We start from the raw sequence: 69,423 nt of genomic DNA on the forward strand, positions 1-69,423 counted from the left end.
TAAAGACCATACATATTTGATATAGCTAGCAAATATCTTACAATCAAGGAGTAATTACTTCTTGTATATATTATGTATTAATCTACTATAACTATACAATATTAAATTATTAATCTTTCACAAGTTATTCTATTTAATCTTCTGAGTGTTAATATCATTTTACACCTACTTGATAAATCTTAGTTTATTCTAAAATGTTAAATTAGAAATTTGAAAATGACATTTACAAAAAAAAAATACTAATGTCAAAATTAATAAACCAATTACTATTAACCCTATTTTAATTAACTATTTTTTTAAAAAGTCAAAGGCTTTAATTAATTTTGGTAGATATGACTTCCATGCCAAAAAAGTATATGTAATTCTAGTAATAATAAATAGAAATTCTTATTTAAAATTAAAAGTAAGGACTGATTGCGATCAAATCATTCCTAAATTTGCATCTATCATTAAATTATATGAACGCAATTAAGCAAGCAATAATCACAATTAATGGTGAATTGAAATGATTTAACCGGTGGGACCGGTTTGAGTTTTGCACGGGCCGCCGTGGTCCGAGGTGACGCGATGAGATTTTCCATATGTTTTTAGAAGTTGATGAACTCTTACCTTAAAGTGTACCGGTATTACTAATGGACGTGAAAGGCGGACCACTGAGGGGACCGTATGTGTTTGTGGAGGGTGGCTCAAGTCGGGTATATGTGGCGGTGAATGTAAGAAGCGGCACGCGTAGAAGGTGCCCCGGGTAATCTTCTCCGCACGGAACAAAAGACGTGCTCACAGGACCCTGGCAGGATTGCGAACAAGGATTCGCTGCTTGGAGGAGATCAGGACAGAACATTTTCCACCAATGGACAACGGCCGAAGGCGGGTGGGTCCCGTCTGATACATCCGAACCGTGTCGTGGAAGATTGCGCGTCTGGCTTCGGAGCGCAAAAGTAAGCGAGAGTGGACACGAGTCACGCAGCGATTACGGCAACGACGACGACGGAGCTGCTGCTCCCTATTTCTGCTTTGTCTTCATCTTTCTCACTTCGGCTCTTCCGCCGCGGACTCGGCTTCTCCTCCGCCGCCCGCCGGCCATTCTCTTCTCGGATTCTCCTTGCACCACCATTGTAGATATTCTTTCCTCCTCCTCCTCCTCCTCTCTTCCCCCTTCGACGGCAAAAGGAACCGGTAAAAAAAAAAAGTAAGACATGGAGGAGAGCGGCACCGAATTGACGCAACGCTCAAATCATTCCTCCGCCTCCTCCGCCTTCATGTCGTCGTCATCATCTGTGCCTCCTAGTTCATTGGATCGACCCAATTTCTCTCAGCCGTTCCACCACTTCGCTTTCAGCTTCAGTCCCGACGCCGTCGCCTCCGCCAAAAGGCCGGGCATTCCGCCGATCCCTCCCTCCCTGACTTCCTCCTCGACGGTGGCACTCCCATTTCACTCACGATCTCTTTTCCAGCCCTTTGGCTGTGATTCATTTCCCCACCTCACTATCCCTACGCCATCGCCGCCGCCTTTGTTAGTTGACCCCATGCTGGTCGACGACCGGACGCCTGCCTGTCGTACACCGGCGCCTGGTAGTGGTCTTCCCCACCTCCGCACGCACCGCCGCTCCCATAGTGGTGTACCCTTTGGCCTCCCCCTACCTTCGCCCCCGGCGCCCAGGCCTGTGCCCTGCCCTAAGTTAGTGGACAACGGCGTCACCGAGGTAGCCCTCACTGGCAACCGCTGCAAGTCCGAAGTGGCAGCGGTGGACGATTTGATCATCGCTTATATGGGCAGATTGGACAAGTTGAACTCCTCTGGAACGGAGGAGAGGCACGGGGATCTGGTAGACTGCAGCAGGATGAGCGGCACGAGGACGAGCGGGGCTGATAGCAGTGGGAATGAGGCGGAGAGTAGCATCAATGAGAGCGGTGGGGATAGGAAAGAAGGGAACAAGAGGAGCGCCTCAGGGGATCTGACGCCAATGAGTACGCGCCATCGAAGGAGTTTCTCCATGGACCATTCCACAGACAAGCTGCATTTTGGCGACGAGTCGCCAAAGTTTCCACCTTCGCCTGTGGGGCAGCTCTCTCGTAGAGGCTCGATGGACAAGACAACGAATACATTCAGTTTGGAGTTCGGTAATGGCGAGTTTAACAGCATCGAGATGAAGAAGATTATGGCAGATGAGAAGCTTGCAGAGATGGCTTTAGCAGATCCTAAAAAAGTGAAGAGGTGATTCTCCATAGCTCAAAGTCCAAGTTTTCAGCTTAACTATCGAAGCACGTTTATTGGTTTTTGTTTTTACTAACATCTACGCTGTGGATTTTAGAATTTTGGCTAACCGCCTTTCAGCTTCTCGATCCAAGGAGCGGAAAATGCTCTATATTTCAGAATTGGAACATAAGGTGCAGACCTTGCAAAACGAGGCTACTGCATTATCGGCACAATTGACCATACAACATGTGTGCTATCTAGTAATCTTTGATAAACATCTGTATATGTTCTAAGATGCTTGATGGATTGTAGTATCATCTTCTTGCAGAGGGACTCAGCTGGACTTGCAAGTCAAAACCATGAGTTGAAATTACGTCTACAAGCCATGGAGCAACAAGCACATCTGAAAAACGGTAATTTTATGTCAAACTATTTTGCTTCAACATGTTATATGCTTTGCGGGGAGAAAAAATCTTTCTAACAACATAGGACTAGAGGATCATGTAGTGGTTGAGATATCAGTTTGAAATTATGTCTCCCTTGAGAGTTTAACCCTATCATCAAGTTTGAACAAAGAAATTTACCAATAGTTCTCTCTGATGCACTTTTTGAGAGTGATTAACTAAATTATTCCATTGTCATGTGGGTGTGTGATCATCAAATGAATTGCTTCTATAAAACAATACATAGTATGGCTAACATATTTTTTTGGTTGCCGAGGCCTGTGTATTTTTCCATTATTAACATATTTAAGATGCTGATATATAAAACCAAGGATGTTTGATCCCTATCTTACATCAATATTTTATATTTATTTTTCCCATTGTTTTGTGATGCACTCCGGCACATGAGTATTGTTCTTGTTGTCTCTCATATTCTCATAATGGTTTAATATCAGCTCCCATTGTGTTCATCATCATCTCTCCCTCTTTATTGGTGAGTTTACTTGGGAGAGAATGATTCAATGATGGCCTTTTCTTGTGTTTTTTCTATCTATTATCTGATATCTGCTCCATGTTTTGACGCGGATAAGAACCTAAAAGTTGGGTGGTAGAGATATAAGTATACAAGTTCGTCGCCTATCATGTCTGTTCCATTTTTATGGGTAAAAATCCCAAAATTTCTTTGAAATGAGTTACCCTGCTTAATCATAGTGACAAGAATTATCCCTGCAGGCTATCGATGCTCACATACTTCTTGCCGTAGTTATAAAAAATTGATTAAAAGAGTTTGAAGAGTTTGATTTTGGCAACTAATGACATGGCTCTGAACAAATTAGTTTCTAGATATCTTGAAATGATCTACATAGATTCTTTGTTTTAGCTGTTATGGTATAGGTTATAGTATATGTATAATATATGTATCTTTTCTCAATTGAAAACAGCCGTCTCGATAGATTTTTGCATTCACTGTTTATATGAAAATTTATGTAACATGATTTGGGGCTGTCCTTGTTTGTTACTCCATGCCATGAACTAGTTGAGAAAAGAAATGTGCATCCCTATGCTCCTTAAAAAATAAATACATATCCTCTCAAAACATTTCTATTTTTTTTTTCATTTGTTCTCAGTCAATTTATCTCTGTTAGATGCATAATTTAGTAGGTTGGATTTCCTACAGTTCATTTTCCAGTTAAATTCTAACTGTTCCACTAGCAGACACATGTGCATAGATGGTTGTTTTTATGGAAAGTATATGATTTACTTCAGAAACTTCATTATTTTCTAAAACTCGTCTTTCTAATTTTATTTCCTTTGTCTCACTCTTATGATTCATGGTATGATCAAGTTTCAATATTTTTGTAAAAGTTCTTTTTTTTCCCATTATTTTCCTTTAAACTTGTTTCATCCATCCTTCTTAGATAGTAGTTCTCTAGAAGCTAACTGATGATTCAGTGTTTGAGATCTTGGTCAAAAAGTAATCCATTTGGGGGCAATCCATCTTCATTTTGGAGCCATCAATTGACTTTAGCAATTCGATTCTGTCCTCAAGTTAAGTTGTCTGTTTTTGACCGAAACTGACAAGCATAATGGCAAGTTGCAACTACAATATAAAGTGATAACATCAGTTTAAGGATCTTGCATTCTGACTTGTCTTGCTAATTTGTCCAAAGATGAATGATTAGGAAGAATTTCTACGTAGGATGAACCAAAGTTTTCTCACTTTTTCAACAGTAGCAATATATGTCACCACAGCCTACCTTGTACCTGGGTTTTTGTAGTTAATCAAATTAGAAACTCCAACAATATTTTTTGCTTACCATTTAATTTCACAAGCTACTCCTTAAGCTGCATTTTGCCTAGATGTTCCAACTAAAATACTGAACTGAATCCTGGAATGTCAGCTAAACATCATGGAACCGAAGTTAATGTCTTGAGATGTCCCATACAGTGGTTTCCTTCTACATCTTCTCTATTTCATGAATTTAAAAAGAACACTAGCCAAAAAAAATGAATTGGGATATGCAGATGTGCTACTTTTGCTATTTTTAGCCTATCACTGTTAATTATTTGTTCAAAGTTCTCAAGTATGCTTAGATGATGTCTTAGATCATAATCATCCTATTTAGGGTCAGTTAATATTCATGTTAATAAGTTTTTTTTAAAATCTTATTTCTTCTTCTTATGTTGCTGTCCAACTAATCCCTTCCTCAAAATGGCCATGTATCATCCAGCACTGAACGAGACACTGAGTGCTGAAGTCCAGCGTCTAAAACTCGCGACAGGAGAGATCAATGAAGCTCAGCTCTCAAAGAACATGTATCAACCAAGTCCTCAAATGTTCCAGTTGCATCAGTTGTGGTCCCAGCAGCAGCAAAATCCTCCACAAACTTCACAGGTTTCTCCATATGAACTTCCAATGCCCCAACAAAATCAAACCAACGTTGCCGCCAAGCTTGAATCAAGCAAATGTTAATGGCCTCCAACCGGCTTGACAAAGAAGAAGGTGCAATTTTAGGCTACTCGGTGTTCCAATATTTACAATATGCGAAAGCAAGACGATATGCTCATACCAGAGCTAATTTAAGAAAATTTTTAGAACAATTTGGCAAAGTGATTTTTTCTGTATTCTTTTGGATTCTTTCTATATAACAATTGTTTCCCTCATGATATGTTATGCTATAGGTTTGCCACTCATAACATAATAATTATCCTGTTATGCTGTAGGTTTGTCAAATTTGTTTTCGGTTGGAATTTCTAACTATTTTTTTATAATTTTTTTATTTTTATCTTAATATTTCATATTCTCATATTTATTGATATTGACATAAAAGTATTTTAATTTTTAAAATATCTGATTTGTTTCTTGGATCGGTTTTATTTTTGATACTCCTAATTCTACGAAAGAATTTCCCATTCAATATTATCATTACAAAGAGTTATTCCTTCAAACATTACCGATTTATTCAATGGAAATAATTACAAAAAATCTCAATAAAAATTCTTTATTTTTTATTTTTTTTTTAAAAAAAAAAAAGAGGCTGAAAATCAGATTGAAACGGTAAAAAAAAATTGCCCGGTCGCCGTCGGGCCGACCGGGCCAACCAACAACCGCCGCGGGAGCTGTTTCGCTCTTAAATAACCCCTTCGACCACGCTTTTCTACTACGTCGTGTTTCTCGCTTGCGAATCATCGCCGTCGCCGTCGATTCGAATCTCGTCGCTCCTCCGAAGGTTTGATTCTGCGGTATCTTCTCGTTTGATCACTGCCATTTGCATCCAATCGAGTTATATTTCGCGTTTCTTATGTTTGGCGTTCTGTTTTTCATGGCTAATCTTTAGCCTTTTCTGCCTTTACTCGGATAAGGTTTTTTCCCACCTGAAAAAATTGTTACATTCTGCTTTGATTAGATTTTATTTGGAAAAACTTATTTGGATTGATACAGTATAACAAATTGTTGGAACATATTTCGTTGTTTGTTGTTGTATTCTTCTTCTGTAATATTGCATAAATATTATGTTTTGACAAATATTAGCTTAAGATCAGCTCGCATACATACGATGTTAGCTTGTGTGTTTGTGGTTCATGCTGCTTTTATTTTACCAAAATATTAACTTTAGCATATAACTCTAATTTCATTCCTCAGGATATTCAAAGACTCGAGAATTTGTTTGCATCTAAGAACCATGGTACGTCATATTATAATACTTTGTTTTCTGCGTTAAATGATACTTCGTTATACTTTGTAAATTTAATAGTTCTTGGGTGCTGCTGAAAGATTATTTTGGGTTCATGGTAGATCAGTGCATTATTTTATGAACGATAAGAATGAATCCAAATAAACAAAACCAGCAAATGTTAAGGTACCTAGAAATATGGTATCGATAATCATCAATATAGTTAGCATCATCATAACTATGTCCAATAAGTATTTGGAGTAGGCTATATGGATCTTATCCCTCCATATGTGGATTATCAGTTCTTTTTAACAACTCGAGGAAACATTTTGTAGCAACTAAGAGAAATTGGAAGCATAGTTGAACGTGAGATATTTGGTCATAAAGTAAATAAATCATCAGTTGTACTTCGATGCCTGTCACATATTCTGCCCATGTTGTATTTTATTTCATTTTTGTCCGTGTTCTGATTCTTTTTATTTGTTCCTTTTTTAGTATTTTGAAGGGTATGATTACCATGATCACTCGTTTGAGCATAATTATAGGTGTTACCCTGCATCTCTTATTGAAAAGGTTTGAGATCTTTTTCATCTTCATTTTTTTTTGGTATGTTGTGCTCTTTAATACCAAGATCATATTTTCGAATGTTGAAATTAAATAATGGCCACTGTATGCATTCATATTTTCATCTACTTGTTTAGTTTTGGAGGAATCTCCTTGCATGTTGTAGATTAAATAATGGCCACTACTTATATTTCCTTGTTTCTGCAGCCACATCTCGAAGCTGGTGGGAAGCGTATGTTTTAGAAGACCTTGTTGTATATGATAAGTTCTATTCTTTGCTCTTTTGCTTTTTCTTGCTATCTTACGTGATCTCTCCTTTTTCAGTCATAATGCCTGCCTCTGCTCTCCATTACCTCTGTAAGTTTGATCAATTTCGTTAATTCTTGCTCACTTGAAGAACATGATTGTCATTTGTATTCTGCATCGTCCATTTGCTAGTTGTATCATGCTGATACTTCTATTCCTCAGCTTATCTAGACATTGACTACCCGATGCAATTTGAGCTGTCGAATGTTGCTGCAAACAGGTCTTCACACTCTGGCGTTTTGGAGTTCACTGCAGAAGAAGGCCTGATCTACATGCCACATTGGGTTGGCACCAAAATCTCTATCCTACAACTGCTTTATTTATGAAGTTTCAGTCTGTTAATCCTCTTAGTTTTCTAGATGATGGAAAATTTACTTCTAAAAGTAGGAGATACAGTACATGTCAGAAATGCCAGCCTCCCCATGGGCACATATGTTAAGATGCAGCCCCACACTAAAGATTTCTTGGACATCTCAAACCCAAAGGCCATGTTAGTAAACTTGTATCTTACTGATTCAAAGTTGCATCATAGATTCCTAAGCCTTGTATCAAGTAGACATGTTAATTGTAGTTTGTTTTTTTTTCTGTTCGATACAAGGATGTTGCAAGCCAAGTATTAACTCTCTTTTTTCTCCTTTGCAATTATTGAGGCAGCCTGGAAACTACACTAAGAACCTTCTCATGTTTGACAACCGGTGACAGTATCATGGTATCATATAACAAGAAGAAGTATTACATAGATATTGTGGAAACAAAGCCTTCTTTTGCAATTAGCATCGTTGAGACAGACTGTGAGGTTGAATTTGCACCTCCTCTTGATTGCAAAGAACCTGAGCGACAAGAAACTCCAGTCCTTAGAAGCAAAGCACCAGCTGAAGGTTTAGTTTAACTTTCCTTATTTTTTATTTTCTATTGAAATGCTTTGTTTAACTAGTTCAATAGATATGATCTTCTTTGCCTTGAAAAGGAACAGCCTACGTTAATTGGAAAGAAGTGTGATTCGAGATCCCATTTTTATCATTTTATACACTATAGATGCATCACATGGATTCTACTTATCCACTTGTTTGTGTCATAATTGACTATGATAATTTTCAGCAAATGTTCATGTGAGAAACTCACTGAAACCTGAAGATAAATCTGATTTTGATATGAAATTAATGCATTCTTTTACTCTGTAGTGTGGTCATGTTCGGTATCTCATTGCATTTAGCTTACATTCTTATAGTCCTGCACATGGCTTCTTCTACAAGTTGCAAGCCTCTCTTTAACTATCCAACTATACTGATATAGATAAACTGTTGATATTCATATTCTTTGTATTCCTTTTTTATTTGGTTGGATTCATATTCCATTTCTTACAATGGGAAGTAAGATGTTATTGTCAGTTTTAGGCTTTAAATTGTTGTTGAATTCTTTACTTTCCTTCTTAACTGACAACCAAAGAGAATTTGTTTATTGATGACCAAATGAAGGTTACTTGACCATCATTGATCTTATTTCTCTTGACATTTCAGTTGGGGAAGCGCAGGTAGAGGAGGAAGTTGATCACAAATTCACACCATTTACCGGCACAGGAAGAAGGTTAGATGACAATACCCCAAAGGACAGAGCTTCGACCAGTGCTTCCACAGTGAAGGATAGAGGATGTGTTGCCATCAACAATGTCAAGCAATCAATGCCATCAGCTTCACAGAGTACCTCGCGGCAAAGAAAGGGAAAGCTTGTTTTTGGTGCAAGTTCCACTTCCAACAATGCTTCAAGAGAACCAAACAAGGTGCACAATTATATGATATTTCCAATAAAGACCAATTGATACATATACACCAATGCTTCAAGAGTTTATTGAACATGTCATAATGGATTAATGATATTCATACTGTGAATCAATCCTTATATATATACATATATCAAAAAGTAAAAAATATACCTCCTTCCCATATATTCTCAGTATAAACATTTGTGTTTATTTATATAGTTGCAAATTCATCAAACAATTACCTTGGACAATTTTTATCTGATTTTCTCTTGAATTTTGGTTGTATGTAGGCCATCTCCAAAGAAGAAAAAGTAGAAGCTGCTAAGAAAGAAGAATCAAAGGTCCAAGCCTTCACTGGAAAGAAATACTCCTTGACAGATTGATCAGCAAAGCATTAGAAGTTCAGACTTCTATTCTTAATCCTCAATATAAGTTCTTGTGGATAAAAACACTCTTGCTTGCTTTATAGATGATTTGCAGAAGTGAATGATTCATAATTTTGTAGATAATTTGCAACTGGTTCATAGAAAAGTTGTTGATTCTAGCGATCATTTAATTTTGTATAATAGTGGAGAGAATTGAAGTTTTTATTTATTTATTACGTCAACATAAACATACCAAATGTATTTATCTGATAGGTAATAATACAAATTTTATAGAATGGCAAATAAAGGCTAAACTAAACTCAAAAGATTCTGCAAAATAAATGACTAAGTTGATTAGAGTTATTAAGCATTTTTTCTAAGTGTTAAATGTTGGGTTGAAGGTTATAAATATAGTCTCATATTGGAAAATACATGAGAAAGATTATTAGTTTATAAAAAAAGATATCTTCATTGGCATGAGATTTTTTTGGTATAACCCAAGAGCAAAACCATAAGGGTTTAGGTTCAAAGAGGACAATATCATATTATTGTGGAGATATCTAAAATTTTTTCGATCTTTCAATTGGTATCAGAGTGAGGTCGCTTTTCTGCTTGAGGTGGATTGCAAGGTTGTAAACATAGTCTCACGAAAAATACATGGGAAAGATCATTGGTTTATAAGAAAAAGATATCTCCATTGACATGAGGTGGAAACTTTCGTAAAACTGGGTCGGCTGCCTTTGAATTAGTCGAGTAAAATAAAAAAAATAATATATATATTAATTTTTTTTATTAAATTGAATCTGTTAGGATTGTAAATGGAGCGCGTTCTTCTTAAGAAGAACTTGTTTATATTCATTTAACATATATAACATCAATTAAATGAATAAACTTCAACACATAAATATACATAAAATCAATTAAATGAATAAATTTAAATACATAAATATACAAGATCAATTAAATGAACGAGTTTGAACACATGTGTTTAACTCATTAATGTTCGTGAATTATATTTATCAATAAAAAAATTTTCAACATATTAAATGAATAATTTTTTTAAAAAATAAATAAATGAATTTATATTATCAAGTTTAATAATTTAAAATATAAAATTTTTAAATAATAAAATAAATTTGAATCGAGAGTCTTCTGGTACGTAAATTACGGATTAGAAGATGGTCCACTTTTTTAGACCCTTGATTTGAATGGACCCTACTTATTTAAAGATGAAATCTATCCAAATCAAGGATCTTCATATAAGAGATCATCCTCTAGTCCATAATTTTTGGACAAGAGGATTCTACTGATTTGATAATATTTAAACGAATTAAGTTTAAGTCAGCTCAACTGAAGTTCCAACTTATAAAAAGAGGAATCTGGTATAATCTTTGTATAAACGATGCCTGAAATTCAGGACACTGTACAAAAGTGATCATTTTCTTCTCGATCTTTGAATACATGTAAAATCCAATTCCAGAACCACAATTGTTAAACCGGTTGCGTAAACCGTGCCATCCGGTTCGATCCGAACCAAACCAAACCGCCGGCCGAGCATCCACAGCAAGTCTCCCTCCGCCCTCTTCTTCTGCGGTGCAAAAGTTGATTACGCTCGCCTCTCATCGCCGTCCCCTCCGCCCTTTTCTTCGCTCCAGATAGAGAGAGATGGCAGCGGACTGCTGTTACGAGGTCTCCCAGATCGCCTACGTAAAGCTCGTCCTCCACGCCCTCAAGCACCCCTCCTCCGCCGTCAACGGTCTTCTCCTCGGCCGCCTCCGCCAAGACGGATCCACCGCCACCGTCGAGGTCGCCGACGCCGTACCCCTCTCCCATGCCCAGATCGGCCTTCTACCCGCCCTCGAGATTGCCCTGATCCAGGTATTCTCTCCCTATCCCATCCCATAGCCCTCCTCTTTCTCCGTCACTGGCGTCTTATGGATCGGGATCTGGGGGCAGATTGAGGAGCACTTCGAGGCGGAGGGATTGAGCGTCGTCGGTTACTACCACGCCAACGAGAGGCACAACGACTTGGAGCTTGGTAACGCCGCCAAGAAGATAGGGGATCATATCTTCCGATTCTTCCCTCGTGCTGCCGTCCTCCTGGTGTGTTTCTATTTCAGTCCTTGAGCTTGTAAGGGTTTTGTTTTCTTTCTACTTGATTTACTTTACTTGTTCGGTGGTAATTGCCCTAGTTGGATAATAACAAGCTGCAAAAGCTGAAGACTGGGAAGGGGAGGGATCCTGCTGTGCAGGTAATCATCGACTGATCTCCATTACCATGTAATTGTAGTGAAATTGATAATTAACTACATGATGGATTCTCTTTTCCGTCTATAATTTTGCGTTTTTTTTTGACGTAATATGGGATTCTTACTGGTATGTGCTCTTGTAACGTTGATGCATATGTGATTAGGAATGCTTCCGGTGATCTTGGTTTACAAGTATAGGGATAAAACTAGGTCGTCGTTTTTGCCCAGGTCCATCTTTTTCATTTACTCGATTGAAGATATTGACTGAGCATGTCTTTATAACAACATAATGTTGAATATGCGATCGACTACGCATTAGACCCCAGTAAGACTTAACCATAAGAATTGTACCGTACATCAATTTTTTTATAATCCATCAAAAGAGCATGTATTTTTTTACATCAAATAAAGTGTTAGTTATAATCTTCCATCCTTGCAAAAATTTAACTCAATCTCTCTTCGTGGCTCATGCTAGCATCCTCTAAATATAGATATGCTCATCCTAGTCTCTGCTGACAAGGAATAATAGTCACAATGTATTAGCGACATATTCAATGCAATTTCCCTGATCTTAATAGGTACAACATATAAGAGACATGCTCAATGCAATCCCCCCAATCTTAATACTTGCAACGTATTAGCGACATGCTCAATACAATTTCCTGAATAAGATTAGGAATAATAGTTGCAATGTATCAGTGGCATGCTCAATACAGTTCCCTGACCATTATCAAACATGAGATATAAAAGGTAAGAGTTCAAACAATAAACTATATTATTTAATTATAGAAGCAAGTACGATAATATCTCAATGACATAGCGATGCACACGCGAGTACAAGTGTAATTCATAACATAAAAAGCATGAGCATGCACCACGAATTTCATAAATCTAAATAAAGAGATATTGCAATCAAGAACATAGTATCATGAAACAGATAAAGAATGAACATTAAAATAGTATCCAATCTGGTCGGCATAAAATATCATTGATCTCATGATTTTTAACGATGACTAACCTATCATAACCTCTAGATGAGATCCTATAGGATGATGCTATCAGATGTCAGTTCTTGGTGACTTGTCTCCATGTTCCATGTTCCATGTTCCTATGTAACCCTGGGTGGGAAATATTTTCCATTGATTTTGTTTGAATTGGATTTAAGTAATTAAAAGATATATAATTGGATGCATGGTCCTCTCTCTGTTATCTTACTTTCTGAAATAAAAGGCTAAGTGCTGATGTGTATTTATGGTTGCCATTTCTGACTTGTGTATGTCTGTCTACTACCTGACTATAATCTCTTAATAACTTTGACATTGTAAATTTATGGATTTTTAATTTATTGAGTGTAGCTTGAATCAAAAATGTAGTTTATAGACTATAGCAATACCTTGGTAGTGTTTTCTTATCGATGTCTTTCTGTCATGAATTCTTGATTGTATTTCATACTGTGATCAAGTATCCACCAACTGTAAGCATTGTAACTTCTTGGTAACATATTGATTCTCAAATTCTGAACCCTCACAGCTATACACAAGGGATTCATCACGAAGTTGGCGTCAAACTGGATCCGATGGAAGCAACCAATTGACTTTGAAAGAGCCGGCAGCTAATATAGTTTTGTTCGACTATATTTCTTCTGAAAAATGGCAGCAGATTGTTGACTTTGATGACCATCTGGATGACATTAGCAAGTCAGTACTGCTTTTTTATTATTTTGGCCAAGTTTACCATAATTATTCAGGCTAAACATTTGTACATCTAATATTTTGCAGGGACTGGCTGAATCCTGGCTTGTTTGATTAGTTGTGGTAGGGTTTTCTTAAATTTCATTGGTATGTTATGGATATATTATCCTTAAAGACGCTCACATGCCCGCAAATCTTTGTTATTTTTTGAAGATCTGGTTCTTTTGGATAAGACTGTTATGCTCAAATAAAAAAACCTACTTAACTGATCGAATGACCTTAGCTTGGTAATTCTTAGTACCTGTGAAAGAAACTGTATTGTGCTTCTCTCCCTTATTATCGTTATTCACTGATCCATTATTTTCCTTCTGCTCATAAAAAAAAAAGTATTTTGGTGTGGATTTCAATATTTATTTATTTTTGGTAATCAGCAGGAAACAATCTTTCAACTCATTAAGTGTCTGAAATGGCTGAGTTTTGGGGTGACTAAACCCATGCTTCATGTTTATCCTTTGTTGGCATCGACTTGAAACTCTTGGTTGGTTTGTTTCGACAAATTTCCATGTTAGTGATGTTATGTTCATCTCCAATTTAGTCACCCATGCTCTATATTCTTTCTCCATTGTCTTGGTCGATTTGTTTTCGATAAACAAACTGTGTTTGTTCTGTGTATCTCTAACTTGCAAGTTGCAACTCTTGAGTGGAGTCAAATAACTGCTTCTATTTTCTCATGGGACATTGCTACTGCTTCAAAGTTGCTAAATTGACTGGAGGGTTAGGAAATCTTCCACACCTGAAGCCGGGCAAGATGTTGCCCTGGGCCGTGTCTGACCGATATGCCAACATATGCACGTCTGCATTTAACTCGCTTAGATTTTGATCCAATTTACTTGTCTTGATCAACCAACCTAACCAGTTCACTTGGCCTTTCAGTTTGACCAACTCACTTAGTCGATTTCTTGATCTTCTGGAGAAGTATGAGAGGTGGTTGTTTGCCCTATGGCCGATGCTAGTGGTTCGATTCTGCTCCTCTTTTGGCTCGTCAACATATTTCATAGCACTTTTTTTTTAATATATATTTTGTTTGTTTAATCAAGTATTTATTTATTCACTTAATTGAGATTACGTTGACTGAATCAATGTTTCTTTTTTCATATTAAACATTTTTTAAATTTTTAATCAATTGTTTATTTTTCAGCATTTTCTGAATTTATTTATTTATTTACATATCTAATTTTTAATCAATTCTGCTCGTATATTTGGAGTTTTTCATTTGAATTTATTGTTTAAGTTTATACGTGTACATTGATATATTTACTTACATGTACTTTTATAGATTTTAAAATAATTTCATTCATGTATTAGTTTATTCTATGAGTCATCCCACCTTATCATTTCATCAATACTATGGAAATGGTTTCATGTCATAACAAAACAAAACTACAAAATAGTAGTTAAGCCCGGAGATGTAAACAATGGGATGGACTTTTTTTTAATAATAATGATTTAAATTACATCTGAGTATATTACATTTGAAGAGTTTAAATTATTTGTGATATTTAATTATTTGTTAGAATTCATCTGTATTTTTTATTTAATAAAAAATTTTAAAATTATAAAAAAATTAGAAAACAGTAATTCAAGGATAAAAAATTAAATATTAATGGCGCTTGTTGTCATTTCAGATTTATAGTCTGTCGGGACCTCTAGGACTACTTGGATCAAAAGTTTAAATACCTGATTTTTTTTAAAAAAAATAAGAAATTAAAATTTCTACGTAATGCAATGATAAAATACTCAGAAGCACTAATAAAAAAAATTAGAGTTTTACTTGATAGATAAATTTGAGGGAAATAATAATAATAATAATAATAATAATAATAATAAAAGGCCAGCTGATGACCATAGCCATATCAACATGCAGCAATTTCCACAAGTCCAAATCATCTGCCCTCTCCAATAAACTTTGCAACAAGTTAAGCCATAACATGACAAGAATGTTGATAAGAGAACATGTGAGGTCGCTGTTAAAAAACCAGAAAAATCTTCTATCACAAGAAACTATTTTTTATTTTATAATTAATTCAAAACAATAGGCTGTAGCACTCGGTTTTCAGTTTCCCATCATTATTTTTTCTCATCTTCTTATTAATTTCAGGCGAAGGGATTGGAGACATGTTACATGTAATGGCACCTTCGACAACAACATAGAGCACAGGACCACTTGTGCATGGCTCTATCTCTATTAATGATGACTATATTTTTTAAATTTACTTCAATCCCTGCCCCTATAAACTACTCGATCGTGTAGACAACTAAGAAGAGAAGGGCGAGGAAGGAAGAAGAGTTGAGTTAACCATTGCAATGGGGGTTCGCTTGGCGTCTGTTCTTCGCGTGAAGGAGATGCTTCAACAATCTCTCAAAAGCAACCGTATTTCCTTGGCTTCGGACATTCCAAAAAAGGGCTACTTCACGGTGTACGTGGGGGAGACGGAGAAGCGGTTCGTTGTCCCGATAGCTTACTTGCAAGATCCTATGTTTCAAAGCTTGTTACATAAAGCCGAAGAAGAGTATGGATTTGACCACCCCGGGGGGCTACTTAGAGTTCCATGCAATGAAGATACGTTCACCATTATCACTTCACAAATCATGTGTTGAGGAGGACTCCTACGATTATATTATGTTATTTTTGTTTTTAAAGCTTTTGATGAGTTGTATAAGAGCATGGAAGGATGATAAAATCTAATTTCATTTTTGGTAATCTTTGTCAATAAGTTTGGGATGATTCAAGTGTCACAAATGAACAATCTCCTGGTTTCCTAAATCCTACTTCCAATTATATGCCAACTCTTGTGAGTGGTAATCATTCAAAAAACTTTGTATGCGGATAAGCTTGCTTAGGTGAAATTCATCATCCTAATAGTCTCACCAATCGGTCATATTAATATGTGGAGAGATAAATCAGAAAATCACAATGTTCTCGACTTTATCCATTATAGTAATATTTATCTAGTAGCTAATTCAATCATTGTAAAAGGTGGAATCGTCACCTTAGCGGCCCCCTGGGTCCGACCTCATAGATATCCAGAGAGAATAAATCACAGTTAAGCTGGGCAAGAGGTATGACTGGGAGTAACTAACTCAATCATGCCCCAAAAATAGCTTGCTTTAATTAGGTTTCGAAGAGGTGTGGGTACCCGTACATCAACTAACATTTGTTCGACAGATTTTTTAATAATCAAACTCACATATATTCAGACAATACTTTTCTTAACTAAGCAGCCTCTTGGATTGTTGTTCGACCTTCAATTTCGTCGATTGCTCTTTTTTTAACTAAGATTTTACTCAGGCATATATTTATCATGCTATTTAACAATTTTTTTAAAAAAAATTCAATTATTGGCAATAAGAAAAATAATAATTAAAGTAGAAAATATAATTTAATAATAGAATACATTGATTTCAAAATGTGGGGATAGCTCAGTTGGGAGAGCGTCAGACTGAAGATCTGAAGGTCGCGTGTTCGATCCACGCTCACCGCATTCTAATTTTTCTTATTTTGTTTTCTCTAAAACAACCCTCTATTTCGAACTTTTCACATTAAATGTTTTTGAAAAAAATCATCGACATAATACCGAGGACGAAATTGAGAAATATACGAGAATATAAGCTTTAAACTGAAACTTGGGGTACTTACCGCACGTGCCATTCCTCCTCACTCGTGCTCCGTCGCATACTCTTCGCTTTCGCATGGTTTGGGCTGAGAGGGCGGCGGCGACGACAACGGCGACGGCGACGGCGGTGTTGGAGATCGAATTAGATACCTAATTTCTTCTGTAGGAATAGGTTGCCTGCGTCTCACAACCGATGCCTCTTCTTTCGCTTGCGAATCCCTCGTCCCCAGCTGGCCACGAGATGCTCCTCTTAAGATCCGCCTCCGTTTTCCGCTCCGTCTCTCGCCGGATCTCGACCGTCCGCATGGCTGCGATCTCCACTTCCGGGGAGAAGGGTGCTTCGCCTGCTGGGCAAGTGCAGCTCCCGCCTAGCCCCCCTCCGGTTCAGGTGCGAATTCGATTTGCGATTTAGGTGTTTTTTTGTGGCCGGGCCATTGCTTAATGCCTGCGATTGTGCTTTCAAAGGTGAAGCCATTAGTCATTGATCGGGCTGTCTTTGTATAAAAATGTGCAAGAAATCGATGCTAGTAGTACTAATAGTTGGATTTGTACTGCTTAGTGTTTGTTGAGATAAAAACTAACAAAATTCTTAATTTTGGTCGGCAGCCTCACCTTCCACAAAGTTGAATCCACAATTATGCAAAGCCCCCAGTCATTTGTAATGCGTATAGCCATCGTCTGAGTGCCAGAGTCCTGCCATCTCTATTTCTTACTGCCTTCTATGCACAGCACGATAATGGTTTATCCTGAAATTTATCACCTGTCAAGTCTTTTTGAGCAACCTGGATACCTGATTAAGCCCAACATTTCATTTCAATGTCATGGAATGACATAGATTAATGGGAGAAGTTATATGTCAATTTGACCAACTGGAATCAAAGTAATTTAGAGACAATATGAGCAGGCTCTCTTATGGTATTCGAGAACTCTTACCACGTAAATATGATTCACTAATTTCTCCAAGGATCACATCACATAATTACAAACTTGAATATGCAATTTGGAAAATGGCTTTTGAATGATCTCTTCCATTTATGTGCTTTGGAATATTGATGGCGATGATATTTTAGTTTATATATAAGACAGGTCTAATTTCATCCAACTTTTCATTTTGTGATGCTATCTTTCGTTTTCATTTGAGTTTTAACTTGAGCGTTAATAACTTACACAATTAGGGAAGTTATAATAAACTTTCTTTTGTCATGAAAAAAACAACTTATTCAAACTCTGAAGTGATTTTTCATGACTATTTGAACTTCCATAATTGTATTCGCTTAGTGAAATAAATCGAATGTCAATTTTCAACCACAAAGTAATTTAATGGTTCTTTTGTAAATATTGTTTGTTTTAATGCAATTTTGTGTTTTGCATGTGTTGTTTTTCCTTGTTATTCCTGCTGTGGTGGTTGTTGTTGTGACATGCTGCATTCAAGTGAATTGGCATGAAATTTTTCTGCAGGTTGCCAAGCGGCTGGAAAACTTTAAGACCACTATCTTCACTCAAATGAGCTTGCTCGCAATTAAACATGGAGCAATAAACTTAGGCCAGGGCTTCCCTAACTTTGATGGACCAGAGTTTGTTAAAGAAGCTGCCATAGAGGCTATAAAGGAGGGAAAGAATCAATATGCAAGGGGATATGGTGTTCCTGAACTTAATTCTGCCATTGCTGAGAGGTTTAAGAAGGATACCGGGTTACAAGTCAATCCCGAGAAAGAAGTGACTGTGACATCAGGGTGCACTGAAGCAATTGCTGCAACCATTTTGGGTCTGATCAATCCTGGCGATGAAGTGGTACTCTTTGCCCCATTTTATGATTCTTACTTAGCTACGCTCTCTATGGCTGGTGCTGAAGTAAAGTCTGTCACACTTTGCCCTCCTGATTTCGCCGTTCCACTTGATGAGCTGAAATCTGTTGTCACAAAGAAAACACGCGCCATAATGATAAACACGCCACACAATCCTACTGGGAAAATGTTTAACCGAGAAGAACTGGAAGTGATTGCCTCTCTCTGCATAGAGAACGACATTTTAGTCTTCACTGATGAGGTTTACGACAAGCTGGCATTTGAAGCTGAGCATATCTCTATTGCATCTCTCCCAGGAATGTATGAGAGAACTGTGACTATGAACTCTCTGGGAAAAACATTCTCCTTGACTGGATGGAAAATTGGATGGGCAGTAGCGCCACCACACCTGACGTGGGGATTCAGGCAGGCACATTCATTCCTCACATTCTCCACATCAACTCCCATGCAGTGGGCAGCTTCAGTAGCTTTGAGGGCACCTGATACCTATTATGAGGAATTGAAGAGAGACTACTTGGCTAAGAAAGCAATACTTGTGGAGGGACTAAAAGCAGCAGGTTTCATCGTTTACCCATCGAGTGGGACATACTTTGTTATGGTGGATCATACCCCGTTTGGGTTCGAAAATGATATAACTTTCTGTGAGTACTTGATCACAGAGGTTGGAGTAGTGGCCATACCGACCAGTGTGTTCTACCTGAACCCTGAGGAAGGAAAGAGTTTAGTAAGATTTACCTTCTGCAAGGATGAACACACACTGAGGGCAGCGGTCGAGCGGATGAAGGAAAGGCTCCATAAGAGATGAGTAGCTTATGCTGTTCTTTCCATCATATGTTTTGCTCTCCAAATTCTAAGAAGATGAAGTTGGCATGGTAAGACTTAGTTATTTAGCTTTTCAAACAGTCGAATCTTTACAGCTTGATTTTGTATTTGATCCATGTTTTAGCTCCTGTTTTTGATACTTTTTAATGCCACTTTCTCATTGTTTAATCTCAAACATCTGAAACAAGTTCAAAATGTAGCAACAGGAGTTTTGGGTCTTCACTTTGAGTGTTGAGGTAGAACATAGGTATAGAAGGGGTTAAATGAAAGAGTCTAGCAGAGATTCGAAAGTATTTTACTGCATATTTGGTCGTGCAAAAACATTGAAATCGAAATAATTCCTAGTTTGGATGTCAATGGATTAAGCTTCCTCATTCAGGAGTAAAATGGATTTCATTATAGGTACATCCTTTGACTCGAGGATCGGAGGAGGGGTTTCTAGTGAAGGCCTGCCTCCCTTGGCTCTGTTGTTCGAGTACTTAGAATGAGGGTGGCCGATGACAATAATACTCCAGCATGAGTCCTAACTATTTTAAGAGAAATTATTATTGGTGTAATTTATACTAACAGTTTAACTCAATTTTTTATGAATGATAAATGAGTCAAGTTAGGTGTTTTGTAGTCTAATACATGTACCGAGCGTGCAGAGATTGACGTGTCTAGAGGATCTAATACCAGGCTAAAATCCAGCTAGGTTTGCGGGACTTGATAGTTGGTACGAAGACCAGATAGGTCAAAGGGTTGACCTGATATCTGGCAAGAAATCTAACTAGGTCTGCGGGGTCTGACAACTGGCAAAAGTCCAGTTGGATATGCGGACCTGACAACTTGCATGAAGACCTGGTGGGTCAAGAGGCTAGTTGATAGACTGCAAATTGGTAAGTGAACGTAAGTCACTGGAGGAGAGTGACCTAGTGAGGACGCCTCCCGATTGAGAGACAGTAGGTCTCGGTCCAGTTTAGGTTCATTTTGAATCCCTAAATTTAGACCTTGAGTAGTCTTGATTCTGGAAAGATATGAACTAATTATGACACTTATTATTATTACTGTACTAATTTTGTTTTGCAGGTTAGATGTTTTAATTTTGGACTAACACATTGTGTAGGGCAAAAGGAGCAAATAAGACCTCGGGTGAACAATGCCCGAGGTGCCTTCTAGGTAACGAAATGTACCTTCATACTATTCATGGAAGGTGTCTTCCGTAAGATAAAATTCAGACTTCGTCGTAGATAAGAACCGGGTTGTTCGGGATCGGATTTCTCAAGTTGGAGGCGCCTTCAAGGCTATGGAAGGCGCCTTTCACATCCTTTATAAGGGCACTTCGACCAAGGCTTCAATACAACGCAGTTTACAAGCTTCTACGCGTTCGATTGGTGTTCTGATTGCTCCGACGTTATGTTGCTACTTCAAAGAAGTCGTTCCGCTACCAAGCTACTTTTTCGAGTCATCTAATCATCTCCAATAGACCGATAGCAACACACGAACGTGTCCAGATTGTTGGTAATTTTAATTGTGTTGCAAACTTTCTTACCCTTATTTTTAAAGGGAAATGTAGATTGTTACACGATCCTTATCTTGTATTCAATTACCTTTTTCGATGATTTTAGAAGAGACATTTAATGGATCACTCATCTATAGGTCTGCGGGATCTGGATTTTAGAGAAGGAGTCACATAAAGTTCCGAATTAATTAAAATCAAATGAGTTTTCTGTGTGCTACTTTCTTAAATCTTTCGCTGTAATTTTATTTTTTTCACCCTGATTTAAATTTAATTAAGTAAATCCTTCAAATTCAAGGCACTCTAGTTGGCTGACCTGTTCAGCCGGAAAAAAATAATACTCAAGCCGGTACACAACTGTCGTCCTAAGCCCCTTAGAGTGCTTGACCTGTTTAGCCGCGAAAGTCACTCCCAATCGGGGGTACATAACCATTAGCCTAAATCACATCTTTCCTCATTAAGTTGCTTGAAGCATGTGGAAAGTATACAATTTGCACCAAAGAAGCTTTTCAAATGGACCAACACTTGATTGCAATGACCTAGCCCATCCTCGGTAGCTTTGCATCGCGCCCTTCCATCGCAAGCGCAACTGCAACGCTCATCGTCACTCCCATGAAGCAGATCAACATCGCGAATGTGAGCGCTGATTCATGACTGAATTGTATGATTACATCATAAACCCTAGGAAATCAAGTTTGCTTTTTTTGTTAGAGCCAATCAATCTCATAACCCTTCATGTGTTTCTTGTGCTTGATGCTTATATTTGATGCTTGACCAAATATCTTGGAGTAGAAGTCAGTGACTCAACTGTGAAGTATCAATTCTGAATTGAGCATCAATGTTTCATGAAAAAAAAAACAATTTATCATCATCAACTTGTAAGTCTAATTATCCCTGTCATATTAAATTTTAAATAGTATTTTATTATTCGATTATCTTTTAAAATGTCATGTTCAATATTGCTTATACTAATTAGCATATGTCCTTAGCTCCAAATTGGATGCCAATGAAAGTCTGAATAATTCTAAAAAATTAAAACAAAAAATGACTTTAAGATTAGATTTTTTTTTAAAAAAAACCATAAAAAATTTAGCTCTTAATCTAGAATGATCCACTAACGAAATCACAAAATGATTTTTTTTTATAAAAAAAAAGGAAAAAATAAGACATTGATATACTAGAAATTAGATTTAAAATCATATACATTTTTCTTAATCCAAAATTACAACCTATAGAAAGTATTTTGTTGAGCCAGGGTTGGTTCACCAATCACCAATGGGAGTCCAAAATGATTTTAAAATAAATAAATAAGACCTCAATTTATTAGATCTTTTAAAGTTAATATTTGAATTGTCCACAAATAATCAAGGCGAAGGCTAGTTTAATCCGAGCCGGATCTTTTGGTCCTTAATTTGTGGATCAGGAGATGGTCAACAGTATGAGGACCATTAATTTGGATAGAGCCCACCTTTAAATTGATAGGGTCCATCCAAATCAAGGGCCTACAATAATAAACCATTCCCTGGTCCATAAATTACGGATCAGGGGATCTGTCCTCAATTTAATCGGCTAGATATGATTTTTAAATCACATAAAATTTGTTCTTAAAAAATGAAGACATAAATAAAGATGATTTTAGCATATCAGTGATTTTTTTGGGAAATTTGTTTTAAAATTCTCATTCACAACTAAAACTTTACATGTAATATCCATATAAAAAAAATATTTTCACTCTCTACTCTCTTTAAAATTTTATTTACTTTAACTTCTTCAGGTAAACCTCTTTACTTAATTATCCATCATTTTTTAGGTATTAAAATGAGTTATAATTCCTTCTAAATTCAGTATATTTAAACTTGAATTGAGTATATTTTCTATTAAATTGAGTACGATTTATTTTCCGCTTAACATAATTTTTCTTAAATTTAACATCATTTAAAAAGAATTTAGTATATTTTTTTTATCAAAATTAATATCATTTAAAGAGAATCTAATATATCTTTATTTGCTTAACTCCCTACATACAAACATTATCTAATTGTCCCTCATTTTTCTATGTATAAAAAATTTAAAATAAGATATAATTTTTTCTAAATTTAGCATATTTAAATTTGAATCGAGTATAATTTTTATTAAATTGAGTACGACTTTTTCACAGTTTAATATAATTTCTCTAAAATGATGTACCAAATTGAACATCATATAAAGAAAATCTAATATATTTTCGATCCAATTATACATCATTTAAAAATCATATTCAATTTGATAGAATGAATGCTATATTCTAATTTAATATGCTGAATTTAGGAAAAAAAATATATCTTATTTTAAACTTTTTTATCTAAAAAAAAATGAGAGGTAATTAACTAAATTGAGATCCATTGGGGTTGATTAGGAGGTGAAAATAATTTTTTTTTACACCTTCTTTGCAGGTAAAGTCTAAGAGGAATGATTTTAAGACAATTTTCCCGATATTTTCTTAAGGACATATTTTAAAAAAAAACATCCTGTGCCAACGAAAGCCAAAATAAACTAAATAAAACAAAATTAAATACGCTTTCATTCGTCTAGGAAATATTCTTTAAATCACATTTAATGTTTAATTTGTTTTATTTTTTTTTCTAGGGGACGCGAGAAACAAAAACAAGAAAACGCCCACCGTGGGGCTCGAACCCACGACCACAAGGTTAAGAGCCTTGCGCTCTACCAACTGAGCTAGACGGGCTTATTAATAAAAATAAATACATATTTAATATATATTAAAATACTATTAGCAGGCTCTGAACGAAAACAAAAAAAGGTAAAAACGCCCACCGTGGGGCTCGAACCCACGACCACAAGGTTAAGAGCCTTGCGCTCTACCAACTGAGCTAGACGGGCTTGATGATAATGATCAATATATATTATATAAAGGAAAATAAAATTACCAGGCAAGATAGAAGGAATATATATAAAATGGTCAAAAACGCCCACCGTGGGGCTCGAACCCACGACCACAAGGTTAAGAGCCTTGCGCTCTACCAACTGAGCTAGACGGGCTAGTGTACAGGTCATTTTAAAATCCAAATTAATTTATAATAACACCATGCAAATAGATATCATCTCACCTGTCCGTTATTCTCAGCTTTGCTGATTCAGAGACGTGAGAAATCTCGTATCTGCTTTCATCCAATTGATCTCATTTTGAATCGGGATTATCTTTTCCTCTGCCGCTCTCCTTTACCAGAGAGGCTGTTTACTCCGACTTAATCTACAGAGAATGTAGTCACGGCAACTTCTTTAAAAGCTATTTGATCATGTCTCACTCAATTTTAACCTTGGCTACTTCCTTTAAGAGCTACTTGTCCGTCTCACTCATTTTGGGTACACTGACAGAAGCTTAAATCCAACAGGGAAACAGCATCAATCCCGTATTTCACTATCGTCCAACTTCCCACTGGCACCTATTTAAAACTTCAATTTAAATTAAAAAGAAAAAATTGGTTCGATTTCAATCCACAGAGTTTCTGTTTGGGTTTGGATTCGGTATAAACCAAACTGTGCCCACCATCCTCAAGAACAGTATAAATATACTACTCTTTAAGGTAAGGGTATAATCGAACCGAGTCAAACTCTCGAATGTTCAAGTTTAATTCGTTTATAATCGAGCCGAATTTGAACTATTCATATCTCACTAACTTATTTAAACTTTTATTGAATCTAAACAAACTTAGTAAATATAAATTATAAATTTAAATATTTATTAAAAAATAAACTATATATTTTAAAAAAATTATAATATTCTTATTAAAATTTATAACTTTATTCTAATAAATAAATTTAATATATTTATTGTGTAAAATTTATAAATTTAATATCAATATTATTATTTTTTTATTTAAAAATTTATTCATGAACTTAACAAACATATTCACAAACTAACGAGCCAAATATTATGAAACTTAAACTTGATTTGTTTATTATAATAAACCTCGTTAAATAAACTCAAACGAACTTTTATCGAATCAAACTTCAAATAGTTCATAAACGGCTTGATTTATTCATACCCTACTTTAAGGGAAATTCCTTGATTTTTATTAGTATTAAGGCTTCCAAGTTCCAACAACTTGACATAATCAACGATGAAGAAAGATTGATCATAGGTGACTGTTTCCGAGAGTTGAGACAATTCTATGCATGAAGAACAAGAGTTGGAAGAATCTATGCAAGTTGATTTAGGTAAGATCAGCTTCTCTACTTGAAACAAATTTTGCAAGGCAGGATTCAGTATTATAAGAGGAAAAAACAAGAAATGGCTAACATACAGAACATGTGGCTCCATGGCCTGGCAAAATGTGCTTCAGAAATGCTTCCGGCAGGGCCTGAGGCAGGGGAAGAACCAGGGAAAGTTTGTGTTGTTTGTGGTCTGGAAGAGCTTGGAATTCGACCGCCTGCTTCGGCCGGAGATGGTGACGGACCGAGGTAAGAACCATGCAGTGTTGTGGTCGGTGGAGGTATGACTGGTGGTAACTGATGTCCCCCTGAATGAGATTTTTATAACATGAATGTGTTAATCGGTGCTTTGGGAAACATGACTTCCCACATTGAGGATTAACTAGTTACCTGGACATTGTGGTTGAAGAGTAGTAGTCAACCTGCATTGGAGAATTAATGCCCCTTCTCTGTTGAGAAAGAAATATCGAAATAAAATGTAAAAAAAAACGACTACTTACGAAGTGAAAATGGAACCATTTACAAAACCACCGTAGTCGCACGACGTGACATTGCAACCAGAGTTCGTCTGCTGGGAGGTAAAATTTCCGATTATAAGATTGCTATTACCACATTGCATGCTCGAGCATGATACTGCTAGTGATGATGGTGTGCAGTACAAACTGCAAAATGTTTGGATGGTTTGAATGAAATAAAATGATCAAACAGAAGGGGAAATGAAGGGAAAGTCTTTGCTTACTTGAGATTTCCCGGCCCACAACTGCACTGAATACAGTGACCAGCAGTAATGGCGTAGCTACCATTTGCCACAAGCAAACCAGAATCGTTGGCAAACTGCTGAAATGTCGATGTACAAGCTATATCAAGGTAAGAAGAAACAACCAAGTTTAGCAGCACCATCAAGAAAAAAGTGATAAAGAGATGAGAGTACTGAAAATTATAATTGGGATCAAGAATGTCTTCAAATCTTTGAAAATGAAGGTGTTATGAAAGATGAACAGATATTACGGTGCCAAATGGACTTTTCAAATAAAAAACCAAGGAAAATCAATTTTGAAGTTTGATTTGGACAACGGCCTACTCTAGGTGAACAAACTGCAAAACAATTCAATGAAAAAGTAGGAGAAAGACGACTTGGAGCTTGTTTAGACATTGAGTGAGTAAAAGAGAGAAAAGAAACAAAGAAAGGATAGAAGAGCGCTGTGAAATAATTAATCTATACTAATGCTAACGATTCCTGGGAAAGAAAATAAATACGTTTCAAAAATAAAAAATATATATAATGAAAATGCAGGGGCTGGCTGGATAAACTCTATCTAATCCAACAAGGTTTAGCAACATGGAGAAAAAGTGATAAAGAGATGAGATTACTGAAAATTGTAATTGGGATCATGTAGTTAAGCCTTGGTTCAAGTGGTGAAAACAACAGATTAGCCTTTTTCTATTTTAGTGTTATATAAAGAGATTTTAATGGGTGGAGTAAGAATTTATTTTCTAAATACAAATTAGATGATTTACATATCGTTATATGAAATCACTCTTAGAAAATAACACCAAAAGACAAAATTGATGCAAAAGCATTGCTCCTGAACTCTAATGGGGGCATATTACTTGCTAAAACCCCAATGAGGTTATAAGTGAATTCAACCCCCATGTGCATTGATAAAATATTTTGTAAACCATACAAATGCAGCTCAAATTTTATGGCAATTGAATTAAAAAAAAGTTAAGAAAAAGTTAACCGATAATTTCAAATGAAATTTTAGTTTTGGAGGACAGAAGGTCTATGAGACAGTTGGTCATAACGCAAGTCTAGTGTATTAATTGTACACAATTTGCATACTCTAATCCTATGCCCTAAATACCTACCAAGAAAAGAAATTATTTGTTAAAGAAAGAACTCCTAAGAATCATAATTCCAAAACATAGAGATCGGATTATATTTGCCTTTTATCTTATTATAGAATTTATCCATTGTTTTCAAGGATTTTATCCTGAATTTTTAGCATGTCAATTCTGGTTTCTTCCTTATGCATTCCAATTAGAAACAAGGTAAATACTAGTGCTCGAATTATGTTGAGATTTTTATAATTTCAAGCAGGGCAGCAAGTTGGCATAATTGACAAAGTGTAAATCAAGTACCAGGCAGTGGAATTGCGAGAATATCGCCCGGGTGGATCGAAGGGTCCCCCATGGAGTTCACGTTCATGATGTCCGTCGCAGTGGTGGCGTAACGGGCGGCTATGGCGGCGACCGAGTCGCCCTTAAGGACGACGTAGGAGAGGTAGACGGCGGGGAGAAAGTTGTCGGTGGAGTTGAAGCAGACGCAGGGGAGCGGCACGACAAGGGTGCTTCCAGCGTCGAGGGCGGAGGGATCCTGGATGCCGTTAACATCCCGGATCTGGTCTACGGAGGTGAGTCCGGAGAAGACAGAGGCGACGACGGAGGCGAGGGTGTCGGCGGGGCGGAGGGTGTAGCGGGTGGAGACGGATCGGCGGATGCCGCCGGAGCAGGAGCAGGCGATGGGGACGCGGAGGAAGAGACCGGCGGGGAGGATGCGGTTGTCAACGTCGGGTAGGGAGAAGTCGATGGAGTTGGCGGCGAGAAGCGCGACGGTATCGACCTGGAAGAGGGCTGCGACCTCGGCGACCTTGAGGTCGGCGTAGAGGGAGTAGCCGAGGAGGGCGAGGCAGGAGTCTGAGGTAGAGCAGGGCTCGATGGTGGACTTAGCGATAGCCGATCCGTCGAGCAGAGCAAGGAGGGAGGAGATAAAAAAGAGGAGCAGAGACTTCTTCTCCATTCTTGGATTCTAGATTCTTCTTCGAAGGCAACTGGGCAAGTGTTATGCCGCAGAGAGAGACAGAGAGAGGAAGAGGAAGCGTTCGTAACGTTAGGATTCGAACCAACGGTCGAAAAAGAGAGAGAGAGATTGAGGGGGTGTAATCATGGGTATCGAATTCGATGATTTTTTTAGAGGAGGTTGGTGCCGGTGGGTGGGTGTCAGGCGTCGCTTAGTGAGTGGACTTAATATATATATTCTTATTATAAAGTTATAGGGTAAAAATTTAAATATTAAAATAAAAATTAAAAGCATGCCTACAAATCGAATGAGCGTTTCGAATTATGGCTGCTCTTAAAAAAAAACAAAATTCAAAAGAACACTTCCTTAAATATTTTTTCTCTAACGTATCTCTTATCTTAATGCGATTGTAGCATATAGACCATCAATTTTTCTATAAAATCTTTCAAATTTAAATCATCTATTTTTTTAATAAATTAAGATAATCATTTTTCATTACATATTATACTATATTAATTATCTTAAAATTTTATTATATTTATTTTTCTCTCTCTCAAACTAAGTGATATTTTCATCTTTATGAAATGCATTTCATTTACTAAATTTAAAGAAGTACTATTATTCATAAAATCTAAATTAGAGAATGAATAAGATACCATGTAAAAAAAATTATATAAAATATAAAATTTAAGATAAATTATGTGTTTAAGAAAATTGACGTGGAGACTCTCCATAGTTATCGAAATATTATTTCTTATTTTTAATATTATTGTAGTTGCTATGACTATTTGTTAACAGAAATATTATGTAATTAATATAATTATTTTCAAGTGATTTTGGTCCATTTAAAATAATTTTAATAAAATAATTTTAAATAAATTGATAAAGATATTTGTAATATAATAATGTTTATAGTTTAGAATCTAGGATTAAAGATTTTAAATATTTAAGATTTAGTTACAACTAATATAAACAAAATTAATCATTTCATTTTAATTAAAATTACTGATCACAAACACTATTATATCAAAATATTTTTATCAACTTAATTAAAATTACTTGAACTTTATTAAAATTGCTTTCAATTAGTTAAATTTACTTTAAAATAGTTGTATCAACTATTTAGATAGCAGCTGTTGTATAGTTAAATCTTAAATCCTACATAAATCTTAAATCTTAAATCTTAAAATAAAAAACTCTAAATATTATTATATGAAAAATACTATTTAACAACTTAGTAAAAAAAATAAACTTTATCAAAATCGCTTCAAATAAATTAGAAACACTTTAAAACAGTTATATTGCTTAATAGCTTTTACATGTTGATGCGGCCCAAGTGAACTTAGTCAGATGGTCGCCCAACCATGACTCTGCACTTTAGACCAATGCCCTCTACGAAAATAGAATTTCATCAAGCCCTGACCTCCTCTCCCTGTGTGACCATAGTGGCTCCGGGATGATGGTCGAGGAGACTCTTTCTGAACTTAACCTCCTACAACCTTTGGCGCAAAAGAGACCCCTGCCTATTAGGAAAATGGCATCAAGCTAATGATCGGACAACGCTAGGAGTATGAACCAATGGTTATTGCCCCTAGTGTAACGTCCCGCTTATGCATTTGGCCAGCGGACGATGCTTTGCCCATGCAGTCATCCACATGATCCGCTTAGGGCTTTGAGTCGTGGTACTGGTCTATGTGAACCTCTTACCTTCGAGGCTATATAAGATTTCGTGAAGGTAAGTAGAGGTATGATTTTCTTCTCTCATGCAATGACAACTCTCTTTGTCTTCTTCAAGCTCTTTCACTCTCTTGTGCATATACACGAGCCTCACACTTCATCCCCTCATTGACTTGACAAGGGGGCATGTTGGCAATGCTGGTCCCCGCCTTACAAGCTTTGATTCATAAGTTACTAGGAGCGGCCCCATTGAAGAACCGATATAATTGACCGTAGTTTCAAAGGAAAATGAGGAACCCAAATGAGTGAAGGAGAACACCATCACATATTATAGCAACTAGTCATAGCTACTATAATAGCGCTAGATGTAATGAACAATGTCTAGGATTATAGGCACATGGGAGTAGGGGTGTCAAAAATGAACCCGACCCGACGACCCAACTCGAGTCGACCCGAAAAAAGTCAGGTTCGGGTTGGGCATTTTCGAGTTCGAGTTGAAGGGTTGGAGAGTTAAAAAATTTCGGGTTGGGTCGGGTCGAGTTCGGGTTGACCCGGGTTGACTTAAATATAGAGTTTGTGGGTTTTTTGGGGTTAAATCACATTTTATTTTAAAAATTTAGATGTTTTTATGTATATTAATATCATGTTTGTATGATAATGATGGAGTATTGAGATAAAAGTGAAGAATTATAGAAAAAATAGCCCAAAAAAATCATTTTGAATCGAATTTTCGAGTTATATGGGTCGGGTTCGGGTTGATCGGATTGGTCGGTGATCCGGCGATAAGGCCAGGGGGCCCTCATGGGCAAAGGGTCAACGACACGTAGGAGTCAAGAGTCAGAAGGGCCAGGTTAGCCGGCCGAACGGGTCAAACGGGTCCGAGCGGAATCAAAGATAACCCGATGGGGAGTCGGGTTTCCGACGCTCATGGTGAACAAGGTCGCTAGGGCGAGCGGGTGGCCCGCTCAGCCGAGACATAAAGCAGCAATGTGAAGGAATAGTCTCAGCCGAGCACACGACCAGGAATATCCCGAGCGGACCAGTACCTGCGTCTGGTCGACGTGATGGGACTGCCGAGCGACTGGACGCTCGACGTGGGGAGAGAAGAGACAAAAGGACAAAGGAACATTCTCTGACAACAAGCATATTCGAAGAACAAGCCATGCACAGAAGCCCATGACGGAAGGTTCTACTGTCCCATCAGAGAGGTGCTCGGACTGTAGCGGTATGGTGTCAGGCAAGCTCATCTGGCAAGCCCATACTGAGGTATGGTGAGAGGACACGTGTATGCCTCGGTATGTGTGCACAAGCCTCCTCACAGCTCTATATAAGGGTCCTCATACTTCGTCGGAGGTACGCACAACACAATCTTCGATCCTTGGAGCCACCTTCTTGTTTTCCCCTTGCCTGACTTGAGCGTCGGAGGGTCGTCGCCGGGAACCCCTTCCCGGCTCGACTTCTTTGTAGGTTCGCCGGAGCTCTATACGGTCAGTCAGAGAGCCACGTCATCGGCTTGGAGAGCGCTACGTGCCCAACGTCCATCGATTCAGCGTTCGGACAGGATCAAATTGGCGCCGTCTGTGGAAACGCTCTTGTATCCGATCAGAAGCAATGGACGAAGCTGGACGACCGCACTCGGTGATGCTCTCCACAGAGGAGCTCGACGCTCTGATCGAGACAAGAGCAGCTAAGCTTGTGGAACAAAAACAGAAGGCACAAGCCGAGCGGATGGAGCAACAAGCGACGTCCGCATCGGGAGGCCGAGCGAAATCACCCGCTGCCACGGTTCCGTTTCATCGGGCCCTATTCCGTACGCCTCCTGAAGCCGCAGCAGTCAATCGTGATCGAGGATCTTCATCAGACGAAGTGCCAATACGAGACAACAGAAAAGGCAAGGCCCCCCGAGCGGACACCTCCCCCGAGCGGATCAACCGTCAATTCTCGGAGGTCATCTTGCAGGACCCTCTGCCAAAGCACTATGTGCCCCCGGCGATCGGTGAATACAATGAAACCACCGACCCGGACGATTACCTAGGTAAGTTCAACAACACAACCACCCTTCATCAATACACAGATGGAGTAAAGTGTCGAGTGTTCCTTACCACCCTCTCGGGATCGGCGCAACGGTGGTTTCGAAGGCTGCCAGACGGATCCATCACAAGTTTCAAGAACTTCCACACGGCCTTCCTCCACCACTTTGCAAGCAGTCGGCATTATCAGAAGACCAGTGTCAGCCTATTCGCCATTAAGCAGGAGCCCAGGGAGCCGCTCAGAGCGTACATCCAAAGGTTCAACCGAGTAGCCATTGATATTCCAACGGCCACCTCAGAAACGATGATGAATGCGTTCACGCAGGGCCTCGTGGACGGTGACTTCTTCCGTTCGCTCATTCGGAAGCCGCCCTGAGACTACGATCATATGTTGCACCGGGCCAACGAATACATCAATGTGGAGGAAGCCCAGGCGGCCCGACGAAAAGAAGTTTCAACTGAGCGGTCAACCCCTGCCGAGTGGAAGCCTCACACTGCTCATCAACTGCCCAGAGGACCGCGAGCTGAAGCAGCCCGCCCACAACAATAGGCAAGATCCCACGTCATTCAAGAAGTATCTGCCGAGCGGCCCAAACCAAAAAAGAAGGTATGGACCCCAATGTTTTTCTTATTCCACCGGACGGACACGCATAATACAAGAGATTGTCGGAGTCTTCCCCTGATCGCCCACCCCGTGCCCCGGGGTGGCCACCGTCGATCACCATCATCCGATAGGAGACAACGACATCATGAGGCCGATCGGCGGATACCCGACAGGCGACAGCATCAGTCTCCCGAACGACATTACCCTCAAAGGCACGAGGACAATCCCCGGGTGTCTAGGGAGCGGCCTAGGCCGTCCGCTCGGGAAGAAGAAAACAGAAGTAACACTTCCCGAGGCGAAATCAACATCATTGCTGGCGGGCCGACCGGAGGCGACTCCAACAGAGCAAGGAAGGCGAGCGTCAGGCAGCTTCAGATCCATGCGGTCGGCTGCAGCCAAGAACGGGCGAGCGGTCCCGAAATCAGTTTCGGGCCCAGAGACTTGGAAGGAGTCGAAGTGCCACATGACGACGCTCTCCTCATCAAAGCGGTAATAGCTAACTATACTATTCACCGTGTTTTCATCGATACAGGAAGCTCGGTCAATATTATATTCAAGAAGGCCTTCGACCAACTGCAAATAGATCGAGCCGAGCTGCTGCCCATGACAACCCCCTTCTACGGGTTTACGGGTAATGAAGTTCTGCCGGTCGGACAAGTCCGACTGGCTATTTCGCTAGGAGAGGAGCCGCTCAGAAGGACAAGGACTGCCAACTTCGTCGTGGTCGACTCTCCTTCAGCATACAACATCATCTTGGGGCGACCGGCGCTCAGCGAGTTCCGAGCAGCCGTCTCCACCTTCCACCAGAAAATCAAGTTCCCGGTGGAGGATAAAGTAGGAGAAGTACGAGGAGACCAGCTGGCGGCTCGGTGATGCTACATCGAGATGGTCCGAGCAGAAGCTAACTCCGCTCGGAAAACGCCACGGATCGAGGTGAACGCCATAATCGAAAAACCACCCTCTTTGGTTTATGAAGAAAAAGAGGAAGTGCAGATTCACCCGACCCGACCGGAAGCAACCACTTTCATCGCGGCTGATCCGACGGTAAGAACAGGGGACCCCCGTTCTGAGGAGTCAACACCACGTGGAAGTCAAAGTGCCAGGTGGTCGATAGTAGGGGGATGAACCGACCGGACACTCGAGAAAAGGTTGGATCAATAGGCCGACCGGATAAGGGTTGGCCGACCGGCCGACCGACCGGTGTCCAACTAATAGCAAAAGGTGCCCCGGAGGGAGTCGGGGCTCCGGCGCTCATGGAATAGGATCGTAGGGCCGAGCGGAGGGCAAGCTCGGCCGAAGACATAAGGTAGCATACTGCTAACAGTCTCCACAAAGCACATTACCGAGAATCTCCCAAGTATATCACTATATATGTCCGGTCAGACGTAAGGCGGAGGCTGGCCGGCCGGACGCCCGGCAGGGAGTAAGGGGAAAAGGACAGGGGGCATCTTTTTCTGACAGTGGGCATGTTCTACGTTCAGGCCATACTCAAGATCCTATGACAGAAGGATCCGCTGTCCCATCAGAGACGTGCTCAAACTGTAGCAGTATGGTGTCAGGTAAGCTCCTCTGACAAGCCCACAATACGGTATGGGGAAGGACACGTGTACACCTCGGTATGTGTACACTCGCTTCTCCACAGCCCTATATAAAGGCCCTCACCCTTCGCCTGAGGTACGCGTTCTTGGATTTTGGGAGCCACTTCTTCGTTGTTCGCTTACCTGACTTGAGCGTCGGAGGGTCGTCGCCGGGAACCCCTTCCCGGCCCGACTTCTGTGCAGGATCACCGGAGGTCCGTGCGGACAGTCAGGAGATCTACGTCAGCCGTTAGAGAGCGCCACGTTCCCAGCGTCCGTTGATTCAGCTTTCGGACAGGATCAATTTGGCGCCGTCTATGGGAACGCTCCTGCATCCGATCGGAAGCAATGGACGAAGCTGGACGACAACACTCAGTGATGCTCTCCACAGAGGAGCTCGATGCTTTGATTAAAACAAGAGCCGCCAAACTTATGGAACAGAGACAAAAGTCACAAGCCGAGCGGGCGGAGCAGCAAGCAACATCAGCATCAGGCGGCCGAGCGGAAGCACCGCAGGCCACAGTTGCATTCCATCAGACCCTATTCCTCACTCCTGAAGCCGCAGCAACTAATCGTGATCGAGGATCTTCTTCGGATGAAATGCCAAGACGAGACAACAAAAAAGGGAAAGTCCCCCGAGCGGACGCCTCTCCCGAGTGGATCAATCGTCAATTTTCAGAGGCTATTCTACGAGACCCCCTGCCCAAGCATTATGTGCCTCCAGCGATCAGTGAATACAACGGAACCATCGATCCGGATGATCATTTAGGTAAGTTCGACAACATGGCTACTCTTCATCAGTACACAGACGGGGTGAAGTGTCGAGTTTTTCTTACCACCCTCTCGGGATCGGCTCAACGGTGGTTTTGGAGGTTGCCGGACGGATCTATCTCAAGTTTCAAGGACTTCCGAACGGCCTTCCTTCACCACTTTGCTAGCAGTCGGCGCTATCAGAAGACTAGTGTTAGTCTGTTCGCCATCAAACAAGAAGCCCACAAATCGCTTCGAGCCTATATCCAGCGGTTCAACAAGGTAGCTATGGATATCCCTACGGCCACCTCGGAAACCATGATGAACGCCTTCACACAAGGCCTTGTGGACGGGGACTTCTTCCGCTCGCTCATTCGGAAGCCGCCCCGAGACTACGACGATATGCTACACCGGGCCAACGAATACATCAACGTGGAGGAAGCCCAAGCGGCCCGAAGAAAAGAAACTCCGACCGAGCAGGCTCCCCCCCCGAACGGAAGCCGCACACCGCTCATCAGCCGCCGAGAGGACCGAGGGCCGAAGCAATCCGCTCCCCCCATGCTAGGACCCACGTCCAAGAAGTAGCAGCCGAGCGGCCCAAGCCAAAAAAGAAGTGGACCCCCATGTTCTGCTCATTCCACCGGACGGACACGCACAACACCAGAGATTGTCGGAGTCTTCCCTTGATCGCTCATCCCGTTCCCCGGGGTGGCGGCCGCCGATCTCCATCATCCGACAGGCGACAGAGAACTCACGGAGCCGATCGGACTATATCTGACCGCCAGCAAAGACAAACCCCCGAACGACAGCGTACTCCTAGGCGTGAAGACAATCCTCGGATATCTAGGGAGCGGTCCCGACCATCCGCTCGGGAAGAAGAGAATAGAAACAACACTTCCCGAGGTGAAATCAACATTATTGCTGGCGGGCCGACCGGAGGCGACTCTAACCGAGCAAGGAAGGCGAGCGTCCGGCAGCTCCAGATCCATGCGGTCGGCTGCAGCCAGGAACGGGCAAGCGGACCTGAAATCAGTTTCGGGCCCAGGGACTTGGAAGGAGTTGAAGTTCCCCACGAAGACGCTCTTCTCATTAAAGCAGTAATAGCCAATTACACTATACACCGCGTTTTTATTGACACAGGAAGCTCGGTCAACATCATGTTTAAAAAGTCCTTCGAGCAACTACAAATTGACCGAGCCGAGCTGCTGCCCATGACAACCCCCCTTTACGGGTTTACGGGCAATGAAGTTCAGCCGGTCGGACAAATCCGGCTGGCCATATTGCTGGTAGAGGAGCCACTCAGAAGGACGCGGACTGCAAACTTTGTCATCGTGGATTCTCCGTCGGCGTACAATGTCATATTGGGACGACCGACTCTAAGTGAATTCCGAGCAGCCGTCTCCACCAGAAAATCAAGTTCCTAGTAGAAGACAAGGTGGGAGAAGTACGAGGAGATCAACTGGCAGCTCGGCGATGCTACGTCGAGATGGTCCGAGCTGAAGCCAATGCCGCTCGGAAGGCGCCACGAATCGAGGTGAACGCTATAACTGAAAAACCTCCCTCTTTGGTATATGAAGAAAAAGAGGAAGTGCAGATTCACCCGACCCGATCGGAGGCCACAACGTTCATTGCGGCCGATCTGGAGGCCAACCAGAAAGAGGAAGTGATCAAATGCCTCCAGAGAAACCGTGATGTCTTCGTCTGGTCGACACATGAGCTGCCCGGAATTTCACCGAGTATAGCGCAGCATGAGCTACACGTCCGACCGGACACTCGGCCGGTGAAGCGGAGAAAGAGGGACTTCAGCGCCGAACGGAATGCAATCATCCGATCGGAGGTCGAGAAACTCTTGGAGGCCGGCCACATATGCGAGGTCCAGTTCCCTAGCTGGCTGGCGAACGTGGTACTAGTCTCCAAGCCGGGCAATAAATGGAGAGTGTGCATCGATTTCCGGGACCTTAACAAGGCATGCCCAAAAGATTTTTATCCTCTGCCCCGAATCGATTAACTGGTGGATTCTACGGCCAGCTGCGAGTTGATATGCATGCTCGACGCATATCAAGGCTATCATCAAGTGCCGCTCGCCCGAGAAGATCAAGAAAAAGTCAGCTTCGTTACAGCCGACGGCACCTATTGCTATAATGTGATGCCGTTCGGACTAAAGAACGTGGGAGCCACTTATCAACGATTGATGAACAAAGTGTTCAAAGAGAAGATCGGGTGAAATCTGGAAGTATACGTGGACGACATTCTCATCAAGTCCGTCCGAGCGGCCGATCTCTTTGAAGACATGGAAGAGACTTTCAGAACGTTGAGGAGGTATGGAGTTAAGCTCAACCCCCAGAAATGTCTGTTCGAAGCCAAGGGCGGGCGTTTCTTGGGATACATAGTGACTGAGCGGGGGCATCGAAGCAAATCCCAGCAAAGTGAAAGCATTACAAGATATGCCGCCCCCAAGAAATTTGAGGGAAGTGCAGCGCTTGACCGGTCGGATAACCGCTTTGTCCAGATTCATCTCCAAGACTGCCGACCGGAGCTTACCTTTTTTCAAAATCTTGCGCAAAGCCACTAAGTTTCACTGGGACGAAGAATGCGATCGGGCGTTTGATGATCTGAAGGCATACTTGAACTCTCTGCCTGTGCTAGCCAAGCCAACTACAGGTGAGCCACTTTGTATCTACTTATCTTCAACCGAGCAAGCAGTCGGCTCGGCACTAGTTAGGGCGAGCGGAGAAGAGCCTGTATATTTTCTGAGCCATATTTTAAAAGATGCTGAATCACGCTACAATGGGCTCAAGAAGCTGGCTTTCGCTTTGGTCCTCGCCGCTCGGCGCCTCCGTCCCTATTTCTTGGCTCACACTATCATTGTCCGGACGAACAGCCCATTGGGAAGAGTGCTGCTGAATCCAGAAGCGTCCGGGCGGCTCATCAAATGGACAACGGAGTTGAGCGAATTCGACATCCAGTACCAGCCCCGATCGGCGATAAAGGCTCAGTCCTTGGCAGATTTTATCACCGAAGTGCAAAGGCCAGAGCCCGAAGCCATGTGAAAGATATTTGTGGACGGATCATCCACCCGGCTCGGTAGCGGGATTGACGTACTATTGCTCTCTCCACAATAAGAAAAGATGCACTTATCCGTCCGGCTAGATTATAGAGCTACAAATAACGAAGCAGAGTATGAGGCCCTTATAGCCGGCTTACAGGCCGCCCGGCATGTGGGAGCCGGACGGGTGACGTTGCATTCAGACTCTCAGTTGGCCGCTCAGCAGCTTGCCGACACCTTTGAAATTAACAATGCTCGGCTCAAACTCTATGCGGAAGCCTTTGAAAAGCTTAAAGCCAATTTCAGAGAAGTCATTGTCCAGAAGATACCCCGAGCGGAAAACCAAGCGGCCGATGAGTTAGCCAAACTCGCAAGTTCAATAACGCCGATCGCCATCCAGCAGCCAGTTGAACAAGTATCTTTGGTGGCGCACGTCGACCGGATGGAGGGCCTCACGTTTCCGAGCGACTGGAGGACACCCATCATGGAATTTCTCCGCTCGGGGGTTTCACCGTCCGATCGGGATGAAGCCCAGCAATTAAGGAGGAGAGTCGGTCGGTTCACGCTTATTGGAGACCAACTTTACAAGAAGACTTTCTCCCGCCCGCTGTTGAAATGCGTGAGCTCGGAAGACACGGCGTACATCCTCCAAGAAGTGCATCAAGGATCGTGCGGGGGGCATCCAGGCGGACGATCGCTGGCTAAGAAGATCCTGCTGGCCGGATACTTTTGGCCAACGCTGCAAGCAGACGCCGCTCGGACCGTGGCGACGTGCCTTTCTTGCCAGAAGTACCATAACTTCTGAAGGACCGTTGGGCCGGCTAGAAGGGGGGTTGAATAGCCCTGAATAAAACACAACCCTTTCTCGGCAATTAAGCTAACACTTGAAAAATAGATTAAGCAGAAAATAAGGCATAAAAACGAGGCACCGGATTTGACTTGGTTACAACTGGGGAGGTTGTTAATCCAAGGAAGATGGTTGCACTAAGAACTCCTTCAGGCGGAGAAGCCTCGTTTACAGCAGTGTAGGCACAAAAAGAAAGAAGCTAATCAAAGCAATGGAAGCACACAAGTGTTGTTACAATTTCTGAATGGATGAAAAGCTTCTGGACCAATGCTATATTTATAGCCTTGGTCGGGGCGCCTGGAAGGGGTTCCGGGCGCCCTGGGGGGATAAAATTTATCCCCCAACAGTTGGATCGAGTCAAAGCTCGATCCTGTGAAAAAGTCACTTCCGGGCGCCCGGAAGGGTTCCGGGCGCCCCGGAGCCAAAAGTCAACTGGGTTGACTTTTGGTCCGTGCTCTCTTCTCCGGTTCAGCTCGCCTCTAGTCTGGGTCTTTCTGCTCCGGCTCCGCTTTGCTTGGGTGATCTCTGACATCCGGAATAGGGCTCACCCGAACCCAACTTCCGGTCTTCTCGAGCGGGCTTCCCTCCGGCTTCTCGTCCCTCGGAATCGCCACGTGTTTCCTTCTCGTCCGCCGGCGTACTCATCCGCAGTCTTCGTCCCTTGGACGCACCGCGTGCTGTCCTTCTCGCTAGCTGCGTCTCTTGCTCCCCGAGCAATCTTCCGCTCCGGCTTTCGTCCCTCGGAACCACTGCACGCTTCCTTCTTGTCCACCGATGTACTCTTCCGCAGCATCTCGTCCCTCGGACTGCCGTCCTTCTCGCTAGCTGCGTCTTCCGCTCGACTACCTGTGTTCCTAAGCTCCTGCACACTTAGACACAAGGTTAAAACAAACAGGACCTACCTTAACTTGTTGATCACACCAAAACAACCTTGGGGTTCCAACAATCTCCCCCTTTTTGGTGTGATCAACCCAAGTTAAGATAGGGTTAAAATAGACATAAAATAGAATTAACTTAAATTGCAATTTAAGTACAAAAGATAGAAAAAATTAAATCTATCTACCTCCCCCTAGACTTATACTTTCCCTTCTCCCCCTTTGATCACAAAAAAAAATGGGGTTCCAAGAAAAATAACCTAAGGGTTAAAGACTTAGAAAAAATATTTCTTGAAAAGTTTTAAGTTTTTAAGAAATTTTAAAAAAAAATTCTAAGTTTCAGAGAAAAAAACTTAGGAGAAAATGATTTGACAATTTTTCTAATAAAAAATCCTAAGTAACAAAATTAAAAAAATTCTAACTTGAATTTTTGAGAATTTTTAAGCACATTTTTTTAAAGCAAATGACTTAGGCAATTAAAAAAAAAATCTAAGTAAGTAAATTTCAAAATTGAAATAAAATGTTTTGAATAACCTTTTTAAAGCACTAATTAATGCTTCATTAGTAAGTTAATTAAACATTTATTTCAATATTTTGGCTTCCAGGTCGTGGCGAGGCACTAGGCCTTCTTGGTTATTGGAGCAACAACCACTTCCTTGACAAAGCCTCATAAAGAAACTCTTTGTTTAATTTTCTCACTTAAAGCGCTAATTTTAATTTTAAAATTTAGTTTAAGCATGATTTAAGAACCCAATATAGGTTCCAACCTACTGGATTAATCAAAAAAATTTTGTGGACATTTTTTCTTGAAATGTTCCTAATTTGTCCCGGGTGATATTTAAAGTACCAATTTAAATTATTAAATCTTCTAACATTGGTTTTAGATGAACATGTATAATTTTTTAAGTTATCTATTTGAATTTTCAAATTTTGATTTTCTAATTCCAATTTTTCATTTTTTTAATTTTAATTTATCTAATTCTTCTAAGGGACAAGACTTAGCTAGAATTACTTTTAAATTTTTATTTTCACTTTCTAATTTGCAGCAGTCTTTTGTTAAAAGTTTAACAAACTTAAACATTTTATCGGGAGGAAGAGATCGTACCTGACTTACCTTTTCGATCTCGTTGTCCGTTTCTCCCCCTGAACTGCTGCTTTCTTCCGACGTGTCTCCCTCTTCATCGATGCTCTCGATGCTCATTTCAGAAGAGCTTGAATCGCAGTCGTCGTCTTGATGACTCGCCATCAGTGCGAGCCCGGAGAATGCTTCGACTTCCGATTCGGACGACGTATCGTCCCACGTCGCCTTCAGGGCCTTTCTTTTCTGGATAGGCTTCTTACCCTTCTCCTTGTCTTTGTTCTTCAGCTTGGGGCAGTTGTCCTTGACGTGCCCTTCTTCGTCGCAGTGGTAGCAGCGGATCGTCCTTTTCTTCTTCCCCTGCGGATGGTTAGTAGATCTAGATTTACAAAGTTTCTTGAATCTTCTTTCCATCATTACCATTTCCTCGTCGTCGAGAGAGGATTCCGACTCAGGTTCGTCTCTCGAAGCTTTGAGGGCGACGCTGTTCTTGGGCTCCTTCATTCCTGCACATCTTGACTCATGGACTTCAAATGTTGAAAAAAATTCTTCTAATGAAATTTTTTCTAAGTCCTTAGAAATGTAAAAAGCATCTACTAGTGATGCCCATTTTGAATTTCTCGGAATGAATTTAACGCGTACCTAAGCGAATCTCGGTTACTTACCTTTTCTCTGAGATTCGTGAGTCCGGTGATGATTTCTTTTATTCTTGAGTGCAGATGTGCAACTGTCTCGTCTTCCCCAAGTCGCAGGCTGGTGAGCTGATTGCGAAGCAGATCTCTTCTAGCGAGCTTGGCTTCGAACTTCCCTTCGTGCAGCTCAAGGAACTTCTCCCAAAGTTCCTTTGCGGAGTTGTATTTACCGATCCTGTTGACTTCTTGAGGCGGAAGAACGCTTAGCAGATGGTACTCTGCTTTGCCGTTCGCCACGAAGTCGGTCTGCTCCTTTTTTGTCCATTTATCTATTTCCTTGTCCTCTGGAGCTTCAAAGCCAAATTTCATTGTTAAAAATAATTCAATATCTATTGTAAGAAATACCTACATCAGTTTTTTCTAGGTAGTGAAGTCCCCTTCATATTTCGGTGGGTTGATGCTTGGTCCGGCCATCGCGTTGCTTCGTTCGGCGGTTAGTCCTCCTGAAGCGCCTCGGCTCTGATACCACTTGAAGGACCGTTGGGCCGGCTAGAAGGGGGGTTGAATAGCTCTGAATAAAACACAACCCTTTCTTGGCAATTAAGCTAACACTTGAAAAATAGATTAAGCAGAAAATAAGGCATAAAAACGAGGCACCGGATTTGACTTGGTTACAACCGGGGAGGTTGTTAATCCAAGGAAGATGGTTGCACTAAGAACTCCTTCAGGCGGAGAAGCCTCGTTTACAGCAGTGTAGGCACAAAAAGAAAGAAGCTAATCAAAGCAATGGAAGCACACAAGTGTTGTTACAATTTCTGAATGGATGAAAAGCTTCTGGACCAAGGCTATATTTATAGCCTTGGTCGGGGCGCCTGGAAGGGGTTCCGGGCGCCCTGGGGGGATAAAATTTATCCCCCGACGGTTGGATCTAGTCAAAGTTCGATCCTGTGAAAAAGTCACTTCCGAGCGCCCGGAAGGGTTCCGGGCGCCCCGGACAGCTCCGGGTGCCCCGGACAGTTCCGGGCGCCCCGGAGCCAAAAGTCAACCCAGTTGACTTTTGGTCCGTGCTCTCTTCTCCGGTTCAGCTCGCCTCTGGTCCGGGTCTTTCTGCTCCGGCTTCTCTTTGCTTGGGTGATCTCTGACATCCGGAATAGGGCTCACCTGAACCCAACTTCCGGTCTTCTCGAGCGGGCTTCCCTCAAGCTTCTCGTCCCTCGGAATCGCCACGTGTTTCCTTCTCGTCCGCCGGCGTACTCATCCGCAGTCTTCGTCCCTTGGACGCACCGCGTGCCGTCCTTCTCGCTAGCAATCTTCCGCTCCGGCTTTCGTCCCTCGGAACCACTGCACGCTTCCTTCTCATCCACCGATGTACTCTTCCGCAGCATCTCGTCCCTCGGACTGCCGTCCTTCTCGCTAGCTGCATCTTCCGCTCGACTACCTGTGTTCCTAAGCTCCTGCACACTTAGACACAAGGTTAAAACAAACAGGACATACCTTAACTTGTTGATCACACCAAAACAACCTTGGAGTTCCAACAACTTCTCCCACCGACCGGCGGAGGAAATGAAGGCAGCTACCGTGTCCTGTCCGTTCGACCAATGGGGAATGGATATTGTTGGTCCGTTTCCTATGGCGACCGGGCAGAGGAAATTTCTACTAGTGACGGTCGATTATTTTTCCAAATGAGTGGAGGCCGAGCCACTGGCCAAGATCACCGAGCAGATGGTCAAGAAGTTCATTTGGCAACATATCATCTGCCGGTTCGGCATCCCCCGCCGACTCGTCCCTGACAATGGGCGGTAATTCGTGGGAAAGTTGCTCAAAGATTGGTGCAAAAGCTATGGCATCGAGCAACACTTCATGTCCGTGGCGTATCCTCAAAGTAACGGTCAAGCTGAAGTAGCCAATCGGGAAATTCTTCACATTTTGCGCGCTCGGCTCGACCATTTGGGAGGAAGCTAGGTGGATGAAGTGTTAGGCGTCCTATGGGCCATCCGAACGACCCCGAAGGAGGGCACGGGCGTGACACCATTTCACTTGGTGTATGGCGGTGAAGCAGTTATTCCTGTCGAAGTCGGCGTAGAGTCCGTCCGGATCCAGAATTATGATGATGATAACGTCGAGCGGAGGAACATGGAGCTGGATCTGGTCGAAGAGGAGCGAGCCAAGGCACCCGTCCGGCTGATGGCGTACCGACAACGGATGAAGCAAAATTACAACCGGCGCGTAGTTCCTCGATCGTTCCAGGTTGGTGACCTTGTCTGGAAGAAAGTAAAGCCGGTCGGTGACGTCGGCAAGCTGGAAGCTCCTTGGACGGGCCCCTTCAAAATCATCGAAAAACTCCGCTCGGGCACTTATTATTTGGAGGATGAAGACGGGCGGCAGTTAGATCGACCATGGAGCGCGAATCATCTCCAGCCATACCGAGCTGGGTAAGAGGTGCGCTGATGTAATTTTGCATATGCTTTGGTCGCCTATATACCTGTAATGCAGGCAACTAAAATGATAAAGGATGACAAATAACTTCGCCGAACGACAGTGTTAAAGTTAGCCTTAAAGACCGTCGAGCTCCGACGTTAAAAATCGAGAGACGAGCCGGCGTCTATAAACCCTCCGAGCGGAAGACCGTCGAGCTCCGACGTTAAAAATCGAGAGACGAGCCGGCGTCTATAAACCCTCCGAGCGGAAGACCGTCGAGCTCCGACGTTAAAAATCGAGAGACGAGCCGGCGTCTATAAACCCTCCGAGCGGAAGACCGTCGAGCTCCGACGTTAAAAATCGAGAGACGAGCCGGCGTCTATAAACCCTCCGAGCGGAAGACCATCGAGCTCCGACGTTAAAAATCGAGAGACGAGCCGGCGTCTATAATCCGAGCGAAACACCGTCGAGATCCGACGTTAAAAATCAAGAGACGAGCCGGCGTCTATAAAACCTCCGAGCGGAAGACCGTCGAGCTCCGACGTTAAAAATCGAGAGATGAGTCGGCGTCTATAAACCCTCCGAGCGGAAGACCGTCGAGCTCCGACGTTAAAAATCGAGAGACGAGCCGACGTCTATAAACCCTCCGAGCGGAAGAGGGCAATAAGGACGGCAAGTGTCCAAGGAATTCTGCTATCAAAGCGTCAATATCGTTCGACCGCTCGGCGCTGTACCCAAAGGTACTTCATCGGCATATAGCGAGCGATCTCTGCTGTCAAAGCGGGATATTACATATTTAGCCGAGCGGAAGGGTCACGCCAAATACTTAGGGATTTTGGATACTAGAGGTGTGATAATAGATGAGCGGACAACACACATTGGCTAGCAAAGGGGCAAAGTACGCGAAAGGAAAGCATTGCATTAAAAATAAAAATTTGAGCCGAGCGGCCAAAGTACAAAAAAGGATCATTTTTTGGCCGAGCGGCCTGATTACATATAAAAATGTCTACTCAATATAATCGTAAAGGTCCTTGGGAATGTTATTCAGGAGCGCCACTTGATCGCCGGCCAGAATAGTAGTGGAGTCCGAAAGAAGACCCTTAGACTTCAGATATGTGGTGGTGGCGGTCATGGCGAGGTCAAAGGAAGTGTACATCCGCTCGCAAACCTTCTCTGAAAATTCGGGCGAGCGGATGTAATTCTGTCTCAAGGCGGTGACCCGGCTCGGCTCAGCCTCTTGATATTCTTTGAAGGCCAATTGAGACGCGTCGAGGGACTCCTGCAGAGTTTTCAGCTCGTCTATATGCTTCAGTGCGTCAGCCGAGCGGCCTGCTTTCTCGCCATCGAGCTGGCCCATCAGCCCCTTTACTTTATGCTCTAGGCCCCGAGCCTCCACATTCTTTTTCTCCAGATCGGAGATGGTCGTGTTTTTGCGAGTAGTGGCCAGGGTTATTTTTGTGTCGAGCGATTTGACCTGTCGCTCGGACTTGGCCAAGGCGTGGGCCTGATCGGCCGTCTTCTTCTGCTCGACCGCCAACAAATCTTGAGCTTTCTTCAGCTCCTTTTGCAGCTCGGCATACGAAGGGCCTTGAGAGCCGAACGGACCGCCAGCCGCCTTCAGTTGCCTTAATTCCTCGTCCACCATCGCTAGGCGGTTGGAGACAGCTATCTCCTCCACCCATCTCTGGCGAGAGAATTAGAAGTTGTTAGTGGCCGAGCGGAGATAATGCATACCAAACTTCGAAGAAAACAAACTTACCCCCGTGGCCTCCTGCATATGGCTATTAGCCAAATTTCTGAGGGGGATCAGCGTGACGCGCGCCCGAGCGTCGGCCCACATCTCAGCTAGGGGCCCCTTCAAGGTGATGGTGTGCTCGGGCACGGTTGGGCGGTCGGCCTCTGGTAGCAGCTCTTCAGTCGGGAGATGAAGAGAGACCCGTACAATGCGGCCATGACCGGGAGTAGTCCGATCGGCGGTCGGAAGAGGATCAGAGGCCGGCGCCGAAAACTGAGAATGAATGGTTGAGCGCTGGACTGGTTGACGAGCGGGCGGAAGGGTGCTGACCGGAATAGCCTCAATCGGGGCTGCTGGCTCTTCCCATTCAGAGGGCGTCCGGTCGGACGAAATGGCTTCGACTTCTGGAGCCTTGCCGCGAGCAGTGGTAGTGTCCCGCTCGGATGGTTGGATTGCGGAGGTAGCCGATCGCAGGGGAGTCTCCACCCGGCGCCTCTTTTGTCGAGGTTGCTCTTTCTCCCGAGCGGAACCTTCCTCTTGGGCAGTTGGTCCTCTGCTGGGGGTGGCTCCGCTTGCCACGTTCTGATGAGAGGCTGGATGCCGAGCGTCTCCATCTCTTTGGCTGCCGCGGCTTCGAGCGCCGCCGCCCTTTTCTTCAAAATGCCGGCCATTACCGATTCCATGACGATGTCCGCTGCAAAGGAAAGAAGAGAAATCAGTTAGCAATCAAAGCATATGCCCAAGTAAAATTCTTACCGAAGCTGCTCGGAAGAGGAGTCCGTGTTGGACTCAGGCCGAAGATATACATCACTCCTTCGTGAAGAAGCTTATTGATGTCAAGCCGCAGACCGGCTAGCATATTTACAGCATGGAGGTAGTCCGGTCGGGTCTTGAACTTCTTCAGCTCTGGAGCGGGGGATAGGTCGATCTGCCACTTGGTCCGGAAATTGGCCCGATCGGACATGCGAATATAGAAAAAAAATACTCCTTCCAATGTTTATTGGAAGAAGGCAGTTTATTAAAGAAGATTAAGCTAGGCCGAGCTTGGAACATGAAGGTGCCCGGCTCGGACTGCTTGGGGTAATAGAAATAATAAAAGACCTCCGGTCGGAGGGGGATGTTGTGGATCTTGAACAAAACAACAATACCACAGAGAAGATGAAAGGTGTTGGGTACTAGACTGCCGAGCGGAACACCAAAAAAGTTACAAACATCTATAATGAAGGGATGTACAGGGAAACGCAGACCGGCGGAAAACTGGTCGCGGAAGACAAAGAAAGCTCCGCGCGGCGGCCTGTGTGGCCGAGCGGAAGGACCGGCTAAAAGAAGTTCAAAATCACCGGGGATTTCAAAATTATCGGTCAGGATATCAAAGTCACACTGATCGAATCGTGACTGCATGGTAGTGTACCAAGGGCCGAGGGACTGGTCTTCAGGATGAGAAGAACTAGCTATGGTCCGATCGGAAGAAATCGAAAAGGAAAAAAGGTAGAAGAAAGACGACAGGAAGCGAAAAGAGTACGCTGGGAGCGAAAACTGGGGAAAGATATGTAAAGAAAGCACCGGAAACAAGAAACAAAAGAGGAGAACCTTACGAGAAAAAGGAGGATCGAAGGGAGAACACCGGGGATCGCCGGAAGCAGGAGAACACGATGCCGGAGCTCTAGAACGCGAAGGATAACCGGGGGCACGCGAAAGAGGAAGTGAGACGACGGAGGAGAAAACGAAGATTTTATAGGGTGGAGGCTGGGCGGCCTCCACCGTTGGATCCAGGTCACGGGAATCAAAGCGCGCATCGCGCCGTCGATTTCGAACCGCCTCGATCCAATCAAAGCACCACGCCGCCGCTGCCGTGCAATGACGACAGCGCGCCACGTGGCATTCAGCCATTTGAAGCATTTAATGAACTCATGCTCCGCCTTAATGTCGAAGATAGGCGCAGATTGCGAGGAGATTCAAGGAATGTTGCTGTTGACTAACTTTAAGGCCATCACTGCGGGAGGCCGAGCGGAGGATATTGGCACAAAGGAGCCGCCTGGCTTAACTCGCAGTCCAGTTAGTCGGACTAATCGCTTCCTTCGACTAAACTTGAAGGGGAGGTAAGTGATCCGGCGGTAAGAACAGGGAACCCCCGTTCTGAGGAGTCAACGCCACGTGGAAGTCAAAGTGTCAGGTGGTCGATAGTAGGGGATGAACCGACCAGACACTCGAGAAAAGGTTAGATCAATAGGCCGACCGGATAAGGGTTGGCCGACCGACCGGCCAACCGGTGTCCAACTAATAGCAAAAGGTGCCCCGGAGGGAGTCGGGACTCCGGCGCTCATGGAATAGGATCGTAGGGCCGAGCGAAGGGCAAGCTCGGCCAAAGACATAAGGTAGCATACTGCTAACAGTCTCCACAAAGCACATTACTGAGAATCTCCCAAGTATATCACTATATATGTCCGGCCGGACGTAAGGCGGAGGCTGGCCGGCCGGACGCTCGGCAGGGGGTAAGGGGAAAAGGACAGGGGACATCTTTTTCTGACAGCGGGCATGTTCTACGTTCAGGCCATACTCAAGATCCTATGACAGAAGGATCCGCTGTCCCATCAGAGACGTGCTCAAACTGTAGCAGTATGGTGTCAGGTAAGCTCCTCTGACAAGCCCACACTACGGTATGGGGAAGGACACGTGTACACCTCGGTATGTGTACACTCGCTTCTCCACAGCCCTATATAAAGGCCCTCACCCTTCGCCTGAGGTACGCATTCTTGGATTTTGGGAGCCACTTCTTCGTTGTTCGCTTACTTGACTTGAGCGTCAGAGGGTCATCGCCGGGAACCCCTTCCCGGCCCGACTTCTGTGCAGGATCACCGGAGGTCCATGCGGACAGTCAGGAGATCTACGTCAGCCGTTGGAGAGCGCCACGTGCCCAGCGTCCGTTGATTCAGCTTTCGGACAGGATCAGCGGCCGATCTGGAGGCAAGCCAGAAAAAGGAAGTGATCAAATGTCTCCAGAAAAACTACGATGTCTTCGTTTGGTCGACGCATGAGCTGCCCGGAATTTCTCCGAGTATAGCACAGCATGAGCTCCACGTCCGACCGGACTCTCGGCCGGTGAAGCAAAGGAAGAGGGACTTTAGCGCTGAACAAAATGCCATCATCCGAGCGGAGGTTGAGAAGCTCCTGGAGGCCGGCCATATACGCGAGGTTCAGTTCCCGAGCTGGCTGGCGAACGTGGTGATAGTCTCCAAGCCGGGCAACAAGTGGAGAGTTTGCATCGATTTCCGGGATCTCAATAAAGCATGTCCAAAAAATTTTTATCCTCTACCCCGGATCGATCAACTGGTGGACTCCACAGCCGGCTGTGAGTTGATATGCATGCTCGACGCCTATCAGGGCTACCATCAAGTGCCGCTCGCCCGAGAAGATCAAGAGAAGGTTAGCTTCGTTACAGCCGACGACACTTACTGCTACAATGTGATGCCGTTCGGACTGAAGAATGCTGGAGTAACTTACCAGCGCCTGATGAACAGAGTGTTCAAGGGGCAGATCGGACGGAATCTGGAAGTGTACGTGGATGATATTCTCATCAAATCCGTCCGAGCGGCCGATCTCTTTAAAGACATGGAGGAGACTTTCCGAACGCTGAGGAAGTATGGAGTTAAGCTGAACCCTCAGAAGTGTCTGTTCGGGGTGAAAGGCGGGCGTTTCTTGGGCTATATAGTGACCGAGCGGGGCATCGAGGCCAATCCTAGCAAAGTAAAAGCATTACAAGACATGCCACCCCCAAGAAATCTAAGGGAAGTACAACGCTTGACCGGTCGGATAACAGCATTGTCCAGATTCATCTCGAAGACTGCCGACCGGAGCCTCCCTTTTTTCAAAATCCTGCGCAAAGCTACCAAGTTCCATTGGGACGAGGAATGAGATTGGGCGTTTGAAGAATTGAAGGCATATCTGAACTCTCTGCCCGTGCTAGCCAAGCCAGCTATGGGTGAGCCGCTCTGTATCTATTTATCTTCAACCGAGCAGGCAGTAGGCTCGGCATTAGTGAGGGCGAGCGGATAAGAACCTGTGTATTTCTTAAGCCATATTTTGAAGGATGCTGAATCTCACTACACTAGGCTCGAGAAGCTGGCTTTTGCTTTGGTCCTCGCCACTCGGAGACGTCGCCCCTATTTCTTGGCACATACTATCATCGTCCGGACAAATAGCCCTTTGGGAAGAGTACTTTTGAACCCAGAAGCGTTTGGTCGGCTCATCAAATGGACAACGGAGTTGAGCGAATTTGATATTCAGTATCAACCCCGTTCGGCGATAAAGGCGCAGTCCTTGGCAGATTTTGCCATCGAAATACAAAAGTCAGAGCCCGAAGCTATATGGAAAATATTTGTGGATGGATCATCTACTCAGCTCGGAAGCGAAATTGGGGTATTATTGCTCTCTCCACAAGAAGAATGAATGCATCTGTCCGTTCGGCTGGACTACAGAGCCACAAACAACGAAGAGGAGTACGAAGCCCTCATAGCCGGCTTGCAGGCAGCTCGGCATGTAGGAGCCGGTCGGGTGACAATCCATTCGGACTCCCAGTTGGCCGCTCAGCAACTCTCGGGCACTTTTGAGATTAACAACGCTCGGCTCAAGCTTTATGCTAAAGCCTTCGAAAAGATCAAGGCCAACTTCAGAGAGGTCATTATCCAGAAGATACCCCGAGCAGAGAATCAGGCGGCAGATGAGTTAGCCAAACTTGCAAGTTCAATATCACCGGTCGTCACACAACAGCCGATTGAACAAGTATCCCTGGTGGTGCATATCGATCGGATGGAGGGCCTCGAATTTCCTAGCGATTGGAGGACAGCCATCATGGAGTTTCTCCGCTCAGGTGCGACACCGTCCGATCGGGAGGCGGCCCAGCTATTGAGGAGGAGAGCCGGCCGGTTCACACTCATTGGAGACCAACTCTACAAGAAGGCCTTCTCTCGCCCACTGTTGAAGTGTGTGAGCTCGGAAGACGCGGAATACATCCTCCAGGAAGTGCACCAAGGGTCGTGCGGCGGACATCCGGGCGGACGATCACTGGCCAGGAAGATCCTGCTGGCCGGATATTTTTGGTCAACCCTGCAAACAGACGCCGCTCGGACCGTCGCGACGTGCCTTTCCTGCCAGAAGTACCACAACTTTTCCCACCGACCGGCAGAGGAGATGAAAGCATCTACCGTATCCTGTCCGTTCGACCAATGGGGAATGGATATTGTGGGACCGTTCCCTATGGCAACCGGTCAGCGGAAGTTTCTACTGGTGGCGGTCGACTACTTTTCCAAATGGGTGGAGGCCGAGCCGCTGGCGAAGATCACCGAGCAAATGGTCAAAACGTTCATCTGGCAGCATATAATCTGTCGGTTCGGCATTCCTCGCCGACTCGTATCTGATAACGGACGACAGTTCGTAGGGAAGCAGCTCGAAGAATGGTGCGAAAGTTATGACATCGAGCAACACTTTACTTCCGTGACGTATCCCCAGAGCAACGGCTAAGCGGAAGTAGCCAATCGGGAGATTCTTCGCATTCTTCGAGCTCGGCTCGACCACATGGGAGGAAGCTGGGTGGATGAGCTGCCAGGCGTTTTATGGGCTATTCGCACGACACCAAAGGAGGGAACGGGAGTTACGCCGTTCCATTTAGTGTACGGTGGCGAAGCAGTCATCCCAATGGAAGTCGGCGTTGAGTCCGTCCGGATCCAGAATTATGATGATGACAACGCCGAGCGGAGGAACCTGGAGTTGGACTTGATCGATGAAGAGCGAGCCAAAGCGTCCGTCCGGCTGATGGCATACAGGCAAAGAATGAAGTAGAACTACAATCGACGCGTGATCCCTAGAGCCTTCCAAGTCGGCGACCTAGTCTGGAAGAAAGGAAAGTCGGTCGGCGACGTGGGCAAGCTAGAGGCTCCTTGGGCGGGTCCCTTCAAAGTCATCGAAAAACTCCGCTCGGGTGCTTATTATTTAGAAGATAAAGATGGACGGCAACTGGACCGACCATGGAGCGCAAATCATCTCCAGCCGTACCGAGCTGGGTGAGAGGTGCGCTGATGTAATTCATTTGGTGTATCTCTTGGTTGCTTGTGTTCTTTTAATGCAGGAAGCAAAATGGTAAACGCATTTGGCAGTCTTCGCCGAACGGCAGTGTTGAAATTAGCCTTAAAGGCCGTCGAGCTCCGACGTTAAAAATCGAGAGACGAACCGGCGTCTATAAACCCTCCGGCCGAAAGGCCGTCGAGCTCCGACGTTAAAAATCGAGAGACGAACCGGCGTCTATAAACCCTCCGGCCGGAAGACCGTCGAGCTCCGACGTTAAAAATCGAGAGACGAATCGGCGTCTATAAACCCTCCGGCCGGAAGACCGTCGAGCTCCGAACGTTAAAAATCGAGAGACGAACCAGCGTCTATAAACCCTTCGGCCGGAAGACCGTCGAGCTCCGACGTTAAAAATTGAGAGTCGAGCTGGCGACTATAAACCCTCCGAGCGGAAGACCGTCGAGCTCCAACGTTAAAAATCAAGAGTCGAGCTGGCGACTATAAACCCTCCGAGCGGAAGACCGTCGAGCTCCGACGTTAAAAATCGAGAGACAAACCGGTGTCTATAAACCCTCCGGATGGATAGCTTTTCGCATGGTATGACCCGGTTGTAAGCGCCGACCAGTAACAGGTCCTGCTATTAAGGCAAGAATATTACGGTCGAGCGGCTCCCTTATAAAGAATACTTAGCGTGAAAAAATTCTGGCCGAAACAAAGGTTAAGGGTGAATACTGGTCGAGCAATTAAATAACAAACAAAAAGCAGAGTTCATTTACGCCGAACGGCGGACAGACAAAAGAAGTAACAGCAAGAGTGTTTGCACCGAACGACGGGCATACAAAAAACGGATCAAATACTCCTCACTCATCGAAATTAAAAAGGGCGTCGGGGATAGAGCCCATCATGACAGCCAGATCTTCTGGGGGGACGGATAGCTCGGCGGGTAGATGGCCCTTAGTCTTCAAATAATCAACCGCCACCTTGATAGCCTCTTCAAAAGTTAGGGATAGCTTGTCGCTGAACTTTTCACCGAACTCATCCGAGCGGACGAAAGCTTTCCGCACTTTAGCCGACCGGCCAGGCTCCCTGTCTTGATATTCTTTGAGCGCGGCTTGGGAAGCGTCAAGGGCAGCCTGGAGATCTTTCAAATCCCCTTCAAATTTAGCTTGATCGACCGAGCGGCCCTCCCGTTCGGTGGACAAGAGGGTGCCCATCTTCTTGACGCGTTGATCCAACCCCCGGTTCTCCACCTTCATAATATCCAAGTCTGAGATGGCCTGAAGCTTTCGGTTTGTCGCAAGCTTTATGTCATGGTCACGCTTCTTGACCACAGCTTCAAGCCGAGCCACCTCCACCGTCAGCTCAGAAGACTTCTGCCGCTCAGATTCCAAAAGCTTTTTAGTCTTCTCCAGCTCGGCGGATGACTGCCCTTGACTTTCCCCCGAGAGTTTGAGCTTTTTCAGCTCGTTTTCCAGCTCAGCCAGGCTATTGCTAATTGCAATCTGTTCCACCCATGTCTGCGCAGAAGAAGAGATGCCAAAGGTTGATTAAAAAGGAACACCAAGGGAAAAGGAACATACCCCGGTGGCCTGCTGTAGATTGCTGTCTCCCAACTGACTGGGAGTCATGAGCGCAACGCGAATCCTGGCATCCTCCCAAACTTTGGCAAGAGGCCCTGTTAAGGTAATTTGCTGCTCGGGGCTAGCCGGCCGATCGGCCGTCAAAAGATATTCCTCTGAGGGAAAGCGCAGAACGGTCTTGATCACCCGAAGGCCGCTCGGATCATCCTGTGTCTCAGCCGCCTGATCGGAAGGCCCCCCCAATAGTAGAAAGTTCACCCAAGCGCCTAAGGCGACGGCGGGTGCGGGGGAGGTAATCAGTTGGTTCCACTTCGAGAAGCTGGGAAAGTGTTCGCTCCGAAGAGAGCGCCTCAACGGATGCCGGAGCCCCTTCTTCCCGCTCGGGAGGAATACCACTCCGCTCCGAAAGCTGTTCACTAGAAGGGACCGAGGGTGGAGTTGGGTCCGTCCGGCGTTTCTTCCGGGTCCTTAGTGGAACTTCGTCAATAGGGAGAATCTCCGCCTCGACTGGGGCAGATGAAGTAGCGTCACCCACGGCTTCGTGCACGGGGGCCCTAGCGACTGATACTTCAGGGGCGGACTGTGTCCCTTCAGTCGCCGAGTTGGCATGGACGAGCCCCCTCGCAGCGACCTCCTTTGCCGTAGCTGCCTCAATCTCAGCGGCTCTCAACTTCAGGCGCTCGGTGGCTTTAGCACGCCACATGATCTCCGTTGCAGAAAAGAAAAATAAATCAGTTAGAGCAAAGGAGAAAGGTAAAGAGTAATCCTTACCCGTGCTGCAGGGAATGCCAGCCCGAACGGGAGATAAGCCGAACAAGTACATCCCTTAAGTAGCAGCTTATCAATGTTGTATCGTTGGCCGACCAGGCAGTTGGCTGCATGGAGGTAGGTCGGATCGCTCTTGTATTTGCCGAGCTCTGGTTGGGTCGGCACCGCGGTCTGCCACTTTGTTCGGAAAGTCGGCAGCTCGGGGAAGCACACATAGAAAAAGTATTCCTTCCAGTGCTTATTGGAGCTCGGCATATTGCTAAAAAGAACAAAACCAATCCTAGTTTGGAAAATGAAGGTACCCCACTCGGATTGTTTTGGATATTAGAAGAAATGAAAGATTTTGGGGTCCAGAGGGATATCGTTTAGCTTGAACAGAATCACCACCCCGCACAGCAGCCTAATGGAGTTCGGAACGAGTTGGCCGAGCGGGAGGCGGAAGTAATTACATACTTGCAAAATGAAGCGATGTAGGGGAAACCGTAGGCCGGCCAAAAATTGATCCCAGAAAAAGCAAACAGTGTCGGACGGCGGGTTATTGGGCCGATCGGAAGGAGTGGCTAATATTATTTCAAGGTCAGTGGGGAATTCATAAGTACGCACGAGGCGTAGTGCGTCTTCTTCATCAAACCGACTCTCCGTGGCTGTATACCAAAGACCAGGAGCGGAGGCCGACGGTTGTGAAGTGCTCGACATGGTCGGAAGAGTAAACGCGATAAAAGACGGAAAGAAGCGAGAAAACAGACGGCAGAAGGAGGAACAGCTAAAGAACGATGCAAAGGAATGATGGAATAACAGGAGAACTGAGCTTACAAGGACGAAGACGATTGGAAAAAGGGGTTGCAAGGGCGCTGGAGATCGCCTGGACGCAGAGAAACAAGGTCGCCGGAGGGAGAGTTGTGGAACACGCGAAAGTAAGAACGCGGCGGAGGAGAAGGAGAGGACTTTATAGGGATTGGCCCGAGTGGCCTCAGCCGTTGGATGCAGGTCACGAGGATCAATGCCCATATCTAACCGTCCATTTCAAACAGCGGTTATCCCATCGGAGGTAACGCCGCCATCGTACGCTGACAGCATCAGAGATGCCACTTGGCGCTACCGGATGGGGCGCATTTAATGAGCGCCATTACCGCGCGCGTGCTCGGCCTTAATGGGGCAGATTTGACACGCATTCTGAGGGGATCCCAAAGGCGCCAGTTTTGATCGTCTATCCGTTGATAGCGCCGAACAAGCGTGATGAAGAATGTAAGCCGAACGGATAAGCATTCCACGGACTGTCCGAGCGTTGTTATTCTGTCAGACCGGGGGTCTAGTCAGTCGGACTTAGCGCCTCCTTCGACTAGACTTGAAGGGGAGGCAAGTGATCCGGCGATAAGGCCAGGGGGCCCTCATGGGCAAAGGGTCAACGACACGTAGGAGTCAAGAGTCAGAAGGGCCAGGTCAATCGGCCGAACGGGTCCAACGGGTCTGAGCGGAATCAAAGATAACCCGATGGGGAGTCGGATTTCCGACGCTCATGGTGAACAAGGTCGCTAGGCCGAGCGGGTGGCCCGCTCGGCCGAGACATAAAGCAGCAATGTGAAGGAATAGTCTCAGCCGAGCACACGACCAGGAATATCCCGAGCGGACCAGTACCTGCGTCCGGTCGGACGTGATGGGACTGTCGAGCGACTGGACACTCGACGTGGGGAGAGAAGAGACAAAAGGACAAAGGAACATTCTCTGACAACAAACATGTTCGAAGAACAAGCCATGCACAGAAGCCCATGACGGAAGGTTCTACTGTCCCATCAGAGAGGTGCTCGGACTGTAGCGGTATGGTGTCAGGCAAGCTCATCTGGCAAGCCCATACTGAGGTATGGTGAGAGGACATGTGTACACCTCGGTATGTGTGCACAAGCCTCCTCACAGCTCTATATAAGGGTCCTCATACTTCGCCGGAGGTACGCACAACACAATCTTCGATCCTTGGAGCCACCTTCTTGTTTTCCCCTTGCCTTTTTTTTTTTTGATGAAAGGTAAATTATATATCATCAAAGAAATGTGTACAATCTACATGTCCTAGGATATCCAGTCAGATCTGACGAAGTGTCAGATCCGGATGGGTATCTGCGGGACGGCCTCGAAGAAGCCCCTGTACATGCAATGTACTCTCACTGTACCATCCTCTCAAAATACATCCTGTCTCACAGGTGCTCACCATACCATCCACCAAAATACAATCAAAGTCTCGCACTCCACTGCACTAAGCTCTGCAGATACCAAGAAGGCGCCAAGGTGATCGTGCTCATCCTCCATGTATCTGATCTCATCAGCCTCAGTGGCCCACAAGTGTCTGCATCAAGGGTGTGTCAGGTCCTGGTCGCAACTCAACTGCACCTCATCCACTGCCCTGCTCCCAACTGCAGCAAATGCCCGTAGATGCATCCGTCTGCTATAATGTGCAGTCCATCTCCTGTAATGACTCTACAAAGTCCCACAAGGTCACCATGCCAAGGATGTCATCCTGCATCAAAGTGTCGTCGCCCCACTTTTAGCAAGTGGTCAACTATCAACGGATTTGTCGTGTCTTTACCGCGAGCCGTTTGCTGCGGACTACATAGATCCTTATGGTGGATCTATGTACCCTCTTGGGCTTTTTGGTAAAGCCTCAGCCATCAACGGATTTGGCGTTGTCCTTACCGCGAGCCATTTTCTGCGGACTAGATAGGTCGTTATGGTGGACCTATTCATCCTCTTGGGCTTTTTGGCAAAGCCCCAGCCATCAACGGATTTGGCGTTGTCCTTACCGCGAGCCGTTTGCTGCGGACTAGATAGGTCGTTATGGTGGACCTATTCACCCTCTTGGGCTTTTTGGCAAAACCCCAGCCATCAACGGATTTGGTGATGTCTTTACCGCTAGGCGTTTGCTGCGGACTAGATAGATCGTTATGGTGGATCTATTCACCTTCCTCACCCAAACCTCACCCCCACAATAACCCAAATACACCCTTACCGTCCTCACTCGCATTTCCCCATCTCTGTACAGCTCCCTACATGCCCAAGATGATATCACTCACACACATACATTATTGACCTCACCTCACACTCTCACTCTTTGAGGCCCCCATTGACTGCATCTTCTTTGTGAAGTGAAGAACTGTTGGGTTCTTCGGGCCGCGAAAACCGCTTTTTCGCGTCACGAAAACCCCGAGTCACCCAAAACCATGGATCTCGTGCAAAGATTCGTAAACAAAATTTTCGAAAGACCTTTTCTTGTACGAGTTTGTAAAAACTTTAGATCTACACTAAAGTTAAGATCATTACCCTTGTAGCGAAGCTCTTCGCGTTCCCGCATGTCCAAGATGTCGCCGGATCTCTAGTTGTCAAAGTAGACAACCTCTATATGTATCCACACGGACACAAGTAGAAGGAGATGACCAAAACACAAGGTGTGCTAGCACCAATGGAGTGTTCGGCCAAGGAATGGGAGAAGGAGAAGAGAGAGCACCCAAGGGAGAAGAAGAGTGAATGAATCAATGAGAGGAAATTCAAAAAACCCCTTAGCCATCAAGTGGTCGGCCACTCTAGGAGGTGTAACCCCCACATTAATTCCAATTAATGTGGAGACCATTAAGAGTTGTAACCCCCATGAGGTGGCACTCTAGGATGATGTGGATCAACACTATTGGTCCACATCTTGCCACCTCACTAAATGACATGGCAACAAGTGTAACCTCCTCATTTAATGTGGGCCGGCCACATTAAATGCTATGGAGGCTTGTAACCTCCATGAGGTGGCACATTGATGATGTGGAGCAATCCTATTGGTCCACATCTTGCCAACTCACTAGTGATGTGGCAAAAAGTCAAGTCAAACATGACTTTTTCTCTTCCTCTCAAATCAAGTCAAACTTGATCAAATCTCTCTCATGGTTGATCTAATCCAACCATATGATTCAAGCCAACTTAATATAATGAATCTAATTCATTAAATTAAGTTGATTTAATGAGTCATAATCTAAATTAGACTCATTGAATACATGAATCAACTTGAGTCCAACTCAATTAGCCCAATTTGGACTACTCTTAATCCAATATGATTCATCAAATGAATCTAATCCTCTTGGTTCATCATATGAACCAAATCTCCATCTAACTGTCCTTAGTGTGTGACCCTATAGGTTCTTGTAACGTTGGCAATGCCCTAAACCCATTTAGGAGCATAAGTAATGAGCGGTATCTAGCAACACATCATTACTACCCAAGTTACAAGAATGTCGAGATCCGACATCACCTTGTGACTACCAATTGTGACTCCTCACAAAATATATGAAATGTTCTTCTATCCTTGACATCTAGATTGATCAATGTGAGGCATAGACCGTGTCATCCTCTAATCAATCTAAATCTTGAACTCCAAGTAGACTCACTCGATCAAATGAGCTCAACATCTCATGTTGACTCATTTGGGCATGGCCATGCACTTCGTGGTCTAACTCTATCAAGAATATTGATGTCGCTCCCGTCATATGGGAGGGACAGATCCCATCTACATCCCTCACATCCCTCTACATAATTCGTTATATACCCAGTAATCGCCTTTATAGTCCACCCAGTTACGGGTGACGTTTGACGAAACCAAAGTACATAACTCCTTATGTAGGGATCCATGGTGACTTCAGGTCTAAGGACTAATAGTCATACTAATAGCCACATGAGAAAGTATATGACACTCATATAACGATCCATGATACTTTCTCATGGCGGGTCATTCAGTATACATTCTCCAATGTATACCCATGTGTCAGCATGATATCTCTATATCCATGACTTGTGAGATCAAGTCATCGAGCTGACCTACATGCTAGTCTTATTGCATTAACATTGTCCCTGAATGTTAATACTCGACTAGGAATGATTTAGAGTAGTGTTCCCTATATCATCTCACTATCGATTCAACTAATCGATTGATATAGGTATGAACCTTCTACTCTAGAACGTTACTATACTTATTTTATCTGGCACTAATACAAATAAGCATAATAACCAAAAACCAAATGCCTTAATATATATACATGAATATGATATACATGAGTCCATACAATCATCAAATGATTGGCTCTAGGACTCTAACTAACAAGAACATCACATGCTGGTGCTGGAGAATGAAACATCAAGGTGAGCTCCATATGGAGAAAGGGAAGAGCTGATGACATCAAGTGGCCTCCATGTGGTCAATCTTCGAGTGGCTGTCTTCAGGTGATGTAGAAAGGAAACTAGAACATGCTCTGCTATTTCTCAGCGCCTGCACACCGGTACAAATGTGAGAAGCACATCCAGTATCTAATACCCATGATGTAGAAATAGATAGATTGACTTCTATAACATATATACTTGAAGTGGAAGTCTCACTTCGCTTCTTCTTAAGATCCTCCAAGTATACCTTGCAGTTCCTCTTCCAGTGCTCGGTCTGACCGCAGTGGAAGCAGGTAGCATCCTTGGCGACCCCTCCTTTAGGCTGCAGTGCCTTGCCTTTGCCCTTGGTTTGGGACTTTCCCTTACCTTTGGGCTTGCCCTTGCCCTTGTGCTTCTGGACCATCAGAATGGGCTTAACCTTCTTAAGGTTAATCTCAGCAGTTCGTAACATACTAAGTAGCTCGGGCAGTGGCTTGTCAATCTCGTTCATGTTATAGTTGAGAACGAATTGACTATAGCTATCCGGCAAGGACTGCAAGATCAAGTCAGTGCTCTTGGCCAAGTGGGAACCCCAATCTTTGTAGGTTCTCTATGACCCAATCATCTTGAGTACATAAGGACCTACAGAAGCCCCGTCGACATCTTGCATGAAACAAAGCCTTAGAGATCTCAAATCTCTCATGCCTCGCTTGTCCACGATATAGTTGGCGAAGATGCTCAACCATATCGTAAGCGTCCATCAACTCGTGTTGCTCCGAAGCTCAGAGTTCATGGTGGTTAGACAGGACACATCTAATGCGTCATCTTGATGCTTCTTGTAAGCATCCCGGTCACCTCGCGTGGCAGTGGAGGAGCTGCCTCAGACGTACCGTTTACGTTCTTGAGTGAGAACTATTCTCAAGTTCTTGTACCAGAAATTCGCTCCGTTGAGCTTGTCCTTCTCAAGGACAGATCGCAGGGAGAAGGAATTCGTGTTCGACGTCATGGTTATCTACAACATAAAATTTGCAGAAATAAATATCATATTCTTTAAAAATCATTTAATTAGGCCTTTAATTAAATGATGCTCCCACTGAATTCTATAATTCTTGTGGGACAAGATCCACATCATACTAACCCTTGAGTTAGCTTTGGCTAATACGCCCAAGGCTTAGTATGATCGGTAGGTAACGATTACCAATTACATCTCTATGCAACTCTTGTTTATAGAATCAATATCCGCATTTATATTAAAACTTGAGTTAGCTTTGGCTAATACGCCCGAGAGTTAATATAAACGTGATTTTGTCCTATCTTTCCAACTATTGGAAGAATGCCTATAGTTGACTCGATCCAACCGAGTAACTAGGAATACTCAATCTAATTGAGTTTGTATTCACCCATGCGTTGATAGGCGGGACCAAGATTGTCCCTCCGTACCCTACCAAGATAATATGTATTGCTCTGCTTTGGCAGATTCAACAATACATGTTATCGAGGTAGTGATAGGTATCACGGCACGGTTAGGCATTTAGAGTTGGTTCGATCTAGATCTAATCTAATCGAGAAGGATGCATCTTGTGCACGACTTAGATCTAATCTAATCGCAAGGGTGCATCATGTGCACGACTTAGATCTAATCTAATCGTTAAGGCACTAATTAATTAATTAATTATTAAACATGCATCAGATACATAACAATTAATTAATTAATCTATTTGTGATTTAGTCATGGCCCTACTACGATCTTCTCAAGCCAATGAGAAGATCGAATGGTCAACCTAGGGTCAACAGCTTCTCCAAGCTCCTCCCTTTGACCACCTTGTGTTGCTCGTGCCCGCCTCGGAACTCCGTCTCGTGTGGACCCTCCACCGCTCCAATTTGTACATTACAATTTGAAACTCGAGTTACATTCGAGTCTAAATCTAATTTACAACCAGAATAAGAGAAAGGCACGATGCGCAGGCCGTGGGAAAAAATAAAAATACAGCACACACAATCATATGACGGCACGCAGGCCGTATTATTAATTACAACACAAATCCAATCTTATTGGGTATTTTGGGCCATGACTATCAAAAATTAATATATAATTCAAAATTATATATTTTTCATAATTTTTCTGTAATTTTAAAAATAATTTTTTACAATTTTTATGAGTAAAATTTTCCGGCGGTCCCATTTAGCGGTTTCGGGCGCAATCGCGGCTTGCGGGGCCAGGGGCAGCGCCCCTACCCGCGATCTAACCATCGCGAGGGTTCCTTTGCGATCCAACAGCGCCTAAACCCGCTGTCCCAAAACGATTTGGGTCGAGACATTGCCGTCCGGCGGGTTCGTTTTTAGCGATTTCGGGTGCAATCGCGAAGCAAATTCCCTTGCGGGGTTAGGGGAAATGCCCCTACCCACGATCTAACCATCGTGAGTTGCTCCTTTGTGATCTAATGGCACCCGACCCCGCTGTCCCAAACGGATTTGGGGCAAAACGAAGCCGTTTAAAAGAAAACTTTCCGGTAGCCGAAGCCTACAAGTGCCGAGACACTTGTGCTTCGCTTCTACGGAAAAATTACTCATAAAAACTCTAAAAACTCAATTTTTTACAGAAAATCACAGAAGGTATATTTTTCATAAAAATACAAAAGAGCCACGTGCAAGTGATACCACTGTTGGGTTCTTCGGGCCGCGAAAACCGCTTTTTCGCGTCGCGGAAACCCCGAGTCACCCAAAACCATGGATCTCATGCAAAGATTCGTAAACAAAATTTTCGAAAAACCTTTTCTTGTATGAGTTTGTAAAAACTTTAGATCTACACTAAAGTTAAGATCATTACCCTTGTAGCGAAGCCCTTCGCGTTCCCGCATGTCCAAGATGTCGTCGGATCTCTAGTTGTCAAAGTAGACAACCTCTATATGTATCCACACGGACACAAGTAGAAGGAGATGACCAAAACACAAGGTGTGCTAGCACCAATGGAGTGTTCGGCCAAGGAATGGGAGAAGGAGAAGAGAGAGCACTCAAGGGAGAAGAAGAGTGAATGAATCAATGAGAGGAAATTCAAAAAACCCCTTAGCCATCAAGTGGTCGGTCACTCTAGGAGGTGTAACCCCCACATTAATTCCAATTAATGTGGAGACCATTAAGAGTTGTAACCCCCATGAGGTGGCACTCTAGGATGATGTGGATCAACACTATTGGTCCACATCTTGCCACCTCACTAAATGACATGGCAACAAGTGTAACCTCCTCATTTAATGTGGGCCGACCACATTAAATGCTATGGAGGCTTGTAACCTCCATGAGGTGACACACATTGATGATGTGGAGCAATCCTATTGGTCCACATCTTGTCAACTCACTAGTGATGTGGCAAAAAGTCAAGTCAAACATGACTTTTTCTCTTCCTCTCAAATCAAGTCAAACTTGATCAAATCTCTCTCATGGTTGATCTAATCCAACCATATGTTCAAGCCAACTTAATATAATGAATCTAATTCATTAAATTAAGTTGATTTAATGAGTCATAATCTAAATTAGACTCATTGAATACATGAATCAACTTGAGTCCAACTCAATTAGCCCAATTTGGACTACTCTTAATCCAATATGATTCATCAAATGAATCTAATCCTCTTGGTTCATCATATGAACCAAATCTCCATCTAACTGTCCTTAGTGTGTGACCCTATAGGTTCTTGTAACGTTAGCAATGCCCTAAACCCATTTAGGAGCATAAGTAATGAGCGGTATCTAGCAACACATCATTACTACCCAAGTTACAAGAATGTCGAGATCCGACATCACCTTGTGACTACCAATTGTGACTCCTTACAAAATATATGAAATGTTCTTCTATTCTTGACATCTAGATTGATCAATGTGAGGCATAGATCGTGTCATCCTCTAATCAATCTAAATCTTGAACTCCAAGTAGACTCACTCGATCAAATGAGCTCAACATCTCATGTTGACTCATTTGGGCATGGCCATGCACTTCGTGGTCTAACTCTATCAAGAATATTGATGTCGCTCCCGTCATATGGGAGGGATAGATCTCATCTACATCCCTCACATCCCTCTACATAATTCGTTATATACCCAGTAATCGCCTTTATAGTCCACCCAGTTACGGGTGACGTTTGACGAAACCAAAGTACATAACTCCTTATGTAGGGATCCATGGTGACTTCAGGTCTAAGGACTAATAGTCATACTAATAGCCACATGAGAAAGTATATGACACTCATATAACGATCCATGATACTTTCTCATGGCGGGTCATTCAGTATACATTCTCCAATGTATACCCATGTGTCAGCATGATATCTCTATATCCATGACTTGTGAGATCAAGTCATCGAGCTGACCTACATGCTAGTCTTATTGCATTAACATTGTCCCTGAATGTTAATACTCGACTAGGAATGATTTAGAGTAGTGTTCCCTATATCATCTCACTATCGATTCAACTAATCGATTGATATAGGTATGAACCTTCTACTCTAGAACGTTACTATACTTATTTTATCTGGCACTAATACAAATAAGCATAATAACCAAAAATCAAATGCCTTAATATATATACATGAATATGATATACATGAGTCCATACAATCATCAAATGATTGGCTCTAGGACTCTAACTAACAAGAACATCACATGCTGGTGCTGGAGAATGAAACATCAAGGTGAGCTCCAAATGGTGAAAGGGAAGAGCTGAAGATATCAAGTGGCCTCCATGTGGACAATCTTCGAGTGGCAGTCTTCAGGTGATGTAAAGGAAACTAGAACATGTGGTCAAACTTGAGGAGAGGAGCTCAGAACAATCGGTCAAGCTTCTGTGGAGGTTCAACCTTCATGTGGTGGAGAATGAAAACATCAAGTGGCTCCATGTGGTCCATCACGTGGTGAAGAATGGGACTTTAAACCATATGGTCCATCATGAAGAGATGAGCTCAGAACCATGTATCAATCATCTATGGTGGTTGAGACTTCATGTGGTGAAGAAAGAACCATCAAGTGGCTCCAAATGGTGGAGAGGAGGAGCTTGCAACCATCCAATGGTGGAGAGGAGGAGTTGCACAGAATTGCTTGAAATCGGATTTTGCTATGATTTTTTATTTTTGATTTTTTTTTTCTCTCTTTTTTTTCCTTTTTGTTCCTTTTTTTTTCTCCTTTTTTCCTTTTTTTTTCCCTCTTTTTTTTTCCTCCCAAAAGAAAGAAGCTGTACAATACTAGATAGCCTGAAAACAAACACCAAAGAAAATAAAAAACAAAAAATAAAATAAAAATAATAATACCAAAAGCTCCTTCATTCCACATGCTGGTGCAGCTCCCCTAGGACCTCCCTCCAAGTGTGGCAGACATCAAGGTGGCTGATGGAGCACAATATCCGAGTGAATATCCAAGGAACGGTAGACATGGGTTTGGATCCTTCTGAAAACATCCTCCCCAACAAACGACTCCCCCTCAAATCGCAACCGGTTGCGGGCCTGCCAAACATAATGTATCATCGCAGCCATAGCAGTGTGGCGCGCTCGCATCAGTATCCCCGTCCCCCGGTAACACCGGAGGAACACCCGCAACATCCGTCGATGCATAGTCATCTCATGTGTCATATGTAGCCAATCCCTGATACGGTCTCATATCCGTCGTATCTGCGGGCATCCGAAAAATAGATGATCCTGCGTCTCCTCCTCCAAGCCACAGAATAAGCAGATCCTGTCAGCCTCCCCAAGGTACTCCAATCGATCCCTGGTAGGTAACCTACAATGTGCAAGTAACCATAGGGTGAAGCTGTGGCTGGGCTGGATATGTTTCCTCCATTCTGTCCTCATCTTGCTCTGTTTTGTAGACGATAACTGACCTCCAGATCTACTACGTTGAGGTCTCGAGGAGGTGGAATTTGGAGGAGTTCAGGAGGTGTCGATGCCAAGTTGTCGCTGCCTAGGTGAAATTTGGTGCGATTTGGAAGAGTTCAGCAGAACTTTTGAAGGAGCACTAATAGCTGGGGACTTGACCTTCTCATAATTTTGTTACTTCTGTACATAGGCGTAAGGGTAAGGCATTTTTTAAAATCTTGAAATGGTTTTATTTTGTCTTTTGGATTCCTCTACATGAAACCCTTTTCTTTGTCTGATAAAAACTTAGCTAGTTTTGAGTGGCTGAAGTGTTGAATTTGGATGCTGGTGCTTGATCTCTTTTCTGCTTCACAATTCACATCACTATCTCGTTACTTAGAATGGGAGTAGATGTCTTTTTTTTCTTATATGGTCTTGATTTTACATTTGATTGACTGCCTCATATTTTTGTTACATTTTTTTATGGATTAATGTATTTATTAATCTATCAAGTAACGAGTAAATTGTTGACAAACTGAGAATTTATTTAATTTTTTTAGATGTCTCAAACCGATGACAAACCAGCAAGTAATGAAAGGGTAGTCCAGATGGTGGTGGATTTAGAAGATGAAAAAGAAGCAATCAAGCCTGTAAAACGAAGATCATCTCGCAAAAGGTCAAAGGTTTGGGATCACTTTAATTCTTTTACAAATGAAAAAGGTGAGAACAAAAGCACTTGTAGATATTGTGGAAAAGAGTATTTTTCATCAACTAGAATACATGGGACTAGTGCTTTATTGGGTCATTTGAAAGTATGCACATCATATCCTCAGAACAAGCCCTCTAATCAAACTCAATTGGCTTTTCAAACCGGAGATGTTAATGAGAACAAGCCTAATTTAATTGCTTGGAAATTTGATCAACAAACAATTAGGAAGGCTTTATGTCACATGATAATTGTTGATGAACTTGCTTTTAAGTTTGTAGAGAGACAAGGGTTTAAGCATTTTATTAATGTTTATCAACCATCATTTCATATTCCATCTAGAATCACTGTGACTAGGGATTGTTATCAGTTATATTTAGAGAAAAAGAAAAAAGTAAGGGCTCAAATTCAAGAAAATGTTGGTAGAATCTGTTTTACTACAGACACTTGGACTTCTTTACAAAAGGTTAATTATATGTGTGTCACTGCTCATTTTGTTGATAATGATTGGAGGTTGCAAAAGAGAGTGTTAAGTTTTTCTCCGGTGTAAAGTCATAAAGGAAATGATATTGGAAAAGCTTTGGAAATGTGTTTGCTTGAGTGGGGTATTGATAATGTGTTTACAATTACAGTTGACAATGCTAGTTCAAATGATATAGCGATCACATACTTGAAAGAAAAATTTGCTAATTGGGAAAAATATATTTTGGGAGGAAAATGGGCACATGTTCGTTGTGTTGCACATATTATGAATTTAATTGTTCAAGATGGGTTGAACCACATTGGGGAATCTGTTGAACGTGTTAGGGCTGCAGTTAAATATGTTAGGCAGTCCCCAGCAAGAATTAAAAGTTTTAAAAGTTTTGCTGAAATTGAGAAATACTGTAGCACTAAGAATTTGGTATTTGATGTCCCTACGAGGTGGAATTCGACCTATTTAATGTTGGAAACATCCCAAGCATATGAAAGAGCTTTTAGTAGATTTGATGTTGAGAATTTACATTTTAGGGAAGATCTTGAAAATACCGGGGTGCCTAGAGTAGCAGATTGGAAGAATGTTAGGAGGTTGATCGGTTTTCTTGAACATTTTTATGATCTTACTTTGAAAGTTTCAGGGACAAAGTATGTGGTTGCTCATTCTTTTTTGGATGACATAACTTGTATTAATGTTGTATTGAAAAAATGTCTCAATGAAATAGATGATGTTGCCCTTAAAGATGGCAAAGTTTATGAATGCATAGTTTGACAAATATTATGGTGTGATTGAAAAAATGAACATGTTAGTTGTTGTTGCTTCTGTGCTTGATCCTAGGAATAAGTTTGAATATCTAGAAGTTTTGTTTACTGATATGTATGGAAAGGTGGATGGGTCATCAATCGTTCAAACGGTCAAAGAATCAATGAATGATTTGTATGATGAATATATGAGAATTCATGCTCCACATAATACAACTCATTCATCTACTTATGATCATTCTTCGTCTTCATCATCACTGGGTAAAAGGGTTTCACCAGTAGATATTGAACCTGCAAAAATTTTGAAGGAAAAGTTCAGAAATGAAATGAAAAGGAGAAAGCTTGAGAGTGGTGTTAGAGATACTAAGTCTGAGTTGGATAAGTATTTGAAAGAAGAGACTGAAGTTGATTCTGTCCAGTTTGACATTTTGAATTGGTGGAAAGTTAATAGCCCAAGATTTCCTATTTTGTCTTTGATGGCTCATGATATTATGGCTATTCCAATATCTTCGATGGCTTCCGAGTCTAATTTTAGCACATGTGGAAGAGTTTTGGATGCATTTAGGAGTTCTTTAACTCCTAAAATAGTTCAAACATTAATTTGCACGCAAGATTGGCTTCATGCAAGTTCTACCCTAATTGACATTGAAGAAATTTGGGAAGATCTTCAACAAATTGAAGAAGGTTGAAATGTCTTGAATTATTTTTATATTTTCAGTTGTTTTTTACATTTATTAATTGTTACATATTTACATTTGTTTCTTTTTATTTTTCTTTCAATAGCAGAAGAAGGAACAGTTGGTAATGTTACTTGAGTAGAGGCAACTTGATTGTTTACTTGTCATTTTCTCTAATTTCAAAGTAAGTATATCAAAAAGTGGAGTTAGTAGCTTTTGAGGATCTACAATTAATTTTTTTGAGTTTTGAATGATGAGTTTTCTTTGGCTATTTAATTTGGCGATGTAACCATAAATATTGTGTTGATGTGTACATCGTGCAGGATGCTTTTTTCATAAATGAATCAAATGATGGCTGTGTAACCTGTGTTTGATTGTTGATGGCTCAAAAATGAATCAAATGATGGTTGTGTAAGTGTAACCTATGGCTTTCATGGTCGTGGCAGCTTTTGGAGACTTAGAATATGGATGTTCTCAAAACTTTAATGCTGTATTGAAATTTGGATTCTCAAAAGTTCTAGCTGTTATGTAGTAGAATTTGGATGTTCTCATTTAGATTTAGTTATTGCTACTTTAAGTGAAAATTCTAAAATTTGGGATGTATGAATTATGATTATTTGGTTATTTGGATGTTATTTTGATGTGTAGACTGTGTATGTGCATTGAAGTATTGGATTTGAGAAAGATGATTGAAGTTGTATTATGTTATGTATGTGCTCTTTGTATACTGTGTTGGCTAAGTCTTGGAACTTTGAATTTGTATAGTACTGGATTTGAGAAAGATGAAATTATATTACGTTATGTATGCTCTGCGTAACAGTGTATACGTTAGCTTGGAACTTTCAATTTGTGTAGTACTGGATTGGAGAAAGATGAAATTGTATTATGTTATGTTACTTATGTATGTGCTATGTGTAATTATGTTAGGTTGGAATTTTGAATTTGTGTAAATATAATATAGAATTTGTGTAAATATAATATGGAATGTGGATTGGCTTAAATGAGTTATAATATGGAATGTGGATTGACTTAAAGGGAACTTTGAATTTGGGTTAAATGGTACCCGAACTGAATAACCCGAATTAATTTCGGATGATTCGCTTTGGTTGACAATTAATTCGGTTTGATTTTTGGTTGGATTTAAAAATTTACAATAACCGAATAACCCGAATCAAATAAACCAAATAACCTGAACCGAACCAAATGAACACCCCTAATGACAACTAGTCATAACTACGCATGACAACTAGTCATAACTACGGTAATAGTAATAGGAATAAGAGTATTCTTAGGATAAAACATCTAGTGGGGCTTTTTTTGATTTTTTTTTTCTTGTTTAAGTGACACCCTTTTGATTTTTTTTAAGAACATCCTTTTGATAATTTGTATAATCTATTATACTCTTTTAGTTTTTACCCATTATTATTTTCTGTTGAAAGAATATTTTTTAAAAGAAAAATAAAATAGTATTCTAATATATATTTTATAAATTAATATTATAACAATAGTACCTGTAATATATATATGATTACATTAATTTAAAACTATTAAATTAAAATACTAATCAAATTGTTTAAACTTTAATAAAATTATTTTATAATTATTATATTATAATAGGATTACTATATTATTAACAACTCTAACTTAAAAATTATTAAATCAATTTACTTTAATATATTCTAATAGATACACTATATTATTACATAGAATAAGATAATTTCCAACATAAGAAAAATAGAGAGGTATTATTTAATATTTAGAAATATAATTAAAAAATAATAAAGATATTTTTTTATTTTTATCCAAATTAAATCGAATCTTAAAGAAAATCAAATAAGAAGTATTCGTAAATAACAGATGGCTAGTTAATTGAAAATCAGATAGCTAAAATTAATAAATAACAAATCAACGGCTAGATTCTACTAGGGCTGATTGATTCTCATCTGATCTTTTTTACTCCTCTTTTCAAAATTCAAATCTGCATCTCGAAGATACGGCACGATCTCAAAGCGCATTGCTATAACTAGACGGCGATCCCTCTTTTTCCTTATCATAGAAGGCGGCGATCGAGAGGGGGAGA

At 42.6% G+C, this 69,423-nt stretch overlaps 7 protein-coding genes and 4 non-coding genes across 18 annotated transcripts in view; 7 read left to right on the forward strand and 4 right to left on the reverse strand.

The window, feature by feature from the left end:
* Window positions 1–990: 990 nt before the first annotated feature.
* LOC121967375 (bZIP transcription factor 29-like) lies at window positions 991–5,309 on the forward strand. Its single transcript, XM_042517541.1, has 4 exons — window positions 991–2,215; window positions 2,313–2,445; window positions 2,526–2,610; window positions 4,872–5,309. The coding sequence occupies exons 1-4, from the start codon at window positions 1,197–1,199 to the stop codon at window positions 5,111–5,113; spliced, it is 1,479 nt and encodes a 492-aa protein (XP_042373475.1). The 5' UTR covers window positions 991–1,196; the 3' UTR covers window positions 5,114–5,309.
* On the forward strand, window positions 5,113–9,326 carry LOC122055141 (ubiquitin recognition factor in ER-associated degradation protein 1-like). The gene is made up of 10 exons (XM_042616524.1): window positions 5,113–5,250; window positions 6,650–6,700; window positions 6,810–6,887; window positions 7,086–7,110; window positions 7,203–7,235; window positions 7,347–7,468; window positions 7,544–7,674; window positions 7,839–8,062; window positions 8,702–8,961; window positions 9,234–9,326. The coding sequence occupies exons 1-10, from the start codon at window positions 5,113–5,115 to the stop codon at window positions 9,324–9,326; spliced, it is 1,155 nt and encodes a 384-aa protein (XP_042472458.1).
* A 1,553-nt stretch (window positions 9,327–10,879) lies between these two features.
* LOC121967376 (ER membrane protein complex subunit 8/9 homolog) lies at window positions 10,880–13,522 on the forward strand. Its single transcript, XM_042517542.1, has 5 exons — window positions 10,880–11,186; window positions 11,265–11,411; window positions 11,501–11,560; window positions 13,088–13,254; window positions 13,336–13,522. Exons 1-5 carry the CDS (start codon window positions 10,974–10,976, stop codon window positions 13,364–13,366), a joined length of 618 nt encoding a protein of 205 aa, XP_042373476.1. The 5' UTR covers window positions 10,880–10,973; the 3' UTR covers window positions 13,367–13,522.
* A 2,090-nt stretch (window positions 13,523–15,612) lies between these two features.
* Window positions 15,613–15,906, forward strand: LOC122055142 (auxin-induced protein 15A-like). Its single transcript, XM_042616525.1, has one exon. It carries the CDS (start codon window positions 15,613–15,615, stop codon window positions 15,904–15,906), a length of 294 nt encoding a protein of 97 aa, XP_042472459.1.
* An 811-nt stretch (window positions 15,907–16,717) lies between these two features.
* TRNAF-GAA lies at window positions 16,718–16,790 on the forward strand. Its single transcript has one exon. It is a non-coding gene; the product is annotated as a tRNA-Phe (tRNA).
* Window positions 16,791–16,956: 166 nt separating this feature from the next.
* Window positions 16,957–21,180, forward strand: LOC121967377 (probable N-succinyldiaminopimelate aminotransferase DapC). 8 transcript variants are annotated; one of them, XR_006107738.1, is made up of 4 exons: window positions 16,957–17,310; window positions 18,381–19,599; window positions 20,618–20,707; window positions 20,779–21,180. XR_006107738.1 is itself a non-coding variant. In XM_042517545.1 (2 exons), exons 1-2 carry the CDS (start codon window positions 17,116–17,118, stop codon window positions 19,530–19,532), a joined length of 1,347 nt encoding a protein of 448 aa, XP_042373479.1. In that variant the 5' UTR covers window positions 16,957–17,115; the 3' UTR covers window positions 19,533–21,180. The 8 variants fall into 8 exon arrangements, 1 of the variants encoding a protein (XP_042373479.1); XR_006107739.1 differs by having other exon boundaries at window positions 20,655–20,707; XR_006107740.1 differs by having other exon boundaries at window positions 20,655–20,707; window positions 20,784–21,180.
* A 2,519-nt stretch (window positions 21,181–23,699) lies between these two features.
* On the reverse strand, window positions 23,700–23,772 carry TRNAK-CUU. Its single transcript has one exon. It is a non-coding gene; the product is annotated as a tRNA-Lys (tRNA).
* An 82-nt stretch (window positions 23,773–23,854) lies between these two features.
* TRNAK-CUU lies at window positions 23,855–23,927 on the reverse strand. The gene has a single exon. It is a non-coding gene; the product is annotated as a tRNA-Lys (tRNA).
* Window positions 23,928–24,013: 86 nt separating this feature from the next.
* On the reverse strand, window positions 24,014–24,086 carry TRNAK-CUU. The gene has a single exon. It is a non-coding gene; the product is annotated as a tRNA-Lys (tRNA).
* Window positions 24,087–25,159: 1,073 nt separating this feature from the next.
* LOC121967378 (lysM domain-containing GPI-anchored protein LYP6-like) lies at window positions 25,160–28,166 on the reverse strand. The gene is made up of 5 exons (XM_042517546.1): window positions 27,402–28,166; window positions 25,999–26,116; window positions 25,760–25,921; window positions 25,650–25,681; window positions 25,160–25,567 (listed from the first exon to the last, which is right to left on the reverse strand). The coding sequence occupies exons 1-5, from the start codon at window positions 28,057–28,059 to the stop codon at window positions 25,317–25,319; spliced, it is 1,221 nt and encodes a 406-aa protein (XP_042373480.1). The 5' UTR covers window positions 28,060–28,166; the 3' UTR covers window positions 25,160–25,316.
* Window positions 28,167–69,341: 41,175 nt separating this feature from the next.
* Window positions 69,342–69,423, forward strand: part of LOC121968543 (DNA polymerase delta subunit 4-like) — a 706-nt gene continuing 624 nt past the window's right edge. Inside the window, exon 1 of the mRNA XM_042518868.1 lies at window positions 69,342–69,423. This exon is cut by the window's right edge and continues 114 nt beyond it. Within this exon, the coding sequence (XP_042374802.1) occupies window position 69,423 (1 nt within the window). The 5' untranslated portion in view covers window positions 69,342–69,422.

The sequence above is a fragment of the Zingiber officinale genome, chromosome 3B, assembly GCF_018446385.1.
Source record: "Zingiber officinale cultivar Zhangliang chromosome 3B, Zo_v1.1, whole genome shotgun sequence".
Classification (NCBI taxonomy): domain Eukaryota; kingdom Viridiplantae; phylum Streptophyta; class Magnoliopsida; order Zingiberales; family Zingiberaceae; genus Zingiber; species Zingiber officinale.

What these genes read in the sequence shown, in the direction of transcription:
- LOC122055141 (XM_042616524.1), top strand. Translation starts at nt 5,113, where the DNA reads ATGGCCTCCAACCGGCTTGACAAAGAAGAAGGTGCAATTTTAGGCTAC. An exon ending in ATCTCAAACCCAAAGGCCAT is followed by an intron (nt 7,675 to 7,838) that starts GTTAGTAAACTT and finishes TTATTGAGGCAG; the next exon opens with CCTGGAAACTACACTAAGAA. An exon ending in AAGCAAAGCACCAGCTGAAG is followed by an intron (nt 8,063 to 8,701) that starts GTTTAGTTTAAC and finishes TTGACATTTCAG; the next exon opens with TTGGGGAAGCGCAGGTAGAG.
- LOC121967377 (XM_042517545.1), top strand. Translation starts at nt 17,116, where the DNA reads ATGCCTCTTCTTTCGCTTGCGAATCCCTCGTCCCCAGCTGGCCACGAG. An exon ending in CTAGCCCCCCTCCGGTTCAG is followed by an intron (nt 17,311 to 18,380) that starts GTGCGAATTCGA and finishes ATTTTTCTGCAG; the next exon opens with GTTGCCAAGCGGCTGGAAAA.
- LOC121967375 (XM_042517541.1), top strand. Translation starts at nt 1,197, where the DNA reads ATGGAGGAGAGCGGCACCGAATTGACGCAACGCTCAAATCATTCCTCC. An exon ending in GATCCTAAAAAAGTGAAGAG is followed by an intron (nt 2,216 to 2,312) that starts GTGATTCTCCAT and finishes TGTGGATTTTAG; the next exon opens with AATTTTGGCTAACCGCCTTT. An exon ending in ACAAGCACATCTGAAAAACG is followed by an intron (nt 2,611 to 4,871) that starts GTAATTTTATGT and finishes TGTATCATCCAG; the next exon opens with CACTGAACGAGACACTGAGT.
- LOC121967378 (XM_042517546.1), bottom strand. Translation starts at nt 28,059, where the DNA reads ATGGAGAAGAAGTCTCTGCTCCTCTTTTTTATCTCCTCCCTCCTTGCT. An exon ending in TCTCGCAATTCCACTGCCTG is followed by an intron (nt 26,117 to 27,401) that starts GTACTTGATTTA and finishes ACCTTGATATAG; the next exon opens with CTTGTACATCGACATTTCAG. An exon ending in TGTGGGCCGGGAAATCTCAA is followed by an intron (nt 25,922 to 25,998) that starts GTAAGCAAAGAC and finishes AACATTTTGCAG; the next exon opens with TTTGTACTGCACACCATCAT.
- LOC121967376 (XM_042517542.1), top strand. Translation starts at nt 10,974, where the DNA reads ATGGCAGCGGACTGCTGTTACGAGGTCTCCCAGATCGCCTACGTAAAG. An exon ending in CTCGTGCTGCCGTCCTCCTG is followed by an intron (nt 11,412 to 11,500) that starts GTGTGTTTCTAT and finishes TAATTGCCCTAG; the next exon opens with TTGGATAATAACAAGCTGCA. An exon ending in GGAGGGATCCTGCTGTGCAG is followed by an intron (nt 11,561 to 13,087) that starts GTAATCATCGAC and finishes GAACCCTCACAG; the next exon opens with CTATACACAAGGGATTCATC.
- LOC122055142 (XM_042616525.1), top strand. Translation starts at nt 15,613, where the DNA reads ATGGGGGTTCGCTTGGCGTCTGTTCTTCGCGTGAAGGAGATGCTTCAA.